The sequence below is a fragment of the Lytechinus pictus genome, chromosome 3 (genome assembly GCF_037042905.1).
Source record: "Lytechinus pictus isolate F3 Inbred chromosome 3, Lp3.0, whole genome shotgun sequence".
In the NCBI taxonomy this organism is placed as follows: domain Eukaryota; kingdom Metazoa; phylum Echinodermata; class Echinoidea; order Temnopleuroida; family Toxopneustidae; genus Lytechinus; species Lytechinus pictus.
In genome coordinates, this window is record NC_087247.1 from 73,273,400 (window position 1) to 73,345,488 (window position 72,089).

General features: G+C 36.1%; 1 protein-coding gene across 1 annotated transcript; it reads left to right on the plus strand.

The window, feature by feature from the left end:
* The first annotated feature begins 25,917 nt into the window (after window positions 1-25,917).
* Window positions 25,918-49,107, plus strand: LOC129255341 (MAP kinase-activated protein kinase 2-like). The gene is made up of 7 exons (XM_064096078.1): window positions 25,918-25,958; window positions 28,869-28,981; window positions 31,098-31,301; window positions 40,002-40,077; window positions 40,545-40,755; window positions 42,926-43,009; window positions 45,932-49,107. Exons 1-7 carry the CDS (start codon window positions 25,918-25,920, stop codon window positions 46,061-46,063), a joined length of 861 nt encoding a protein of 286 aa, XP_063952148.1. The 3' UTR covers window positions 46,064-49,107.
* Window positions 49,108-72,089: the final 22,982 nt, after the last annotated feature.

Here is a 72,089-nt window from a genome sequence, read left to right on the forward strand (position 1 = left end):
TTGACACCCTTATCACGTTACGTACGTAACGTGCCCTATCTTGAAAAAGACATCCTTTTTACGTGTTTTTTTGGTCGCGCATGGTATCCACTCGTCAATGTAAGTGGCCCCCCCGGGGATTCCACACATTTGACTTCCATGTGTTATCTCTATGGCAAATTAAGTGTAATGTCAGTTACCAGCATTGTTGTGGAAAAATTATCATAGCCCCCAAAAGACAAAAGCAAATTGTTTAATATTTTGACACATGTATCTTAACCTAGTAACGGAGGTATATTTACATATTCAAATTATTACTCTATCTACTCAGGGACATGAGATATTTCAATTTTAATGAACACCCTGAAATTGCATGTCCTTTTGCGTAATGTCAGTTACCGACACATTTTTGCTTGCTGATGCGTGAAAAAATGTGGTTACATAGGAAAACTTAGTATCAGAGTATACAGCAAGGTTCACTTTATTAACTCTATCAAAAGCAATCTCCCATCATTTGTTGTTTTAGAGATACACACAATGAAAGGTGTGAAAACATTGTGTTGTGTAATGTCAGTTACTGTGAAAATGCCGATATATATATTTTTTAATTTGTATTTCTTTGTTTATTTTAACCTTGGTTTTTTTATTGTTATTTTCCGATGAACTTTGTCGGGGACCCTTTTGCGATCATAAATAGCATAAAATTAATCCATTTGAACCAACAAAAGTAAGCTTACAGCAAAAGTAAAAGTAATCATACATTTATGATTTTGGGTTGAAAAACACAAGTTGCATTTACCTTGTACATGGAATCTTGTTTTTGAGCAATTTTGGGTCTGACATGCACGTCCAAAATGTTGCGTAATTTCGAACCCGTGCAACTGGGCATCGCAAATTAGGTCTCAAATGATGCGCAAGACTTGAGAGTAAAAAGTCAGTGAGCGGTGCGGTCAAAAATTAGTTGTGTGACGGCGTAGTGAAAAAATTTGTTGAGGTGGGGGGGGGGGGCTCAAATTGCCCCCTCCCCCAGTTATTGCATTAGGGGCTTACAATAGACATTAAATGCACACTCAGACCTAACTGAGAAACATAACAAGCATGGCTTACAAGACATGTTCAAAAGAGTGTGAAATACTGTATACATTTTTTTCTCATATCCAATGTTTTTCTTCATAATTATGTTTGGGGTCAGTTGGAACATATTCCAAATATCCCCTTCAATTTTGTTCCAACTAACCGCAGAGGCCCATGTGATATTTATAAGCTTACAGCAAAAAAAGGGACTTCACCACAGCATATTAATAACCTTATTTTGTAGCTTGGTACAAGTGTCTATTATACTCCCATACTGGCCAACTTGATCTATAAACTTCTCTGAGATAATAAAACATTTCTGAATGAAAGAAAAAAATTACTCAGAAGGTGAAAAAAAAAAAAAACCTTTCTAACTTTACCAGGCTTGTTGCGTATGTGTTGTCTATAATATGGCGGATTGCTGTTGCTAATGGCAATATATCGAGGGCAGTATTGCATAAATGTATTTATAGGTGTTAAAGAAAATAACAATGTCTCAACTTACCATGCGTTCCAACTACCTTTAACCCCAATCTCCCCTACACAATGTTTATCAGTTTAACAGTAGATGATATTGCAAATGATAGAGCTCTGTATAAATTGCGATTTAAAAATATGGTTATTTGTTATTTTATTTTTAACAACCAGCTGACCTAATTAGCCCATCCCTTTCTAATCTATCAGTACCACTACCACTACCTCTCTACAATTACTGCAAATCTTGAACTTTCCTTGATTTCGATTGGCTGAAAATCTCTGTAGAAACTGTTGGGGGAAAAAAGAAGACAAGTATAAAAGGTCCAACAAGTCCTCATATGCTCCCCTGTTTTCATCAAAGGCGATTGGAGGGGCGGGGGGAATGGATGGAAAGGTGAACCCACGTCTGTTTCTTTACTGAATTTTTCCTTCTTCTTTACCCTCTACATGTATTTTGGGGGATGACTTATAAAAAAATGGAAAGGGATAAGGGGGGTAATCTCCCTTTTGAGGCTGCCCCATGATGCTGCACTTCTATTGGTAGGACCTAGGAAGTACACATTCATGTACATGTACACAGTGTATTTATTCGTCTGAAACTCACCCAACTTTGCGGTTTTCCCCCTTTCCCTGCTCCTCCTACACAAACGATATGCCTCTAGCACACAGTGTAATGGGGATTATGTATTACTACCCCCCCGAAATGGGTGATTAGATTCAAATTTTCGGGGGGAACCACTTCCATTGACGAGTAGATACCAGGCGCGACCATGGGGATTTGAAAAGCACCCTAAACAAGGGAAGCAAGTCTTTTCCAGATTATGAAAATGCATCCCTTAACAAGAATTTGGCTTGTGAAACCCTACAAGACTTGTATTGGAAATGAATCCCCTTTTCAGTATTTTAAACATCGTTTTTGACACCCTAAACGTTACATATAGGCCTATACGTAATGTAGTTGCCCACCCTTTCCCTTTTTACGCGTGCTCGCGCCTGGTATCCACTCGTCAATGGATGTGGGCCCCCCGGGCGGCCTCTCAAGCTCTGGGAGGAACCAAATGTGGCTCTGGAAAGCCGTCCTAAATCGGATATGTCGCTGTTACCATAGTATTTTGCACACGAACCGCAGATTGATGTTTCCGTTGCAGATGCGAAAGCTAAACAAAATCCTCATGTCACATAATTTAAATTGCAGGACAGCCTATTACGACGGGCCCAAAAGTCTCTTTCAAAATCAACTACCGTGGTAAATAAGCGTTCGCGTTCTCTTACGAAAGGTCGGGAACATCATCAAATAAAGCACATCACATACATGTACAAATACATTTATTCACAATTAATAAGCATACAATGTACATTTTATTCAGAACACCTTGAAGTAATACCAGGTATTCTCTGATAGGAATTTTATCCTGATCTACCCGATCAGAAAATACGAGGTGTTTTTGGCAGTTAGAAAGCAAATTACTTGTGATATTCTCAAAAGAAAATACCCGCTATAATGAATATACTTGTCAAAATTTCAAGAACTTTCTCAACCCAGAGAACAGTTGTTCACGGGCGCTGTGGACTGCTAAGCTCACGATTTTTAATCACACGCCTCTCCTGCTAATGAGACTATACTGTGTGTGCAGTGCAGTTTCAGGCTGGTTTTAATTTGAAAAATAATTTATTTGGGTGTTAATTTAACCTGAATAAGTTCTTGTTACAGTGTAACAGGTATTGTGGTGAACGAGTCAGTCTGAATACACCTACACTGTAGTACATGTACATATATACTGTATACAGGATTTAAAGGTTATCTAACTCCTGCCAGGTTTCCTGGTAGGAGATAAATACTTATCACCATTTAAAAAAATCTCTTCACATACAATTAGTGTGTCCACAGAATAAAGTGTAGATATAGAAATAAAATAGATTGTCTGTTTGTAATTTTGATACATGCTGATTTTTGCCTTATCTTATGTTACTTTTGCACAAAGTTCATCAAAAGAAAGTCAAAATGTGATCATTTTGAAAGAGATACCGTAAGCAATCATACTAAAAAAGAATAGATGCACAGCCACTACATATTGTAGCTATAGACAAGGGATTTCCTCGAACTGAGATCTGATCACAAATGCAGTGTATTTCCCTAAACAATTTCAAAATGGGTAGGCCTATAACAATAACGATTACCACAACAACTAGGAAATGAACTAAAGAAATAAAGAAAACACAACAGAAACTACTAACTTTTAAAGTTTATCTTATCACATTGATACATGATGATATGTGTGTAAGATCAGATGTACATTTAATGACTAAAATGTTTGGAAGTATAATCATAAACAACTGAAAAACAAATGGGTCAGTATAGCAGTAACTATTCAGCATTCACTGAACTTCATTTTATACACTTTTATTGAGTGTTTGTTTCTATTTGAAAAATGGAATGAAATATTAAAGAAAATGATGAGTATGAAATTTATTTCCATATAGGTTCATTTACTACATTATATTTGTTTAATGAAAGAGTAAGGCATGAAATATGATTTTGTAGGGGCAAGGCCACTTTGGTGAGCGCTGTTTCAAGTAGGACAAGCACTCTGTCCAAATAAATAGGCTCCTCTACATCATACAATAGTACTGTATATTGTATATGGGCAGTAATTTTCTCTTTTCCATTTGAAAAATGGTCTTTTCTATTTCTGTAAATTTAATGAATTTTCACATGAAAAGTAAAGAATCAAAATGAATATTCCGTTTTGATTTTACCTTGAAACAGAAAATTTCTGTCCATTCATGTACTTCAATCAAAATGAAAAGGGTAATGTATCATCATCATGTTTAGTTATAGGGGTGTCATGGCCTTAGGACAGGTGGCCTCATGTTATTTAGGGTGTGTTTATGCTTCCATTGCGAGGACAGAATCAGCGTTTTCAAACGTCGATTCAAAACGGCGATCGTAAACGTGGTTCTGGGAGTGCTGTTTATGCTTAACTTTTCAGAGACGAAATCACGATCTCCAGCTGGCTTCGCATCGTAATTTCGTTGAGCAGGAAAGCGAGGTCAAATTAGGCGTGCCCTTTTTCGAAAGTTTTTTTTTTCCGAGTGTTGTTATGGGGAAGGTACATCGACTGTTATATAAACATCGAACAATTTCCAATATTTCAGTCATTGCATGGAGCTTCTTGATATAGCCATATGATTTCCACCATGGTGAGGATAATAGTAAGAAAAAATAAAGAATATTAAGTATACAAAATAATAAAATTTGTTTATGCTACTGGGGCATCTTGCGATGTCTACTCATTATAACTCATGTTCCAGGTTTTTTTTTTTTGTGTGTAAATCTCTCAATAATAGCAGGGCCCGCTGGGAGAACAGTTTTCGGAACTGAAGCGGCTTCCCTGGGTAAATATACCTGTATTATTATTATTATTATTATTAATGTTCATCGTGATGACAAACTTGGAAGAGTAATACTAGTAATAGTACTACACATGCAAAACAAGGGAGATAAGAGGTAATTCCATGGAGGTAACATGCGACCATGGAGCAATGCGACTGTATTTGCCTGCGGATTTTCATCTCACCGGAAGCATGTACCAAATGACGTCATTTAAACACGTTTATGATCGTGGTTCTGTTTATACTTCCCCAGAAAGCCTGATTCTGGTCAAATGACATTTACAAACGCACCTTTTTGTGAGTTTACGATCAGCGTTTTGAAACAGCGTTTAAATGTAAGTAAGCATGGACGCAACCGTGTTTTGGACTAATCACGTTTGGAAACGCTGATTCTGGCCTGAAAAGTGGAAGCATAAACACGGCCTATTAAAGAGGCCTGTAATACCCTTTCATACTGCGCTTTTCCCCCTGTGAAGTTCGCCAGCGAAGGGGAAAGTGTCCAGTATGAAAGGTACACAGAACTTCGCCAGCGAACTTCTCCACCTTGAGAGGTGGAGAACTTCCCCGGTAAAACTGCATTCATTCTTAATTTCTATCCTGTCATTCCATAATATCATCATACAATATGTGTTTTTTCTAGATTACAGAGATTTAAAGTGTCATTAATCATAACTTTCTATCATGTGTTAATTGATTATAAAGTAAACATAGACAATGAAAGTGAGAGTCTGCTCAAAGCTGATAGTTAAGTATGAATTAATTGCATCAATCAAAAGGAGAAAGTGTTTCTCTTTATACTTCAGGATTCCCAAGAATACTATGCTCTTTCAGAGATTAGAAATACAATTGACGTGCATGTAGTGGGTCCTACATAGTACATGATATAAAAAGTAAAACACATAATCTTGTTTAATAAACCTATTGGCAAACATAACATTGGACATCATGTACTGACATGTATCTACTCAAGGACATACATGTTGTAAATACCGCCATGCAATTTTGGCAAAAATAGTAAATACTGGGAAATACTTCAAAAAATTATTTCTTGAATGGATTGATTGTTGTGCATTAAGTGTGATTCAATATCAAACACACTTTTTTTATGGTAGTTAATCTTGGGATTGCTGGGACAAATCTTCCCACATATTTATTTTTATTCAGATGTTTACTTTATAAGAAATGGAAAAATCATAGCAGTCAGATATATGATTGCTATTGTTTTTTTGTGTGTCTCACCTGCGAAGCAGAGTGAGACTAATCACTATAGGCACCGCTTTTCCGACGGCGGCGGCGTCAACACAAAATCTTAATCGAATGTTAAGTTTTTTAAATGACTTATAAAGTATATGGACATAGTTCATATAACTTGGCCATAAGGTTAATCAAGTAATATTTATCTCACACGGTAAAAATACTGATTTTGGGGGATAAGAATACTGAAAATGCAAAATACAACTTGGCAGCTCTGAAGTATTACTGAACATCCTGCCTGAGTTTCAGGTCACATGACCGAGGTCAGAGGTCATTTAGGGTCAATGAACTTAGACCATGTTGGGGGAATCAACATCAAATCTTAACCTAAGGTTAAGTTTTTGAAATGTCATCATAACTTAAAAAATATATGGACCTAGTTCATGAAACTTGGACATAAGGTTATTCAAGTATTACTGAACATCCTGCCTGAGTTTCAAGTCACATGACTAAGGTCAAAGGTCATTTAGGGTCAATGAACTTTGGCCAAGTTGGGGGTATCTGTTGAATTACCATCATAACTTTGAAATTTTATTGGTCTAGTTCATAAAACTTAGATATAAGAGTAATCGAGTGTCACTGAACATCCTGTTGCAAATTTCAGGTCACATGAGCAAGATCAAAGGTCAGTGAACTGGCCATGTTGGGGGTATCTGTTGAATTACCATCATAACTTTGAAAGTTTATGGATCTGATTCATGAAACTTGGACATAAGAGTAATCTAGTATCACTTAACATCCTGTGCGAGTATCAGGTCACGTGACCAAGGTCAAAGGTCAATGAACTTTGGCCATGTTGGGGGTATTTGTTGAATTAATTATCATGTTATAACTTTGAAAGTTTATGGATCTGAATCATGAAACTTGAAGATAAGAGTGATCAAGTATCACTAAACATCCTGTGCGAGTTTCATGTCACATGACTAAGGTCAAAGGTCATTTAAGGTCAATAAACTATGGCCATGTTTGGCGTATTTGTTTAATAACCATCATAACTCTGAAAGTGTATGGATCTAGTTCATAAAACTTGGACATTTAAGTATCAATGAACATCGCATGCAAGTTTCAGGTCACATGACCAAAGTCAAAGGTTATTTTATAAGGTCATTGAACTTTGGCCATTTTGGAGTTAATTATTAGATTGCTGTCATAACTTTCAAAGTTTAAAGACATTGTTTATAAAATGTGGATATGGGTAATCAAGTATCACTGACAAGTCTGAGGTCGCATGATCAAGGTCAAATGTCATTTATTGTCAATGAATGTTGTATTGTATAATTATATGTCAGATAATGATTCACAAAAAACAGCATTCATATAATATATGAATGCTGTTTTTTGTGAATAATTATTTTATGGTAGTTTTCAAAGTCAGCACTGCTGAGCACTATATTGAATCGCGCGATGCAGGTGAGACTGCCAGAGGCGCTCCACTTGTTTTATAAAATTTCTCCAGTCATTTCAGTATTGCATTTCAGCTTTTCAGAATTTACACATCTTGTTAAACTTGGGCAGTATTAAAAGAATCACTATTTAGAATCCATTTTAAGTGATTCTTGTGAATCATGTATTTAAGTTTTATTTTGTGAAAAATGAATATCATGTTACCTGTAGAAACTCAGAACACATTTTGATCTAGATATATTCCTTTACATACATGTACTGTAATTGCTTTAAAATATACTATTGGGTGAAGATAAACTGTTTGCAACATACTTAAAGGGAAGTTCACCCTGAAGAAAAGTTTGTTGTAAAAATAGCAGAAAAAATAATAACAAATATTGGTGAAGAATTTAGGAAGTTACATGTATTAGAATTTTAAGTTTTGGATTTGTGACATCATAAACGAGCAGCTGCTCCATATGTTATGTACATGTAATATAAAATGCAAAAATTTCAATTTTTTAATGGTTCGTGATGATTATTTTTGTTTTCTTTTTAGTAGCGGGTGTAAAATGATTTGTATATTGATATACAGAATGTGCAGTAAAAATCATTTTCTATTTTCTGAGAAAATGACATCTCATTGATTTTTTTACCATTCGATATGTGCTGGCATATGATGTCACAAATCAAATAATTAAAATTCTAATACTAATAACTTTTTTATTCTTTGATGGATATTTTTCATACCTTCGGCAATATTTTTTAATTATTTTTTCTGCAATTTTTACTAATTTTTTTGGTGTCAGGGTGAACTTCCCCTTTAATTGTATGTTCATTAATATACGGCCTAGACTGGAGAAGGTTACCCCTTTTGTTGCACAGAATATTCAAATGTAGGTCTACATCTTGGCATTTAACATTTGTTTAGAAATATAGTCAACATCATCATTGTTACACTATCAATAAAAGCTTGCATGGTAAGGCAGAGATGTGAGTAGATCACTTCAGCAAATCTAGTAACCATGGAAACAATTTATTTTAAATCAAATAATATTGATGTGAGAGATGACATCATACATACTGTGTGTTATGGTCCCCTACCGAACAAAAGGATCTCAATCATTTTATTGAAATGCATACATGGCCCAATGCTCTTTATTGATATGCTATCACAATATTGAAACACTGGTTTTTGTTTCATTTTCATCATTATCATCCATCTGGTTCTTTTTTTCTTTTTTAAAAATCAAATCAACTTTATAGCCATGAGAAATTGGAACTAGTACATGTAGAATTTATTTGAATTTTGGTTCTGTTGCATATTTATACATGTAGGCCTGTGTTGCCTCACTAGCCTGAGGTCTAAAGTTTAGAATATCTGGTCCATACACTAGATTATTATATAGATTTTATATAACAATGACTCTGGTGCTAACACATGCATGTTTGCATGCACTGAAATACTAGGCTATGTGATGATGTCATCACATTGGAATTTCATTGAGTTCATAAACTGTACACAGGCAGGGATGTGTAATTGACACTTAAAGGTGGTGATGTCATTCAACCAGTAGGATACTACATGTAGATGTTGGCATGGTTTATCAAACTATCATTGCAAACCATCGGATGGAAATTCCCATTTCATTGAGCAAGAAAGTTTGTCATTACCTCCAAATGGGATCATGTCTGTTACATATGAGATTGTATCTCTCTTGCGAAATAGGTCTAATTGTTAATAATTCATATCTGGTATGCAAATAAATAAATGCTTACTGTTTTCAAGTGATTCCACAGTCCCCAATTTCTTATTGTACATGTACATATAGCTTAAAAATAGAGTGCAAAACCCTTCAAATAAATTTTTAGCCCTGCTACTACTGTGTCTTCTACACTGTAGACTGCCAACAGCTGTCATTGGTCACAGATTATTACAATTTTCTTAAAAACTGAAGAGTTTATCTCATATCATTTTGGCAATAAATTGAGCACATGGGACTTTAATATTGTCTAAACACTGGTGTTCCATTGAATGCTTTCACAATGTGGCAGTCTCATAAAACAACATGTGTCAGTTGAGGCAATCAGAAATGCTTCTCAGCTTTACCACTTAAGTACAAATTGTGAAATACAGTGTTTACTGTACAAATCTACATTTTATTTAAAGATGAAATCACAATGTTCAGAATCTTGTTCATTCTCAATTTATGTATTGATTGAAATTCTCAATATATTCAGATTACCATTTTCGCATATTTTGGTCCTATATATTGTGATGTACAGTTTGTATACATTAATTCCCTGTTTTTAGTACATGAATCAAAATTGGAATAGTTGTTTAACAATTACATGAACCTTGGGCAGAAAAGATATGAAATAAACATTTTATGAAGGATGTTGAATGGAAAGTTTCTGCAAATGTTACATTCATGAACACAGATTGCATAATGAGCAGGGTTTCACAATGCTTTGTTCAACCACTCAGTATATGATAAAAAGAGCGAGCAGGAGTTCACGTTTGACACAATTAAAAAAAAATGATTAAGGAAATACACTGCCAGAGAGAATTGTCCAAAGGTCATATATTGTATTGTATTACTCCCTATGAACAATCTCAAAATAGACTTATGGTATGAATAAGCATATATATCAAGTTCCATTCCTGTAGTACAATATTTGTGACAGCTCAAAACTGTAATAGTACATATGAAATAGTTATCATGCGTGATTTTATGTTGGGATTACATGTATGTGGTGAAATACAGTCCATAGTGTATTAGCCTACTGTAGGGCAACACATCCCTCAAACTGAGTTTATGAATTAAAATTATCAGAGGGGATTTCCAGCTTCCTAGGCATGTTTGCAGGAACTACGGATGTGTAAGTAGGCGGTGCTGCACCAGCCCGAGTTTGCTCAATGTGATGAAATGCAACATTTGAGCCATCTGTTAAAAGAATTCAAAGGTTATCTGTTAATTACTATCTATTAAATTCTTTGAGCATGTGAACTCTTAATTTGTTAACCCCCAATCTTAAAACCTTATATGAACATTGATGTGCAATGGATAGGTCAACATGATAGGAAACATAACATGTATACTGTTCATGAATGTAGGGACAGTGATTTTCCGTTTCAGAAAATCTTAAATTCCGTTTCAGCATGTCAAAAAATAGAAATTCTATTCCCCCCTTGACTTTGTGTACATGAAAAAGTGACAATTCAGTTTACACAGAAAATCAGTACGCATTGATTAGCGATGTCACAACACTCGCGCTGGTCAAAATTTGTATCTGCCACTGTACCAACAACGCAATAGAATCCGTTCTAATCGGATCTACATGGGTGCACAAAATATTGTGACACATTTAACATGAATACATCCTCAACTTCACATTATTAGCATTTTTTTTTCGGTTGAATGAAATTTTATCGATAATTTTGGGGTTTTTTGGACATCGTTTCAAGCAGTCAACGATTTTCGCCTATCCGACATTTTGGATTTCAAGAGTACCGCGATATGCTGTTACATCTTCAAACGTAGAGGGCAGTAACACACGGCCGTGTTGTTAAAATCAAACGATGTGCGCATGTGAATGTTTTTGATATATATGGCCGAGAGGTACGTTCGAGTGTGATGGAGTCGAGTGCAGTCACGATGTGTGGATTGTCTTGATTGTAGCGAAGTGAGATTGTGTTTTGTAGGGTTTTGTGGCCATTTAATATTCATATTTTGTTGAGATTTTGGTGTAATATCTGTTGCTGTTCTGTGTATTTAAGGAAAAATGTTTTCCGTGATTTTCCATTTGAAATGCCACTTTCCCTTTCAAAAGGCCGTTTCCGTGAATTCCGTCCATTTTCCGCAATCGCGAAAATCACTGTCCCTATGAATGTTGTAGAAATATGAATGATTGAATATTATCAGTGAAAAGTCAACAAATATGACAGCCAGAGGACATGGTTAGAACTATGAATCCCAAAGTGGTGAGAAATGTAACAGTTTTCCTCAGGGGTGCTGCCCTGAAAAAAAATAGTCATATTTTGGAACCATACATATATTCATCAAAATTCTGAAGGCCGTATTTGGTTTCATCAGTAATTCAGTCATTAATACAATAGATAGGAAAAGTGATTGAATCATTAGTATAAATTTATAAGGAACCCAAGTCTTTAGGTGAGATGAAAGGGTTAATTGCCAAGTTGTCTACTGCCAGCTCGTCCACTCACCATTTGGTCTACCTTCATTTAGTCTAATGCCATTCCGTCCATCACGACCATTTGGTCCAATCATCACTTTGTCTAATCTCCAGATCGTCTACATACATGTACTGTATAACCATTTCATCTCATAACCAGTTGGTCTAATATCCGATATATTTTCATTCATTTGCCCAATTAACCCTTAGTCTAAGTCTTAGTATATGGACTATTGGACCAACTTTTTGAATATTAGACGAAATGGTGAGTGGACGAAATGGAAATTATACCATGTGGATATTGGACGAACTGATGGTAGACCAAATGATAGTAGACGAGATGGCAATTCGACGAATTGATATAAGACCAAATGAAAATGAACCATGAAAGTATCACAAATTACATGTAGTTATAAAATCTGATAACACTGATTGATCACTGCCTGCAGCACGCACACCGTCATCAAAATCAAATTATCTTTGGTCACATGGAGGGTTTAAGACCAGTCAATCACTGGTTCATATTACTTTTATGAAATATATATGCATGTATGTAGGCCTACTGAAGGGTTCATTGTGAGTAAAACTGTGTTTCAAGACAAGGAAATCCTGTTATTCAATTCTTACTGTCTACTGGTAGCAGTACATACGTATGAGTAATTGTAGTCAGGTGGTTTCCCTTGTTCACAAATCTCATAATTTTGTTATACAGTGATTTTTCCCCTTGTTAACCATGCAAACAGGGGTTAATATCATGTTTTGTTTTTCATAGTTTATTATTTCCCTCTGATTACATAATATCTTTTTACTACTTTATCGTTATAAATTATGTATTCAAATTACAGGAATTGCAAAGGACAGTTATACACATGTAGGTGCCTCTTTAAAAGAATTGAAATTCATCAAGAGCACTTATATATTGGATGGATGTAATAAACTGGATCTGTAACCTATTCAAAGTATAATAAACCCAGTATAATTAATTAGTCATGCTGAAAATGTTTATATATTTTGTTTGTATGAAGCGATGATAAAAGGTAAATGACTAAAGCTTGTGTGGCTTAATGTCACTGATCATTGTACAGTCATTCCTTCCAATTGAGAAAGAAGATGCAAGTTACCGGTAGGCCTACTCTATTCTTGAAAATGCGCATATATTTGTAATGAATGTGTGTTTAGAGAGGTGCCCCATCTTTCATCCACTTTCTTCTCACCTTTTTTTTTCTCCATCTACAGTATGGAAGGAGGAGAGCTCTTCAGCAGAATACAAGAAAGATCATCCTTCACAGAAAGAGGTCAGTAGAGAGAGAAGATGCTTTCAGACATACTTTAAAAAAAAGAGATACCTGGTATTCTTTGATCAGGAAATCTACCCAGATCCGACCAGATCAGAAAATACCAGGTACTTTTGCCAGTGTTAAAGCAAATTATTTGTGATATCCCTGTAAGAAAATATTGAGTAATTACTTTTCAAAATTATTCATAATTACAAGAACTTCCACAGGAATTTTTTCCAAGGCAATGTGAAAGAAAATTACTAAAACTTTCCATTAGTGCCATGGCAAATTGCTTGCTGAGCCAATGATTTTGCATGCATTGTCTGCTTCTCATACTCTGCATGCTCATAACTATGACTGAGAATACCTCAAAATGATTCTGTTATTTTGAGGCTTGAACAAGTAGCTGTGAATTCATGGGTCTGAATGCACTGAAAGAGAGCTCCAGCTATCAAATTTTCTTATAATTTTAAATCCTGCGAACTATCCTGAATAAATAAAAAAAATTTGGAGTGAAGATGCAACTCCCAGGATATTTCATTGGTTTTGTCTCAGATTACAATTGGGATTTCTTTACTTTCTTGATTCAAGAGATTAAACTCAAAGAGTTCTGTCAGACGAGAGTCTTGAGATTGAGCAAACTTAGGACTAGCTGATGGAATAAACAACTCAAGTAGTTGATTTCACACCTACTGGATAAAAAAATACCTGTCACTTGTAAGGCCTAAAAATAAATTCATGCAGTCAAACCCGCCAAACAAGATAAAGTTCCTTTCTAGAGTTAAGAGCCAGCAGTAAGACTCACATTCCTTCTTTAGGGACAGTGATTTTCCGTTTCTAAAAATTGCCTTTTCCGTTTCAGAAAATCTCAAATTCCGTTTCAGCATGTCTGAAAACATAGTTTCCACATAGACTTTGTGTACATGAAAAAGCGACAATTCCGTTTACATAGAAAACCAATACGCAATGAGTAGCGTGATGTCAAAATGCTAGCGCTGGTCTAAATTTGCATCTACCAATGTACTAACATCGTTTTAAAATCCATTTTAATCGAAAAAAATTCGAGCTCAAAAACTATTTAGAGAAACATAATCAACATTAATACATCCTCACCTTTCATAATATTAGCATTATTTTATGGTTACATGGGATTTTATTGCTGATTTGGGGACTTTTCGGACATCGTTTTGAGCAGTTGACGACTTCCGCCTATCCGCCATTTTGGATTTGTTGAATCACCGTGATCATTGTATTATGACCGAACGCAGAGGGCAGCAACACACGGCCGTATTCTGCCTTATATGCGGACGTCAGTGTAAACTAATTTAGATACGATCGAGTGATGGAGGGGCTCAAGTGTAGTTACGATGTGTTGATTGTCATGATTGTTGTTGCAAAGTGAGATCGTGTTTTTTTCAGTTGATATTCGTATTTTGTTGATGATTTGAGATTAATTTCTGTTGATATTTTGTGCATTTTGAGAAAAAACAAGATTTTCCGTTTGAAAAGCCACTTTCCATTTCAAAAGGCCGATTCCGTGAATTCCGTCCGTTTTCCGCAATCGCGGAAAATCACTGTCCCTACTTCTTGCCTTTAATATGTCAATATTTCTGCTATCATGATCTCCTAACTTGCTGGAATTTTCTGGTAGGGATAAAGGATATTACTGCTGATTCTCATATGCCTTTCAGACTACAGTTTCTTAATCCCATGATTTTCTTAACCAGGGACTGTCCTTATTCCCATACTTTTTTTTTTGAGGGGGTTGGACTGTCTTTCTTAACCCCACACTATTTGCTTTGACAGGGTTTGTGCGTTAAACCCAGACTATCACACAGCTTATGAATATTGATAATTTTGCCAAATGGTGCATGATTAATTTCAAATTTTGACTCCTTTGTTTGGCTACTGCTTACCCCTGCTTTTCTTTAGCCCGCTTTGGTTTCAGATCTTAGCACAGCAATTGACTGGCTAGCAATTCAATAAGCCAGCTAATTATGCTTTTAGCAGTACCTGATAGTACCTTTCTATTTACCATGATAGCCCACTTTGGTAAATTGTATAATGCCTACTTTAGCTTGTTGTACGCAAGTAAATGGGAGACTGAATGTCAAACATTCGTACCATTTCACATACGACGTACCATCCACAATGTACCGTTGGGTGGCTTTAGGAGGTGACGTCACAATACGATTCAATTCATTGCGCTCAGTAAAAATGAAGGTGCAATACGCGTACAGCCTGCTGGCTAAATGCGCAATGCTGCCCGAGGTCATGTGTGGTTGTGGGATTTTGCTTTTCGCTTTCAGTATTTTTGCTCCCTTTTCATAGATTACTGCAGGGAAAAACTTTTTTTTCTTCATATTTTCACTAAACTCTGAGGCGTTGTACAACACAAATAGCGAATATTCTTATTCGTGCAATGGTACGACGTTTCGCATTTGGTGAAGGAAAGAGACACTCTTTCTCCTCATGTGAAATCTCGCACCATCGCACTCATGCCTATTTGCTATTTGTATAATGTAGCCCGAAACCAAAGTAGGCTAAGTTTTAATACAATAACATTTTTCATCTCATCATGTGTAGAAGATGTACATGTAGGCCTATATGGGAAGTTTCGACAAAATCGCCTAAAATGATACCATGATGTTTGGGTATAGCTACAAAGTGTGATGAACTACAAAGTGAGTTCATGTTTAGATGGATGCCTGCACTATAGGAGATCTACATGTATATAACCTTTTGATATGATCTAGTATTGAATCATGACATTTCAGTTGGAATGATAATACGAAGGCAAGTTCAAAGCATATCGCACAAAGCAATTTCAAAAGACCTATCCTGCAAAATAGTAGATTTATTTATGGAAGGGAAACTACAAGAGAAAAAGGATAAGATATACAAAATATTATCTTTTATGTATTGAATTTTGCTTTCATGTAGACATTGTAAATGTACATTATGATTTTCAGATAATATAATCTGTCCCTTTTCTCCATTTTCAGTGTTCTTTTCTCTGAGAACCATTCATAGAATTCCTTCTTTAGGATATTCTTCTATTCTGGCTTGTTTGTTCTCTCTTGTTTCTTGTTTAACCATTAGAGGTACACAGCCTTCATAAGTTCAAAATTAATCCTTGTTTTCTCATCAAATCTGCCGGCGGCAAAGCGATCTTCAAAACTACATCGCAAGGTGGTTTTCTGAACAGGTTTGGAAGATCTTTTCCAAGACCGCTTCGACCGTTGTCATTACATGTTAAACTAGTTTCCACTAAACTAGTTTTAGGACGGTAGTGAGAATGGTGTCTTAGAGTAATCAAGTATCACTGAACATCCCATGCGAGTTTTCAAGTCACATGACCAAGACCAAAGGTCATTTAAGGTCAATGAATTTTGGCCATGATGGAGGTAATTGTATCCCCCGAACAGAGTTCGGAGGATACTATGGATTTGGCCTCGTAGCGCCGCCGCCGCAGAGATTTCCTTGTGAGCAGCTGCATTTCTTTTCCGATCATCTGTAAATTTGGCATGAAGGTCAATTTTGGTATAGTGAAGCCGTCTATTGATTTTGGTGTGGGTGGATACATCGTTACCATGGTAACAAGTTTTTGTCTCACCTGCATAGCAGAGTGAGACTATAGGCGCCGCTTTTTCCGACGGCGACGGCGGCGTCAACACCAAATCTTAACCGAAGGTTAAGTTTTTGAAATGACAGCATAACTTAGAAAGTATATGGACCTAGTTCATGAAACTTGGCCATAAGGTTAATCAAGTATTACTGAACATCCTGCCTGAGTTTCATGTCACATGACCAAGGTCAAAGGTCATTTAGGGTCAATGAACTTAGACCATGTTGGGGGAATCAACATCAAAATCTTAACCTAAGGTTAAGTTTTTGAAATGTCATCATAACTTGGAAAATATATGGACCTAGTTCATGAAACTTGGACATAAGGTTAATCAAGTATCACTGAACATCCTGCATGAGTTTCACGTCACATGACCAAGGTCAAAGGTCATTTAGGGTCAATGAACTTTGGCCGAAGTGGGGGTATCTGTTGAATTACCATCATAACTTTGAAAGTTTATGGATCTGATTCATGAAACTTGGACATAATAGTAATCAAGTATTACTGAACATCCTGTGCAATTTTCATGTCACATGATCAAGGTCAAAGGTCATTTAGGGTCAATGAACTTGGCCAAATTGGGGGTATTTGTTGAATTACCATCATAACTTTGAAAGTATATTGGTCTAGTTCATAAAACTTGGACATAAGAGTAATCAACTATCACTGAACATCCTGTGCGCATTTTAGGTCTCATGACCAAGGTCAAAGGTCAATGAACTTTGGCCATAATGGGGGTATATGTTGAATTACCATCATTACTTTTAAAGTTTATGGATCAGACTCGTGAAACTTGGACATAATAGTAATCAAGTATTACTGAACATCCTGTGCGAGTTTCAGGTCACATGATCAAGGTCAAAGGTCATGTAAGGTCAATGAACTTTGGCCACGTTGGGGGTATTTGTTGAATTACCATCATATCTCTGTAAGTGTATTGGTCTAGTTCATAAAACGTGGACATAAGAGTAACCAAGTATCACTGAACATCTTGTGCGAGTTATAGTAGTTTTCAAAGTCAGCACTGCTGCTATATTGAATCGCGTGATGCAGGTGAGACCGCCAGAGGCATTCCACTTGTTGGGGAATAGCAGAGATGTCAAGTGATCGCTCTATACCAGCTACATTTCTTCTACGATTATCTTCAAATGTGGCATGAAGGTCCATTATGGTAAAGCAAAGCCGCCTATTGCTTTTGGGCGGAGACATCATTGCCATGGTAACAAGAGTTTTTGTGGAAATAGCTGAGATGTCCTTGTGAGCACTCTATAGCTGCATTTCTTTACAGATCATCTTCAAATGTGGCATGAAGGTCCATTATGGTAAAGCAAAGCCGCCTATTGATTTTGGTGTGAGTGGAGACATTGTTGCCATGGGAAAAAGAGTTTTGTGGAATAGCAGAGATGTCATTGTGAGCGCTGCTTTTCTTCTCCGATCATCATCGAATGTGGCATGAAGATCCATTATGGTAAAGCAAGGCTGCCTTATTTATTTTGGTGTGGGTGGAGACATCGTTACCATGGTAACGAGTTTTTGGGGAATAGCAGAGATGTCTAGTAAGCGCTCTACCAGCTACATTTCTTCTCCGATTATCTTTAAATGTGGCATGAAGGTCCATTATGGTAAAGCAAAGCCGTCTATTGATTTTGGTGTGGGCGGAGACATTGTTGCCATGGTAACAAGAGTTTGTGTGGAAATAGCCGAGATGTCCTTGTGAGCGCTCTATTAGCTGCATTTCTTCTTCGATCATCTTCAAATGTGGCATGAAGATCCATTATGGTAAAGCAAAGCTGCTTATTCATTTTGGTGTGGGTGGAGACATCATTGCCATGGTAACAAGAGTTTTTGTGGAACTAGCAGAGATGTCCTTGTGAGCGCTCTACAAGCTGCATTTCTTCTCCGATCATCTTCAAATGTGGTATGAAGATCCATTATGGTAAAGCAAAGCTGCTTATTTATTTTGGTAGGGGTGGAGACATCATTGCCATGGTAACAAGAGTTTTTGTGGAACTAGCAGAGATGTCCTTGTGAGCGCTCTACCAGCTGCATTTCTTCTCCTATCATCTTCAAATGTGGCATGAAGGTCCATTAAAAAGCAAAGCCGCCTATTGATTTTGGTGTGGGCGGAGACATCGCCGAGCATCTCTAGTTTTTGAATTGCCATCATAACTTTGAAAGTTAATGGATATGAAATGCAATCATAGGGGTAATCAAGTTTCACTGACAAGTCATCAATATCATAGTAGTAGTATTATTATACGTAATATTATATTTTTAGTATTATATCATTATATGAATGGTGTTTTTTGTGAGTAATTATTCTATACTAGTTTTCAATGTCAGCACTGCTGCTATATTGAATTGCGTAATGCAGGCGAGACTGCCAAAGGCCCTCCACTTGTTTGTGGTAGAGACTAAATGTATGATGCAGAACCTTTCATTCCACAGGTATATCTATCATATCAATTACCATAAAAAGATGCGAATCCATCATAATTTTCATTGAATATGTCCTTCTAGTGCTGCTTAATTACTAGCTTCACAAGCAGTGCAATTAACTCTTGACACACATAAATAGCAGGATTATATGAAAGTGCTGGGGATGCAATGGAACTATTTCGCTTTTGTCACATTAGGTGGAATACCATGTGAACAGTAGTTTCTGTGTAAGAGCTTGGAAATGGCATGGGCTGAGCAAGGATGAAATAAAAGTAGTAAAAAAAAAATCTTACTGTGAGAATTCTATAAAGTTTAGATATCATTTGCATGACAGGAACTGCAAACTGAGATGATCAAAGTTGAGTACATGTAGAACACAGTACTTTTACAAGGTTACTTTCTCCAGATGAGATAAATGTGTAATTGGCAACTTTTATCCATTGGCAATGGCTATAATACAGAACAAAATAAATCCTCATTTTGAAGGGGAAATCCTATGACATTAGTGAAACAGGAATTTATGAAGGGATTGTTTCATTAGCTCATATGTTGGTTGCTTGGCAGTATTTTATTTGGGTGATTGGAGACAAGTTGGTCCAGTTACTGATAGGATCTTTTGTAACAAACTAGGGTGACATGGACAATACATTATGATTTTTTCATAAAATTTTAATGTAGTGGCATGTGACAAAATCCCCCTTTTCCATGAATGAAAGATGTATGAATAAGTTTCTTAGCACTAGATAAGGTGACCCGACAATTGCTCCGCCGACATCTGCTCCGCCGACAATTGCTACGCAAAATAAGACAATTGCTCCGCCGACAATTGCTCCGGACAATTGCTCCGCCGACAGTTACTCCGTCGACACTTGCTCCGCCGATATGTGCTCCGTCGACACTTGCTCCGCCGATATTTGCTCCGCCGACATGTGCTCCGCCGACATCTGCTCCGCCGAAAATTGCTCCGCCGATAATTGCTCCGCCGACATCTGCTCCGATTATACGACAATTGCTCCGCGACAATTGCTCCGCCGATATTTGCTCCGCCGAAAATTGCTCCGATTATACGACAATTGCTCCGCGACAATTGCTCCGCCGATATTTGCTCCGCCGAAAATTGCTCCGATTATACGACAACTGCTCCGCGACAATTGTTCCGTCGATATTTGCTCCGCCGACATCTGCTTCGATTATACGACAATTGCATGAACATCTTATTTCTCCAAGTTGGTCTATGTTAAATGATAAGAAATTAATCCTGATACAAATTGTTTTGTCGTTGTTTTGTTCTTGTTATTCGTTAATGTTTTATTTATTTTATTCTCCCCCTATCACAGCTTTCTGCTTAAAAAAACAAAACAAATTGTTCTCCCTGCCGCTGCCACTTGACAAATTGTAACGGAGAAGGGGAATGACACACTCCCCATTGAAATTGTGAATCTGGATTTTTGTTCATGTATTATTATCATTGGTTTCACTCCGGTCTTGAGCGGGGGAGAGAATTTGGGGGGGGGGGTGCTGGACACAACATCTCTTCTGCTTTCCAGCAACTTATACACCATACATTCGCGCGGGCTCTCTCTCTCTTTCTCGTTTTGTTCTTTCACATTGTTTATTTTTATTGGTGACCGCTTGATTTATTGTATATTTATCAGTATTATAATTAATATTTTTATCAATAATTTTTATTTACGTCTTCGGCCTTATCTACCCTTGCACTTTTTTCCTTGAATTTGTTTCAAACGAAAGTATGATCATCACTGGCGTACAGATGGGGGAGGGGCGTGCTAGGGGTCACGGATCCCCCATTCTCCCTACCAATGAAAAAAAAAGAATAAAGGAAAGGAAAATAAATGTCATCCTTGTCTCGCCCCCTCCATTTTTTGTTGTTGGCTCATTACGCTACTGGTGAGTTACTATAAAACTAGACTTCGGTTGTATTTTTGTTCTATTCTGTGCAATAGCGACAATATAAATATATTATAATAAATGAATATATGTATGTATCTCTCTCATTACGTCTAAACAAATAATGTTATTTTTAAAAGACAATAATATATATACCAGCAATAATATAGTTACAAATTCATGAAACCCAATACGCATCTCACTGAATTTATAATGCGAGCACAAAGCACGAGCTGTTATTGACATGGAAAGGGGACATTTATACGCCTTTTTCAAATTGTAAACATGAAGCATATCTCGGGGGGGGGGGGAGATATCTCGTAAAAGAAATGAGAGCACGATGCGTTAATTGAATATTTTTGATATATTTACCAGAGTTACAATTCTATATATTTCTTTTTCTTTGTGTTATTTCTTTCAACAAACTGTAATTGAAGTATTGAAGAGTATATAGGCTGTTATGCCTGCTGATCATGATAGAATGTGGATTATTTTGCCGATTCATTAGATCTTAACATGTGTTCTTTAAATTTGGTAATTTGGGTACATGTTAGAAACACAGGCATTGTGCATTCAGATGCACATTGTGGAAATGAGATTCAGTATTCCTTGCAGCTAAGAAAGGTTTTGAAAATGACACTACTCTCAATTACATGTATACTGTGTCCATAGTTGCGAGTGTGTGAAAATGAAGGTGTTTGCAGTCATTAAAGTGTAGTTTTGGTTGGAAAATGTTAATAAAACTGTCGAGAACGTACAGTCTTCATGATTTCATTTATCTCATGTTCTGATCAGTAGATCAAATAAAAAAATGATAATGACAAGAACTTTTTAAGTTTATCCTTCTATTTCAATCCCATGAATAAACAGAAATCGCGATATTCAGAAATAATAAGTCATACACCTCCTTTTTTCCTCAAGCTCTCACTCACTCCCCCTCTTTCTCTCTCTCTCTTTCCCTCCATAACCCTTTTCACAATCATTTTTGTTTGATTTCCGCATAAGCAAAACGACGACGACAATGATAATGATGGTGATGATGAAGATGCTGATAATGATGCTGATGATGATAATGGCGGTACAATGATAATGATAATAAGTACATGAACACACGTTTTCTTCTCATATATAGTTCATTCTTGGAAAATACATAGGCGGCCATATACACATGGAGGTATATTATTTATAGAAGAAAATCTTGTTTGATTGATTATTTTTATTTTTTGAAACTACGTGTAAAATTATATCCCCCATCAACAACAAAATGTTACTTACATTATAACATCATAATGAATATAATTCGACTATTGGCGGACCATATTTAGATTTAGTTTAAGATTTATTTATTTTCCGTTCACATGACATGATGTGGATGTGGAGACCAGACTGAGAGCACTGTGTGTACGAGAGGATATGGAAACCAGAGTGGAGGGGTGTGCCAAGAAGGTGACACGACATGTAGCCTTTCACAAGTTGGTATTTTCTTGAATATTAATTTTTACTTACTGAATGTCTTGGTCACGTTTGTGTGGCACAAAATTTGCCGACAGTAAACATTTTGCGTGACTACAGTACAGGTTTTCGACAAAATAAGGTGGGGTATACCGTTGAATTTCACCTGGAGCAAATGTCTCCACTTCGGAGCATATTTCGCCAGTCTGAGCGATTTTGACGCTAAGAATGGGGTATGTCTAATTTGTTTCTACTGTTATAACATGGAGCTATATGGTTATAATAATTACATGAAAACGCGTTTTTATTTTCATTTTAATCTCCAGGCAGGTAATAAAACTTACACAAATGCTCCCCCCCACCATGAATAAGCATTAAGAATATCTATCCCTCCTTTGTGCTTACCCCTTTTTTTCTATTTCTTTCTATATGCATGTATCAGGGGCCGCGGAGCCGGGGGGGCTTTAGCCCCCCAATTTTCCAAAGCCGTGTACAAAAAACATAAGAATTACCATATGATTGTGATTTTTAGCATGGACAGCCCCCCACTTTTGACTCAGCCCTCACTTTGAAAACCGTTCCGCGGCCCCTGTGTATGACATGTAATATATCATGCAAGCATAGTTTAAGTTTACTTTGTAAATTCATGGAGCTATGCTCCATGGTAAATTGACGCCTTCAGCCTGTGCTACAATTGTTATGCGTATGAAAGTACGAATAAAAAAAATAAATAATTGTCGCATTATCGGAGCAATTTACGGCGGAGCAGATGTCAGCGGAGCAATTATCGGCGGAGAAATTGTCGTATAATCGGAGCAATTTTCGGCGGAGCAATTGTCGTATAATCGGAGCAGATGTCGGCGGAGCAATTATCGGCGGAGCAATTGTCGGCGGAGCAATTTTCGGCGGAGCAGATGTCGACGGAGCACATATCGGCGGAGCAAGTGTCGACGGAGCAACTGTCGGCGGAGCAACTGTCCGGAGCAATTGTCGGCGGAGCAGTTGTCGTATTTTGCGTAGCAATTGTCGGCGGAGCAAATGTCGGCGGAGCAATTGTCATGGAACCCTAGATAAAGGAGAGGGAAATTAGCTCTCATGTTCATATTAAGTTCAGATGTGGTATTGAAGCACTGAGCTAGGAGAAAGGTCTGTTTTAACAGAAAATCATTCTTCTGAAAGGGAAAATGCCAGCCATACCCTATCAAGTATGTACATGTAGAAATATGTACTATTCATGGTAACACTTATTCATATTACACAGGAAACAGGACATGTCAGTTCTTAGAGGTCATCTTCTTTCATGAGCAATGCCTCCATATTGCATAAAATACCAGCAACTTGACACTAACATTTCATATTTGTGAAGTATTAATGATTGGTAAATGGAGTGGATTATTAAGTTTACACTAAGTGGAAAATAATTAAAGATGGAGAAATAACACTTTCTGAATATATTCTATTGTTAATATTCAATATTATTAATGTGGTGAAGATATATCTTATTTGAGCTTTTATCAATAATGATATTTATTTGGAAGATGAGTGCATAGTATTTTTTTTTCATTTTATGTACTGAAAACAACTGGCTTACATGAAGTGAAAAAATAATGTTGATAATGATAAACAGTATTGCATTTACAAAATGACATACAGTACAAAAAGAAAGAAACAAGACAAGATAAAGAATTTAGTTTGAAAATTCGAATAATACACTTCTTGAGTAGAAGGAACAATCAGTTGTCCATCGTGAGACAACTGATGATTTCTTCTACTCAATCTATCACCACAATGAACCTCTTCCACATCAATACACTTCTTCTTCCAAGACAAATATTTTACAATTTGTAAAATACTATTATAAGCATTATAATGCTTTTGACAAATCTTTTCATATAATTCTGTGGATGCCTAGTTCTTTTATGAAGGGCAATTTACATCACATTTAAATTCGTATTAGTATGAGATGATGTATATGGCACGCCCATAGGGAAACAATTAAATATATATTTCACGTGAAAAAATATGTTTCTCTTCCACTAAACCATTGCACTCAAAGAAATTTATATTTCACTTTTGAAAATGTATTCCACTTTATGAAAAAAATATATTTCACTTTTCAAAAAAAAATGTATTTCACTTTTCAAAAAAACTTTCACTTTTCAAAAAATATATATTTCACTTTTCAAAAAAATATATTTCACTTTACAAAAAAATATATTTCACTTTTCAAAAAAATATATTTCACTTTTCAAAAAAATATATTTCACTTTTCAAAAAAATATATTTCAGTTTTCCAAAAAATATATTTCACCTTTCCAAAAAAATATGTTTCACTTTTGAAAAAAATATATTTCACTTTTCACTGTCTATCTATCTAATACCTACTATAGTATTTATCTGTTTATTATATCTATCTATCTTTTAATATATATCTTCTATTAATCTATCCACCTATCATTTATCTCTCCATCCATCTATCAATCTATTTATCTATCTTTCTTATATGTATCTGTTTAAATATGTATGTCTATCTGTCTGTCTATTTATCTTTCATACTTATATCCACTCATTTGTTTAAATAATTATGTCTGTTTATCTACGACAGACCACCTAATTCGTCCACACGACGAATTAAAATCTAGTTTCACTTGTTACATTTTAAATCTGAGAGAAAACAAATCCTTTCACTTTTGTTGGAAAACACATACGGCTGCCGTATTAGACCGTACGTAAATTTCATTCCTCACGTAAAAATCCATTCCTCTCGCTACGAAAAACATTTCACTCTTGTTGCAAATTTCATTTCACTCAATTACAAAAAAATACGTTCCTCTTTTTTCTCGGCCTGTAGGCGGCGCGCACCATTGTTGGCGGGACGAGGTAACAGAGACGGTTGCAAAATTTTCGCTGTGTTGAGGGGAGAAATCATGAATGCGGTTGCAACACACAAAATGACAAGGATATGGGGATACCAGCGAGCCCAATTACGTCACTTTCCCACGTGCACGGGAATGCACCACGAGGTGGGCCCATAAACACAAAACGTAAAGTTTGATTTTATCGCTGATTATGCACAATAGCCAGTACAATCAGCTGTTGCATTCGGCCCTACGATCAATCACTAACCTTAGCACGGTCTGGCTATACGTTTTGTAGGCATGAGGCATGAATACTTTATACATACACTATCTACGACATTGACATACGATGATCGTAATGATTGATGAAATGAAGCTTACAAAAAGCTACATTTCACTGGTCAACTCGCTTGTACCTGCACTGCAAAACCAAATTCTCTCCATTTTGTCCGAGACATGAATGGGGGGTTTTCCAATGCTACTCTCAGCACGGGAAGTGCTTCACCAACTTTAGAACAGACATGAAAAGTGAGTATACGGGACTGAAGTTGGGTGATGACGTCATCGCTCAACCCTAAAAATTTGGTGTTAGCCGAGAATGTCTACCGAAAGCGATGACGTCTACACCCATTCAGTCCTGTATGCTTTACCGCTTATGTCTGTTTTGAAAATGGTGAAGCACTGCCCTTGACAAAATGGTGAGAATTTGGTTTTACAAGCGAGTTGACCAGTGAAATGTAGCCTTTTGTAAGCTTCATTTCATCAATCATCACGATTATCGTATGTCAATGAAGTAAAAGACAGACGGACTGGAGAAAAGGGAAATATCAACACCTTCTCCATTCAGCTCCGTAGATAGTGTAGTGCCATGCGGGCTCCATGCGTGGAGCCATTCGTGCTTCATAATGCCTACAAAACGTTAGTGATTGATCGTAGGGCCGAATGCAACAGCTGATTGCACTGGCTATTGTGCACAATCAGCGATAAAATCAAACTTTACGTTTTGTGTTCATGGGCCCACCTCGTGGTGCATTCCTGTGCACGTGGGAAAGTGACGTAATTGGGTTCGCTGGTATCCCCATATCCTTGTTATTTTGTGAGTTGCAACCGCATTCATGATTTCTCCCCCCAGCACAGCAAAAATTTTGCAACCGTCTCTGTTACCTCGTCCCGCCAACAATGGTGCCCGCCGCCTACAGGCCGAGAAAAAAGAGGAACATATTTTTTGTAATTTGAGTGAAATGAATTTTGCAACTAGAGTGAAATGTTTTTCGTAGCGAGAGGAATGGATTTTTACGTGAGGAATGAATTTTATGTACGGTCTAATACGGCAGCCGTCGTATGTGTTATCCAACAAAAGTGAAAGGATTTGTTTTCTCTCAGATTTAAAATGTAACAAGTGAAACTAGATTTTAATTCGTCGTGCGGACAAATTAGGTGGTCTGTCATAGATAAATAGATAAACAGACATAATTATTCAAACAAATGAGTGGATATAAGTATGAAAGAGAAATAGACAGACAGATAGGCATACATATACAGATACATATAAGAAAAATAGATAGATAGATGGAGAGATAAATGATAGGTGGATAGATTAATAGAAGATAGATATATATTAAAAGATAGATATAAACAGATGAATATATAGGTATTAGATAGATAGACAGATAGACATTAGATAGATATTGATTGACGATAAAAAATACGATGAGGAGGATGATGCTGATAATGATTGATGGCAAATATGATGATGATGATAACGGTGATTATGATATTATATTTGATATACACATAGATTCAGAGACAGATAGATAGATAGGTACATATGCAGATAGATAAATAGATGGATAGATATATATAGATAGAGAGAACATAGATCGATATATTTATTGATAGATAGACAGATAGAATAACATATTAAACAGATTTAATAGATAGATATTAAATAGATAAACAGACAAATAAACAGACGTGATTATTTAAACAGATCAATAGATATTAGATTGAAAGATAAAAGGACATACAGATAGACATACATATTTTGAACAGATAGACATAAGATAGATAGATAGATAAAGATAAATAGGCAGATAGAAACAGATATACAGACATTTAAACAGCCGGATAAATCATTAGATAGATAGATAGATTGAATGATAAATAAACAGATATACAGACATATTAAAAGAAATAAATAGATATTAGATAGATAGATATATCATGTATAGGTAGATAAATAGAATACGGTCTAATACGCCAGCTGCATGTGTTATCCAACAAAAGTGAAAGGATTTGTTTTCTCTCAAAATTAAAATGTAACAAGTGAAATGATTCTTCGTCGAAAAAAAAAATTTTTTTTGAAAAGTGAAATATATTTTTTTCAAAAGTGAAACATATTTTTTTGGAAAAGTGAAATATATTTTTTTGAAAAGTGAAATATATTTTTTTTGAAAAGTGAAATATATTTTTTTGAAAAGTGAAATATTTTTTTTTGAAAAGTGAAATATTTTTTTGAAAAGTGAAATATATTTTTTTGAAAAGTGAAATATATTTTTTTGCAAAGTGAAATATACTTTTTTTGAAAAGTGAAATATATTTTTTTGAAAAGTGAAATATATATTTTTTGAAAAGTTCAACATATTTTTTTGAAAAGTGAAATATGGGCGTGCCATAGATGTATGTGCACTTCAGTACTGTATACAAAAAAATCTATTGAGTCTGCAAGACTCGGACAAAAAAGTGCAAGGTCTGTGTAGTGCAAGGCAGGTTCAACAAGCTAATACCCGATGCCATTCATCATAGAAACTTATCTATAGAAGCTTGCTATCCAATTTTCAAAGCAATTGTTCCAATTACCTTGGTATGATGTTATTGATTAATACTATATTGCCAAGATTAAAATTGATAATATTAATCTTTTTATCAGTAGGGGAAGGCGGGGTAAGTTGAGATAGGGGCAAGTTGAGCCACCACCCCTAGGCCAAAAATGAATGAGTCAGACATTGTGGTGGTGTCATGTATTGATGACCCATTATATAACCCTTAACCCCACCACATTGTTTTCAACTTTGAATCAAAAAGTACTTTTTTAGAGGGAAAAAATACAAATTTCAGCCAAAAAAGTAATAAAAGGTGTGAAATAGATAAGTGCTTTTTACCCACACACGTCTTTAGATATAATAAAGACATATGAACAACATTGTTAGTCCAAGTATGGATCTTCATTCTTGTCATAGTCTTTTACATGATGGATCCATAAGAAATGTGTGGATGCGAAATTATCGCATTAAGTTCGGACTGGGGTAAGTTGAGCCAGCCAGCATGGGGCAAGTTGAGCCATGGTAATTCTTATGATAATGTATATAAAAAACAAAAACAAAAAAACCTTAAAAAGCCATCGATATGCAAGCAGAAATGAGCAAATTTATATGACTGTTCTTTTCCTTTTAAAGGATGTTAGTATTATTTTGTAGAGAATTAGCAAGTGAAAAGACTTTAAATAAAGAAATGACATGCTGGTTCTTCCCCCATACATTTTGTACATAGGTTTTTATGGCTCAACTCACCCAAGAAGGTGGCTCAACTTACCCCACAGATGGGGCAAGTTGAGCCATTTGACATCTCTTTTTTCAAAGGTGACAATGACTTTCAGTGTGGGGGTAGGAAGTTTTACATAGGTGAAAAATATTTCAGAAGAATCAAATTTTAAGGCAAGGTACTTATTTCTACAAGATTATTAATCATATCAATTCTAACATGCAAAAAGCAAAAAGTGTCACAACTTACCCCGCCTTCCCCTACTCTATTCTTGAAAATGCGCATATATTTTGTATGGATAAAGCAGGTTGACTGTTTGGATAGATTCCAGTCAATGTTATACATTTCAAAGAGAGCGTAATCCATTGTTTTAGTATCTCAGTTTGTTTGTCCAAAGATTATTAAAGTATTCATTACGAACACTGGAACTACATCTTAAACCATCTTTTACACAGTATTAACACTAAAATGTACATTAAAATACTTTCTTCTTCTCAGTCTATAACACACATTTTATTGTGCATGTATAGCATTTGTACTGCTTGTACAGTACACTTGGACAGTTTCCAAAACTTGTTAGGAGAAATTGGCAGTCACTCATGAACTAATAGATAAGGATTGAATCTGTACATTAAGTGCAAAGCGTTCTAGTTTCAGTTATCACTTTCTTCTTGCATTATTTTGCCTCCATCTTAGATATTGATGAAGTTTTGTGCACTTTAAATATTACCTATTAATATATATATATATATATAAAACGATATTACATTCCGCGTGTTGGACATAGAAGATATTAATGAGGCAAAGTGGTAATGCATTGTACTTAGTTCCAACAGTTTATTTTGAATTCCAAATTTTCGACGTTAAACATATGTCTTCTTCAGGGATACAATAAAGCTCACAGAGACAAAAATGTAATTCTAATTTTAAGAAACTACAGGGGGACAATAGGAAGTTAATCATTTTACACAAGCAAATGTAAAGGGGATCACAAAACAGAGTTTGAAGATTGTATGGTCTGTCCGTATGTTGTGAGTCATTTAGATTTGGCATACATATTGGTCTTGGAGTGAAGATGCACAAAACATTTGGTCACACATGTTGTAAATACTAGTACTGCACCGATATGGTAACATAACTATAATTACCCTCAGTGATATGTCAAAAACCATCAGAGAAAGTAGAAAAATAATATTGAATACTCTAACGCACACCAGAATATATATTGTTTACAATAATAGTTCAATTCAATTCAATTCAATTTGCATTTATTTCATCCTTGATTAAAAAACAAATATAAAGCAAGATATGAGGAACTATTTACAAGAAAGAGTAAAAATAAAAATGAAATTGGGAACTGCTTAAAATAAAGCCAAGAGGCATTGTATAAGCGCAGTTCCTAGAACATTTATAACATGGCATGGTAAAGAAACAATATGATAAACAATTAAATGTAATATATAAAAAAAAACACAAACAGAAGAAAACATAAAAAGGTGTAAATTTACATGAGAAAAATATCTTAACATATTTGAGATATAGAATCTGCTTCAATTTTATTTTGAATGACCTAAACAGACTTGCTCTCAGACATCTCTAGGGATGGAATTCCAAATCACAGGGAAATTATGTCATGTACATTTCACACATTATCAGTTTAAATCGGCCATAAAGTGAAACGAATCTTTAAAATGGGTATTGTGATTATGTATTTTGTGATTGAGGGTTAACATTTTATGGACATTAAGAGGTAGTTTATTCTGAAAAATAAATAAACCAATTAGTGCAATACAAAAATAATACAAATCATATCTATTTAGAGACTTTTTTTCCCCTAAACAATGGGGCAGAATGGGCTTGATAGTGACATCTCATACATATGCGAAGGGCTTTTTTCTACAATTTAAATAATTTGTCTAATTTCGTTCGAATACAATTGCCCCAAACAGCAAACAATATTTAAGATATGACAGTATGAAAGAATTGTATAATAGTACATGTATTAATACAGAAATTGAAAGGGAGTCTTGATAATGACATCCCATACATATGCAAAGGATGCCAATACATTTAGATACTTATGGGTGACTTTTTTAACATGAGTGTCCCATTGCATATTATAGTCTATATAAACACCAAGAAAATTAATACTATTTACCTTATTAATTGGAACTTTGTCTATTTCAAGCAATAAATCATTGTTTAAATATCAATTGCATTTCTTTCTTTGCTTTACAGAAGCAGCAGAGATAGTGCGTAGCATAGGTCAAGCCGTCCTTCATCTTCACTTAATGAATATCGCTCATCGTGATCTTAAGCCTGAAAACTTGTTGTATCGTGACAAGACACCACACTCACTTCTCAAGCTCACAGATTTTGGTTTTGCCAAAGAAACAACAACAACAAATCTTCAGACACCCTGCTATACACCTTACTATGTTGGTAAGTTTATCTACCAGTGGATTCATTTAAATCTCTCTGTACCGTAATAGGCCATAGTATCAATTTTCTCTAGAAATTTATATTTACTACACTGCGCTATTCTTACCTATACCATCTCATCAAATTGCTATTCGTTACCCTGACTCGAATAGCCACCGGTAAAAAACTCTTCGAAAGAGGCTAAGTGCAATCAGGTAGCCCGGGAAACCCGTCACGGAACGAGACCCATAAAACCCGCTCGCCGCATATAAGCCTCCTCTTTCGTTACCGCGACGTCGCTGAGTACACTCGAAACGTTTAGCCACCGCGCTTCAGTGCCTTTCTTTATGAATCACGATGTCTGTAGAAATAACTGACATAAACATTGATAATTCCCAAGCCTCCCCCAACCCAAGAGATCTCAATAAAGGGGAGAAAAACTCGGTCAAGACAAAGCCGAGGGCCAATACCTCGGCCAAGACAAAGCCGAGAAATAATAACAAAGATGATAAGGCGGCCAAGACAAAGCCGAAGAACAAGAACCCTAACAGTAATAACCCGGCCAAGACAACGCCAGCTGATGACTCTACACAATCAGACACCCAGTCCCATAGGCGGGAGGTAGACAAGGGTACGGATATATCGGAAGAGACTGTTTACACTCCTTCCGATCGGGTTAGCTCCTCATAAAAAAATAATTAAATTTAAAAAAAAAAAAAAAATCAAAGAGTAGGGCAGGCAAGAAGAGGCCTTGTGATGACCACTCGTGTTCTAATGTCAATCAGGCTCGAATTAACGACCCACTACAACCCCCTGTAATTCAAAAGAAGAGCCTACTGGCCCGGGATTGTGACCGGTCAGTCCATTCATTGCCAGACCCCGCCGAGGCGGGTAGTTGGATCTTGGAAGCCTTGCAGGCGATCCTCCCCCAGCGGGCGCTGCCATCGACCTATCCCGACCCACTGGACTTGCTTACCACCAGCCCGGCAAGTAGTAGACAAAGCCGCCCAAGACAACGGGCTAATGAAAACTCGACTCATTCTAGACGTAGAGAGAGGTCTAGATCACCTTGTACCGGTCGCGGAGTGGGGGCTAATGATAACTCGCCTCGTACTAGCCGTTGAGAAAAAGCTAGCGAATACTTGCCTCGCAGAGAAAGGAAGGGACGGAAAGAAACGAGGAGTTTTCCATTGTGGGAGAATCTGATTCGGAATTTGATTACCACCAACCCGTTACATCTCGCAGAAGAGAGTGGGGCGATATCTCCCCTTCAAATTCTAATAGCAGCCCCGTGCATTCCCTGCAAGCTGCCCAGCAAGTGGGATTCGAACGAGGAGAATCACCATTAGGGGTACGAGAGAGTTCTGGCATACAGGAACGCGATACTCCGGCTAGTGGGAACAGGCATCAGTCAGCCCTGATCTGACTAAATACTGCCCTCAACTTCGGGCCGAAGACAGTACCAGTAGCTAAACTGAGTCTGAGCGAGAGAAGTCAATCTTCCGCCTGAACTCGTCCCTTAGTTGTTCGGACGAAGTCAGTCCTGCGATCAAGATGGACGCTCCGTATAAATCCCATTTTCGGGGCCTAGATAAGCAACACTCTCGGCTTAAACCGATCAGTAAAGAAGTCTCGAAGGATTATTGGTTTGCCGCTCAAGACTTTGAGAATTTTTTTGTGCACACCTTCGGTCCCGGACGTTGCTTTCCGTGTCGGGGATGCGGGAGCGAGGAAGTCTAGATCGGGCCGTAACCCTCTCCGCGGCACTGGTTACCGCTCAGCCAACTATCAGCTAGCAGCGCTGGACGCGGCCGCCCGGAGCGGTATGAGACTCGCGATGTACCAGGGGTGCCTGTTAACCGCTCTTAGTGAGGCTCAGCAGCTTGGAGTCTCTACCATGACAAGAACTTATTGTTAGAGCCACTCACAAAAATCGCTGATCTCCAGTATGAGCAAGCAGCAAGACCAACACTGCTATGCACGAGGGCTAAAGTTCTAGATGCTCTCAAGATCGAGAAAGGGGCAGCCAGACTTCTCAATAAGCTTCCTTTCGAAGGTAAGGACTTGTTTCATGGACACTTTCAAGAAGAATTGGACGAGTCTATTTCAGCCAGCACCACAACTGACAAGACATTTTATAAGCTCTCCTCGAGTAGACCTAGTCCGCCGGGCCCTAGACCGGCCCAGGGCCAGGCCCGAGACTCCCTTATGCTAGCTCTAGCTCCAGACCCCAGCCCAGACCTACAATGAACATAAGGGGTCATCCCTCTCCTTCCCTCGCTCTGGTGGCGACGCCAGGAATGAAAGGGGCCGCGGGAAAAGTCATACGAAACCTCGGGGTGGGGGACGGGGCCGCCAGGCCCACTGTCAGCGCACCGAATTCAGGGCCCCCTCTCATAACCGGGACAATCAAACACTAGTCCTTCCCAACCTTCAGCAAGTCCCAGTAGGGGGAAGACTATTTCTTTTATTTTTTGAAATCTGTTCCAAGTCCACAGCAATATGTGATATTGTTGTTTTTGTGTGTGTGGTGTTCCTGAAAGTCTGTCATAATAAGAGGTGTTCAAGTTGATTTGCAGTAAAAATCTTTTTCATATCAGAAGAACATGAAAAGGAGGGAATAGTGGTGATGGATGAGGTTGTCAAAATCATACCAGGCAAATTCTACAGGCTTAATGGTAAAACTTGCCAAACATGGGTTACATACAAAGTTGAGGTCACTCGTGTTGAATGTAGACCTAGTAGTTCTATTCATGATGTTTATGTGGCATCTGAGGTATATTTCTATTCTGACTAATATTGGCTTATAAAGGAATGACAGAAGGAACAATTAGGTGTGGTTTATGGAGTGGTCTGTGGATGCCCAGACAGTCTTGAGATCTCAAACCAAAGCCTGAGACCTGAGGGTGGTGAACCCTGCAGTACGAATTGCTGATATTGTCCATCAGATTCTACCACACTTGCCACAATGAAATTCAGATTCATTTATTGTTGATCCATGATAAAATACATAGAAATTCGGCCTCCACTGGCTGTACATGTACATACAAATGATATAAAGTATACAAACACAAAGGACATATTCATTGGGCGAATATATTGAAAGAAAATATACATAAACAATAATTTCCTTGGAAATAATTATGACAGTTAACAATCTACTGTGTGTTCCAATGATAAAGTTTCCCATACAATCCCAGAGTTCTCAATCAGGGATTGTGATTAAGAAAATATTTTATTGTTCGTAATAGAAATCTGAGAATAGAAATATTCAGAAAATTTATTTTACCCAATTGATGTGAGCCCGGCAGCCACTGTGCAGCTCCAGATCGATGAGGCTCTATCCTCTAAATGTTGAACGCCAAACAGGGTAGCAGCAAATCCCCCCACCTCCCGGTTGTGAGACGTACATTCTACCAACTGATCCAACACACTGGTTCTGAAAGTGTACAAGGGGTGGTCAATTCTTTCCTGCATCAAAATTGACCTGAGATTTTTTTTCGAAAGAATCAAATATTGATAGGCCAATATGGTATCTCGTAAATCTTGGCTGCAACTTTCATTATGAATTGGTTAATAATAATAATGCAGTTCTTGTATAGCACATATCACATTATGTCCAAAGTCTTGGATATTATTACCCTGGCTTTTCGAGGAATGAAGTCATGCCAGGTACCCATTCATCTCACTTGGGTTGAGTGCTGCGCAATGTGGATGAATTTTTTTTGCTGAAGGAAATTAAGCCATGGCTGGGATTCGAACCCACAACCCTCTGTTTCAAAGTTGGAAGACTAGTTCACTGGGCCACAACGCTCCACAACATCAACATCTGTATGATATTCATTACTCTGCAAATGTCATTGGTTTAATCATGGAGTCCTCAATGTTTGGATCTAAGAAGTCCTTTGTATGATGTTATCAATTAAGTCACTATGGACCTTGCAGCAATCCAACAACTATCAAAAGGGTTGAGCAAATGCTGTGTAAAGAGGTTTCCATCCATAATTACTATTTGAAAAGGATAGAAAAGACAATTCTAGATTTGTTGGGGATTCCTCCAGAAAGGTTACATCCTGTGATGCTATGACAGGTCTGTTCACAAACCAGGGCCCCGTCTTACAAAGAGTTACAATTGATCCAATCAATCGTAACTATATGGAAATCCATCAGATTGATCCAACCTCTGCCTCTTTAGGTAAGATAGCAGATTTCTTACTTCTATTATTTGATGAAGGTTTATCAGTCTCCTCCATATGGGGTTACAGATCAGCCATAGCAGCCATTCATTCAGACTTCTCTAATGGGGAGACTATCTCATTTTCAGTTGTCCTTGCCAGACTAACAAGATCCTTTTTCTTACAAAATCCTCCTAGCCGAAGACTCTTCCCCAAATGGGACCTTCCACGGGTCCTTCGGGCCCTAGCCAAATCCCCCTTTGAACCCATGCATAAATGCTCCCTCTTTGATCTGTCCATTAAGAAAGCCTTCTCGTTGGCTATAGCTTCAGGTCAAAGACGTAGTTTGCTTCATGCACTCACAGTAAGGCCGGGTCATATCCGTTGGGAGAAGGACAGAGTCCGCTTGATCCCTAGACCAGGTTTCCTAACTAAGAATAAAAAAGAAACCTCTAAACCCTGTGAAATTTGTTCTTCCAGCCATTAGCAATCTCTCGTCAGTTTCCGAAGATAGGTTATGGTGTCCCGTACGTGCCTTTAAGTGGTACATTGATAGGACTAAGTGTATTCGCACTTCCCACCAACTGTTCATTAGTTCAATAGAACCTCACGGCCCTGTTAGTCCAATTACAATTTCTCGATGGTTAGTTCAGGGGATCAGGTCGGGTGGAGAGGACGCCATATTATCAGGGTCCATTAGAGCCCACGTTACACGGGCATAGCAGCATCTTGGACGCTCTTTCAGGGTACTTCTATGGAGGATATCCTCCAGGCAGCCTATTGGACCAATTCCAATACATTTGTATCTTATTACTTATCCGATGTAATTAGCCGAGACACAGGTTTTGCCTCGGCGGTTCTGTCTTGTCCTAATTGTTCCTAGACTATTTCCAGTTGATATATTTCATTAACGAGGTTGATGATATTAATATCCCTTTATTCCTAGAGTAGCTTCTCCAGTTGGGAGACTACTCCATTTTATAGTCAATCGGTTTCTTTATCGTTGTTATGCTAACATGTCTGGTAAGGGTCTCATTTCTGCTCCTCCTCCAGTTTTTCTGTGCTATTCTAGCAATTTGATGAGATGGTATAGGTAAGTATAGCGCAGTGTAGTAAATCAGAATGCTCAGTAGTGAGCATATTATTTACTAACAAGCTATACTCAGGGGCCGCGGAACGGTTTTCAAAGTGGGGGGGCTGAGCCAAAAGTGGGGGGGCTGACCATGCTAAAAATCACAATCATATGGTCATTTTTTACATTTTTGTACACGGTTTTGGAAAAAAGTGGGGGGGGGCTGAAGCCCCCCCAGCCCCCCTGGTTCCGCGGCCCCTGATACTTACCTATAACTCCCCACCCGTCCTCCCCAGCAGACTTCGCCCCTCCTTGGCAACGAAAGAGGAGGCTTATATGCGGCGAGCGGGTTTTATGGGTCTCGTTCCGTGACGGGTTTCCCGGGCTACCTGATTGCAGTTAGCCTCTTTCGGGGAGTTTTTTACCGGTGGCTATTCGAGTCAGGGTAACTAATAGCAATTTGATGAGATGGTATAGGTAAGTATAGCTTGTTAGTAAATAATATGCTCACTACTGAGCATTCTGTTCTCTTTGATGTAGTGCTTTTGATTCAAGTACCAAATCTGAAAGTTGAGAATTATACATGTTATCTCCATGAAGAGAAGGTAGTTTATTAATGTTAATTATAAAACCTTGGGAACTTTTAGACTTCAGAGGTTATAGCCATCTGTGATGGATGGTGCTGTCAGTAACCTGTGATGATCAGTATTAACATTGATCCACATTCTGATACACTGGAGAAGGTCATTGGTTACTTACATTTCATTCTGATTTTACCTACCAATACTTGTGATATATAGCATGTTTTACACTCTATTGTGACATACATCTAACACTGCAAATCTAAGCTTCACCCTGTTATAACAGGTGATTGATTGCATGTCCATCCAGTCAGGCGCGTAGCCAGGGGGGCGGTGGGGGCAGTCGCCCCCCAAAAAAACGTCCCCAAAAAGAAAAAAAAGAAGGGAAAAAAGAAAGGAGAAAAGGAAAAGGGGAGGGAAGAAAGGTAGCTTTGTGGGGTTTTTTTTCTTTTGATTCTTTTTTTTTTTTTCTCAAAAGAGAAACACCTTCACTCTTGCTCTAAATTTATATATGAATTTTGCTTCCGCGCTGCGCGCGGTTAAATGACAATATTGAAGTTCTCCATTGTTTCCCCCACCCTTTCTCTTACCCTGTTTTTCCACCTCAGCTATATATGTGTTTCTTGCCAGTTAAAGTTCAAATGTATACATTAGGGCATGGAATTAGAGTAAGGTTAGGCCGAAGTATATGAATTTTTTTTTTTTTATTGATCGCGCAACTTCTGGTCGGGTTGGCTCTGGGCAGGTAAAATCTTTATATCAATTTCTGCCGTCACCTCCATAAAGTCAACTTCTCCCGCTTTTCAGCTCATTACTAAACAACCATAATTTTGGGGCAAACATGTTCCTAATTTAAAAAGAGGAAGGTATAAAATTTGTGTCGTATTAAATAAAAAAGTACAATATTTTTCATCAAATTCTATTAAACTTCATGTCATTTCCCTGCACATTCATTGCCTGTCATGTTTTCCGCCCTCAGTTTGAAATTTTGAATGACACTTAAGTTTCTTTATAATTCAAAATGAAGCGCTTCAGGATAAGTCAAAGAAATTAGGCATCCTTTTTTTATATAAGTTCAATAAATCACAGAAGTTTCAACTTTTTGCGCACTATTTTCCTTGTAGTGAAGTTCAATAATCTTAGAAAATCAATTGAATTAGAGCCAATGGGGTATAAGAGATATCTGCATTTGATGAAACGTCCGCCCTTTGAAATTTCAGAGTTTCATTGTTCTGCGCGGGGAGGAGTATCTTCCTCCCGGCATATACACTTCTTCTCCTCTGTTTTGCGAGTTAAAGATATGCACTGTCGCTAAATTGTTTGTAATCAAATCTGATCTTTCCAAGGAAAGTATTCAATATATCTTTGAGAATACCCTTTTCATGGCAAAAAAATTGATAAAACACTTTAGATTCCGCGCTTCGCGTGGGGTTATTATTTTAATTTCCTCCATTGTATTCCTTTTTTGTGCGTTCACAATCACTTTTGAAGACAAGGTTCAAAATCACAATATAGTCAACTGAATTGGAGCTGATATAGGTACTAGAAACAAGAGAGACAGCTCCTTTTCATTTTAATTTATGAAACACCAAAAGCTTCGCGCAGGAGGGAGAAACTCCCCCTCCCTGCACCCACCCCCTAGGGAGCGCGCCTCGCTTCGTGCTCTGTAATTGCATTTACCGCCCCCTCCAAAATGAAATCCTGGCTACGCGGTTGCATCCAGTTATTATGACCTCTTCTAATACCCCTTTCATACTGCCCTCTTCATTTTTCACCGGCGAATTTCTCTGCCTCGCATTCCTCACTTCCCCGGCGAAGAAAAAAATGTACCCTTTCGCACTGACATTTCTTCCCCGGCGAAAGTTAACGGGCGATTGCAGAACAAATGAAAGAAAATTGTAAACATTACTTCTTACCTATTGCAAAAGGTATAAAAAAATTAATTACAACATATTTTGGAAGTATTACGAGAAAAACGAACAATATCACCTTGTTTTTATATTTTAGCGCATTTTATACATGTAAAAATTGCTTTTTAATAAATATTGTTAGTAAAAAAAAAATTATGTTCGAGGGTATCTCCTTGGCCATAGCATTCAGCTGAGCTTGCAACTATCGCGCGCGGAATCTCGGTACAGGGGACTTCGGGAGAGAAAAAAATTGACCTCTGACGTCATTAAAGAAGAGAAGTTCTCAGGTTTGCTTTCATACTGGCCTTTTCGAAAAACCGGCGAACTTCATCGGTGAAGTTCTCCTGTGTACCTTTCATACTGGACACTTTCCCCTTCGCTGGCGAACTTCGCCGGTGAAAAGCGCAATATGAAAGGGGTATTATTCAACATGGTTGCAAGTGGCAATAAATCTCTATTGGTGATGAAGGAACAATGTCAGGCCTGTCACTACTAGAAGATAATAGCAATTATCAGTCATCTTAAAGGGGGATGAAAAGTATAGCAATATATTTCTAGCATTGTGGAGGTGAAATGTACAATTAAAGTAAATTTCATGAAAGCTATGTCAGAGTTCAAATACAGCTGGAAAATGCAGGTTTATATACATAGATATCCAGATCATCAAAGAGACCACATTTTGATACTGTTTCCCGTGTGACTTCGATGGTGATATGAGAAGATTCCAGTCAATTTCAAGTAAATTTTAGATCCAAAAATCATTGCAAGTATCAATAATATATTTTTTTAATTAAACATCAAAATTGGTTTGTAGTCAACTTACTGCAGCAATTTGGCAGAAATAAATCTATTTATTAATATTCTGTTGTTGTTATTGGCTATTGATTTATTTGAGTTTCTTACACTGTGAGAAAAAAAACAGGAATGTTACAAATCTAACAAGATTGTCAAAAATGTATTTTCTATCTTGTTCCCATATACAGCTCCAGAAGTTCTTGGACCAGAGAAGTATGACAAGTCATGTGACATGTGGTCATTAGGGGTCATCATGTACATCCTGTAAGTAGGAAATAATAAACAATTCAATCAATTTATTCAACTAAATTTTCCAGAGAGTCTTTCAACTTAGAATTAGAATGTTTATTATACATGTATTTAGTCATTTACTGAATAATATGTTTTATAATTTGTACTTGATATTTAAAATGAAGTTTGAGCTTTACTCGCAGAACAATTAATCTTAATATAATTGTTACTATTGTCGTTGTTGTTGGAGTTAATAGTATTATTACTGTTATTATTATGTAGTTGTTATTTTGGGGGGTAAGGTTAATGTTTTAAATATGCATGGAAGGTGTAAAAAAAAAGAAAAACAGTAAATAATGAACATTTATTTTTGTATTGGTTCACTACATTGAATTTTGATTTAGCTGAGAGCTGTAAATAAAAAGTTTTCTAATGACTTTTTCACTATGATAAACATCATGTTTTTCCTTATATATTTTAATTGTAATTTGGTTTTGCAGGTTATGTGGGTTTCCACCATTCTACAGCAACCATGGCATGGCTATATCACCTGGTATGAAACGTAGAATCCGTAATGGTCAGTATGAGTTCCCTGATCCTGAATGGAGTAATGTTTCTGAAGATGCTAAGAATCTAATCAAGAAACTCCTACGTACAGATCCAGCTGAGAGACTTACCATACAGGAGTTCATGAACCATACATGGGTTAGGGTAAGTCTGTTCACATTGGCTCAACTCAATCAACTATGTGTATTCACACCAATCCAATATGTATTGAGATTTTCGACTGAAGTAACCTTAGTATTGAATTATTTGGGAGAATCGGTGAATCTTCCATTTTTGTCTCGCCTGCATAGCAGAGCGATACTATAGGCGCCGCTTTTACGACGGCAGTGGCGACGGCGGCGTCATCAACATTGAAATCTTAACCAAGGTTAAGTTTTTGAAATGTCATCATAACGTAAAAAGTATATGGACCTATTTCATGAAACTTGGTCATAAGGGTAATCAAGTATTACTGAGTGACCCGAGTTTCAGGTCACATGACCAAGGTCAAAGGTCATTTAGGGTCAATGAACTTAGACCATGTTGAGGGAATCAAAATCTTAACCAAGGTCAAGTTTTTGAAATGTCGTCATAACTTCAAAAGTATATTGACCTAGTTCATGAAACTTGGACATAAGGGTGATAGTGTATCATTGAAGATCCTGCCTAAGTTTCAGGTCACATGACAAAGGTCAAAGGTCACTTAGGGTCAACAAACTTTGACCATGTTGGGGGTATTTGTGGAATCGTCATCATAACTTTGAAATTTTATGGATCTAGTTGATAAAACTTGGACATAAGAGCAATTATGTATCCCTGAACATCCTGTGTGATTTACAGGTCACATGACCAAGGTCAAAGGTCATTTAGGGTCAACGAACTTTGATAATGTTGGGGGTATTTGTGGAATTGTCATCATAACTTTAAAAATGAATAGATCTAGTTCATAGAAACTTGGGACATAAGAGTAACCATGTATCCCTGAATATTTTGTGTGTTTCAGGTCACATGACCAAACTCAAATGTCATTTAGGGTCAACGAACTTTGATAATGTTGGGGGTATTTGTGGAATTGTCATCATAACTTTAAAAGTTTATAAATCTAGTTTATGGAAACTTGGGACATAAGAGTAACCACAGACCTGCCAACCAGTACGTTTTTTCTTTGAAAAATATGTTGTTTTTTTTGTTTTTTACTAAATCGTAATTTATTGAGAAAAATAATCTCTATATGTCTCTATTTCATAAAACGTACACAAATATGGTTATTAGATCAATGTATTTTCAGGTAACTTGTTTTTTTTTTTCAATCATTTTGTTAAAACCAGGGTGAAGATATACACATGTTTTAATGTTTTTTTTTTCATCTGCAAGAGCAGTGCGCATTTTAGCTTGCATGCAGCTTGAGCGCCGCGATGAGCGAGTGCGCCAAGCATTTTATTATGAAATACACTTTTTTGGGGGAAAATACATTTTTTTAAATCACAGAATACAGTTTTTCATTCCCAGAGGTTGGCAGGTCTGCATATTTATCTCACACGGTAAAAATACTGATTTTTTTGTCAAAATACTGATTTTGGGGGATAAGAATACTGAAAATGCAAAATACAACTTGGCAGCTCTGTAACCATGTATCCCTGAATATCTTGTGCTTGTTTCAGGTCACATGACCAAAATCAAAGGTCATTTGGGTCAATGAACTTTGGCCGTGTTGGGGGCCTGTATTTGTTGAATTGGCATCATAACTTAGAAAGTTTATGGATCTACACATGCAGTTCATGAAACATAGACATAAGGGTAATCAAGTTGTTTTGCACATGTCTGAGGTCACATGATCATGTTCAAAGGTCATGTTGGGTAAATGGACATGGTATTTTATTATCATGAGTGTTTTCTTTTATGAGTACCGGTAATTATTTAATTGCTGTTTTCAAAGTCAGCACTGCTGGTATATCAAATCGCGTAATGCAGGCGAGACTGCCAGAGGCGTTCCACTTGTTATAAATTTAAAAGTTTTGCACATGATACATTCACCAGTTTGTCAACAGTAATGAATAGATTAGATATAAAGTGGTACATGCTGTCGTGATTTTTAAAAAAATCTATTTTCCTTCAATATCAGAGGTGGGTCTATGTATTTATGATTTTCAGTATTTTACAATCTTTTGTCTTTCAGGCAATAATAGTTACAGTTTAATCAAATATGTACAAGATACATGTGTTTAGCTTTGAATCAAGTTGACAGTATGATGATTTATATAGCTTTCAATGCAGTCACTTGTAACACTGTTAATGTTTCATTCATATTTTCCTTAATCTTGTTTATATTATTCAGCAATGTAGTGCTGTTCCTGCTACTCCACTCCATACCAGTAGTGTTATGAAGGAAGAAGGTGTAGAGCAATGGGCAGACATCCAGGTAGGTCTTTTATAAGCTGGTTTATTTATTCTACTAGTTACTTTAAGTTTGTATTTATGTAGCCTTTTACTGTGGAAGGAAAGCCAAGAAAAATAATACTTTGGGGCTGGTCATTAAAGAATGAAGAACAAATTCACATGGTAATTACAAGACTGGAAAATTGACCAGTTGTTAGCTGTTTGTGGTTTTAATTTAACAATGGAAATTAATGTGGTAATAGTGATTGATAAAGTGTCAAATGGGTCATTGACTGCAACTCCTAGATTTCTATGGGAATCCTGTAATGGAAACAATATCCTGTCCTGGTAGGTGTTTCATAAAGCTGTTCGTAAGTTAAGAGTGACTTTAAGAACGACTGGTGAACCTTTCTTAGTCGCTAAATAATCACCAATGAACATTTAATGGTTAATATCATTTACCAAAAGAAAGGATCACCAGTTCTTAAAGTCGCTCTTAAATTACGAACAGCTTTATGAAACAGCCTCCAGGCTTAGTAAATAAGAATAATAGATTTTATTTTCTTGTCTAGGGCTCAAAATTTACTTTTTCAGGATTCCCTTTTGAGCACTCTTGAATAATTCAGCACAAATACTTTGGCCTTAGCCGATCAGCTGTTATGCACATCCCACTAATTCCTACCAGGGGTGGTATTCTGAGATCCATTTTATCTCAGTTAAAATAAAATATTTTATCTCCGTTAAAATCAGTAAAATAAAATACCCTTAACCCTAACTAGGCCGGGCTTTTTTGGCTGTTCTGTGGCCGGGGGGGGGGGTTGATTCAACCCCCCCCCCTGAGATCTCGGCCGCCAATCGCGCGAGCGCCGCAAAAATTTGCACGGTGGTAGTGTGCGATGTAATCTACAAGGCTGTATGGTAAAATTTTCCAAAATAATGAGATTTTATTTTATATCAATTAATTATGCTAATTTATGCATAAATCATACTTTTTGCTCTAATTCACTAAATAAAGCTCCTAGAATGTTAATTTTTGGTAAAAACATTCTTTGTAGCATTCTTAACAAGGGCAATTGAAAAAAACTTCGGTTTGGAAATCAATTTCTTATGTATTTTATTGTTTTATGAATTTCTTATGTATTTCTTTGTTTTTCAACCTTTTGTTTTTCTTTGTTTTTTTCACCAGATTTATTGCACAACCTTTTTGAAGCATAATTATGCTAAAATCAATTGCTTTCAGCTCTTTAAAGTAAAAATAATCATATCTTTATGAATAAGATGAGAAAACTCAATTTGCATTGACTTTGTACACAAAATCACGTTTTGGAACAATTTTTGGTCTGACATGCACTTACAAAATGTTGCGTAATTTCGGAACCGTGTACCCGGGCGTCGTAAATTTTGTCTCAAAAGATGCGCGAGACTTAAAAGTATAAACTCTGCGAGTGGCGCGGTCAAAAAATTTCGCACGGAGGAATGATCGCAGAAAATGTTGAGGGGGGGGGTTGATTCAACCCCCCCCCCCGGCCATTTTAGGGTTAAAATCTCTCCGAATTGGTATTCTGAGAACAATTTTATCTTCATTTTATCTCTGTAAGACACACCTATTTTTTAATCAATATCCAATTAGAAACGCGCTTTTATAGCTCTCTCATATCACTCAACCAATGGTAATCCATTCCGCTAGGAGGTGTGGCAAAGGAGTGAGATTGCGTCAATTTATTGACTTCAATACGCTTGCACTATACGCTTGCGCGTCTTTACAGAGATTTCTTTTTAACTAAAATGGCATTACTCTCATCTCTTTTTTCGAAGTCTACCGGTATATCGCGTCTTTTCAAGCATCATTTCAAAGACAATATTAGTCAAGAAAAGTCTTATGAAATGCTTCCTGATTGTACAGGAATAACTTTAAGGTGTTGTTCTCAATGAATCTATCATTTCTCTTAAATTTCATGCCAACAGTTGGAATTAATTCACCTAGAAATATTGACGAAATCAACGTCGCGGAGATGAAATAGCCCCTACCCTCTTTTAAGTTTATTGTATTTTTTCTTCAAAGTAACTTGGGCGCAAGCACATTACCCGCGTTGCAATGGCCAGATACGCGATGGGTATGTCTACGCAGCCACTGCTCTGTTGCGTCGTATCATATATACGCAAGATGAAATTTATAAACAAGATTAAATTTTAAATTTTATCTGAGAGATAAAATGTCATCTCAGAATACCAATTTCATTTTAAGAGATAAAATAAAATATTTTAAAGATAAAATGACCTCAGAATACCGCCCCAGGTCTCTATGTACCTATCCTGGGTTAAGTACAGCAAGATATATTTATTGCTCAAGGAAAATAATGCTTAGCATAGGATTCTAATCCACAACCCTTGGAGAGGGGAGTTAGAATTACTGAATGACTACTCATGTTGTGAAACCAACCACCTTTCTTTATATGAACATTTTATTCCATTCTTTGCCTCTGAGACAGAAGTACCTCTTGACATGACTTTGTGCAAGTGTATAAATGTGTACACACTGTGTCTTGTGACCATTAACTTTATTTCATCTTTCCTTATCTGCTTCCAGATAGCTTTTAACAATAGTTTTATGAAAATTAATTTCACTCTTAACATGCATTATTTATGAATACCAGAAGGCAATAACTCTCTTACAATGGACAAGTAGATGTATATAAAAAGATTTGTTTTCTATTAATAAAAATCTTCCTAGATAATGAACAATGTTTGTTTAATATCCATTGCTTATAAATATGGATGGTTGCTTATGTATGTGATTAAAGAATCGCACCTCAGAATACACAGAGAAAGGAGTTAATTTTCATAACATGCTTCTTTTTTGAATTTTTGTGTCTATTTTCTTTTCTTTCCCTTTTTTTTTAGATCATTTTAAATAAAGTTTTGAATGTAAGTTATAAAAAGTAATTTTGTTTCATTTTATTAACAGGATGAGATGACTAATGCCCTAGCAACAATGAGAGTTGACTATGATCAGGTCCGTATTAAAGATGTCAACATGTCATCCAACCCACTGCTAGCAAAGAGACGTAAGAAAGAACTAGAAATGCAGGCTGAATAGATTCTACTGCAAGAAGGGGTTTTATGGACAATAAACAAGATGAGCATGGGAAAAGGCCGGTCTTAATATCAGCAGATTTGCTCAACATAACAGATATTTTCACACTTTTACCCAAATAAACTGTCCAAGAGAGACAACAGTATTGATAGTAGTCTTTCTGTACAAATAGTCAGTGTACCTCTTTCATGCATTATAGTCAAGAATGTATGGAGGTATTTTTCAATATATCATTTGTTTTAAATATCAACTGAATCATTCATACCCATACCTGCTGATTAATCATTTAAAAAAAGAGTGTCTTTTATTTTTCAGTAGATGTTTCTTGAAAATATTACTTATTGAATAAAGATTTTCAATGATCAATTCACTGTTTTAATATTGATTTTTTATCAGTAATTTGATTTGATAAATGTATTTAACACACCTAGTTCAAGAAGTTTTTCAATTGTTAATGATATATGAGAATTGGATTTGAATAATTCAGTTGAGAATTGCACACATAATACCCATAATAATGCTAGTCATAATTACTTGAATCAATCATGCTATTGTGAAGTAGGAAACTTCTTTTGAAAATTGTTGATTTGGACATCAAATACATTAATTCCATTTGTAAAATTTATATATATATCATCTGTTATGAAAGTGTGCCGTGATATTTGATGTCCAGTTACAGTGCATTGCCAAATACCAACAAATAATGAATGTAACCAGTGATAGGAAAATGAGACTTGTATATTCCAGAGAAAAAATTGAACCTATTTTGGTTGTAATTCAGAGTCTTAGGATGGTTGTCCATATATTTGTCATCTCTTTTATTATAGTATTACAGTTACTGGTGGTCTATCTGAGATTGGTTTTTAAAAGCAAATTAAGTGATATTATTGCTGTATAAATCCCTTATTTCATATCTCTTACTCAAGTATGGTCCCTTTTAATTATTTACTAAAGACATCTGGTCTATTTTAGTTTTATTACAAAAATTTTAAGGGTAATTTTTTTAATCAGGGATATATACATCCATCCTTATTTTAAATATTTTTTTTATTTAGATCTGCTTCATTATAATACAATAATGAGCAGCTGTATATTTTTCTAAATGCTCAAATAATGTGCTAGGCAAATTCAAATAAGTTTATCTCAGTATTCTTTTTAAAAGACATGCTGAAATGGATCAAGTTAGCTTTGAAATCATGGAGTATAAATTCAATTGTATGTAAAGGATCCAAGAGAAATTTATTGAAAAGGGTAGAAATACTCCTATATTTAATGATTTATAAATATCTTCCCATTTCAGACACAATTATGAATTGGTTTCATCTTACCTGTACATGGTAATATCACAAAATTCAAGAAGAAAAAAGTATACATCTTTTCCAAGTAGACTGATCACGTACTGATTTTCAGGTGAAAGAGTGAAACCTGTCAATTTTCTTTTTGGGGGGTTAAAGTGGCCAAAATAACAGAAGTCATGGGTGACATGCATTGCTCTGATTAGATTTGGTACACAAGAATAATCTGTGCCAAATGACATGATTTATTGCTCTAGGTTTCAAATTTTGCATCGTGATAAGTCCAACTTATTGAAAAGTAATAACTAGTATACTCCCAGACGAAGCCTAAAGCAATGTTAGAGAAAACTTTACAATAAAGCTAAAAAACATTAAAGAGGCCATTTTATTAAGCATTAATCATCTGTTTACTATTGAAAAGTTAAAATTCAAATTGTTTCAGAAATGTGTGAAATTGTTTTAACTTAAGTTTTATGTTTTGTAAGGATGATGTTGAATGTTAAGGGTCAAAGACAAAAGTTTGTATATTTTAGATACTTCCTTAATTGTGATGCTGCTACTTCATGTTTGGTAAGGAAAAAATACAAACATTTTGTTGTAACCTCATTTTATATGTTTATGCTCTACTAGTAGAATGTTTTTATGCAGAATTCGATAAAGACTTTATAAATCTGAAGACAATTGTAACCCAGTATATTTGTTTCTTGATAATTAGCTGTATACTAAATCTATTTCTTTTATATTAAATTATAATTAGAATTTCTTAATGTAATATATTTAAGGAATATAATTTTGAAGAAACAAAAAATGCTTTATTTACTTACTAGTTGATTTAAAATCACACTCAATTACTTGTAGCCTTTTTTATATTCTTGTTCACTTAATTTCTGATTAGCGTGTCATTTGTGCCTTCAAGTTCAGTATCAGAATAATTCTTATGATGACAGTAAAATGGCTCTCGTCATCATTCACAAAATTCCCCTTTTCCTGTGTTCTTTCCAATCTCTGCCATCGTAATATTAATACAATTGTCTTCTTTGTTACATTAGATATTTCTGGGTTACTCATAAAACCCTTAAATCTCCCAACATTGATTTTAGAATATTTGCCATCTCAGGTGCTGCTAGTTAATTGTAATATTTGATCATAGCAATAGGTTCTGTTATGTGAGTTTTTGTACATAGAACTTGTCTCATTTTTGAAAGTTTTTACATGTATCTTCATTTTGGAGAAATTACAAGCTTTGTGTGAAATACATATGGGGTTGATTCCATTCAGCCTTTTATGTTCATTTTGATGAGAGGCTTGTTCAAAAGTTTTATGCCATAACCTTATCAATGGGATTCCATCTTCAAATATATCCTTGTATTTCTTGAATTATTGAAATTGTGATAACTTAATACAGGTACTATCTATTTTCACATCCATGTACAAGCTGATGATTTTTTTTTAAACTTCCTCAAAATGTGTTAAAGGATGTAATTTTATTGTGAAAACTTAAATTGTGACCTTAATCACAAGTCTACAATACTGAAATGGTTTGAACCTCTTGATGAGAGTGATCATAAAAGGGATCTTATTTCCTAAAAATGTATTTGAAATGAGCAAGATATGATAATCATGAAAGATGAAAAGCCATTTTTAAGATCACTATTTCATATGCTAAAGATTGTCACAAAATGCAGACCATATTGGTTTGATGTCAAATATTATACATGTACATTAGGTAATTAAAAAAAAGTATAAAAACTACCTGCCTTGTATACTTATCTTTCTATTACCATACATATATGTGTATTGAGTATGACTTAGGAGTCGCACTTAAATTCCGAGTTGCGTACGGTATGAAAGGCTTTACTGCATATCTATCAATAAGATCGCGAGTTGCATATCATGACACGCGTCGGCATTTTAGTACGACTTAAGTCATACTTAAATCTTTGTGAAACACCCCCCATGTCTGTTAAAAATAAAAAGAAATTACTCCTGGAGTGGTATTCTGAAAACGTTCATATCTTTGTTCTTATCTTATCTCATTGAGATAAGACGCTAAATCAATTCAAATCGGTATTCTGAAAATCTTCTTAACGCGTTCTTATCTCTGTAAGGACTGCCCTCTTCTTCAAAATGCACTTTATTTTGGCAGTTTAACCTATAGAAGCATTCCTTATGTCAAGAGAATATCATGGGCGCTGCGCGTACACTGTTTCTGCCGCATTGCGCGAAATAGGCATTTTATACACAATGACTGATTATCATTTCGAGACACGTGCACAAAATAAAGAAAGAAATTAAAGAAAAAAATGTAAAGCAGGTACGAAAAACCGGAAGAAAGAAAGTAAGTAGGTGGGTAAGAAGACAAAAAAGGGTCAGAATGAAGCAGAAATAAATAAAAATGAAAGAAACAAAGCAGAAGATTTTTGCCATGTTTCGTTTTTTAATTTTAAATCCCAAGTACAACCTGTAACAGAAAACAGCGCGCTTAGAAACACCAGTAGTAAGCGCCTTATAAATGTTATGTATTATTATTAGAAGAAGATAATGAAAAAAGAAAGAGTAAACAAAAGAATGAAAGCAAAAAGAAAATTTAAAGAAAGAAAAAAAAAGAATGAAAAAGGAGGAAGAAATAGAATGATTATCAATCATAAAGTGAGGAAGAAAAAAATGAAGGGAAAAAATAAAGAAAGACAAGGAAAGAAACTTAAAGGAAAACAAAAACCAAAAAGGACAAAATAAAAAGATTAAAAAGGATATAATGAAGGAATAAAGAACCGAAAAAAGAAAAGAATAGAAAAACGAATGAAAGAAAAAGAAAAGGAAGGAATAAAAAGAAATTAAAAGTGAAGGAAGAGAAAAAAAAGGAAAATGAAACAAATAAAGAGAGAGAAAGAAAGAAAAGATGAAAGGAAAGTTAAGGCAAAAATAAAGACTAAAGAAAGGTAAATTTAAAGAAAGAAAAAAAGAACAAAAAGTGAAAATAAAAATGCAGGAAAAATGAAGATTGAATGAAAAAAAGAAAAAAATTAGTGGAAAGAATAAAGAAAAAGATTTTTAAAAAATAATAGAAGAAAGACAGAGAGTTGAAAGAAAGTAAAGAGAGTAAATAAAGAACGAATGAAAAAATAATGAGCAAAAGAAGAATGAAAGTAAATAAGACACAAAAATGACAGAAAGCAGAAATAGAAAAAAAATGAAAAAGAACAAACGAACGAACGAAAAAAAAAAGAACCAATAATAAAAGAACGAAAAATAAGGGGGAAAAAAAAAAAAAATAAGAAAAGGATTAAAGAAAGAAAAAAAAATAAAATGAATCAATAACAAGTGGAATGCCTCTGGCCGTCTCACCTGCATCACGCGATTCAATATAGCAGCAGTGCTGATTTTGAAAACTACTATAACTCGCACAAGATGTTCAGTGATACTTGGTTACTCTTATTTCCACGTTTTATGAACTAGACCAATACACTTATAGAGATATGATGGCAATTCAAAAAATACCCCCAACGTGGCCAAAGTTCTTTGACCTTACATGACCTTTGACCTTGATCATGTGACCTGAAACTCGCACAGGATGTTCAGTGATACTTGATTACTATTACATGTATGTCCAAGTTTTATGAACTAGACCAACACACTTTCAAATTTATGGCTGTAATTCAACAAATACCCCAATTTGGCCAAAGTTCATTGACCCTAAATGACCTTTGACCTTGATCATGTGACCTGAAACTTGCACAGGATGTTCAGTAATACTTGATTACTATTATGTCCAAGTTTCATGAATCAGATCCATAAACTTTCAAAGTTATGATGGTAATTCAACAGATACCCCCAATTCGGCCAAAGTTCATTGACCCTAAATGACCTTTGACCTTGGTCATGTGACGTGAAACTCATGCAGGATGTTCAGTGATACTTGATTAACCTTATGTATAAGTTTCATGAACTAGGTCCATATATTTTCTAAGTTATGATGACATTTCAAAAACTTAACCTTAGGTTAAGATTTTGATGTTGATTCCCCCAACATGGTCTAAGTTCATTGACCCTAAATGACCTTTGACCTTAGTCATGTGACATGAAACTCAGGCAGGATGTTCAGTAATACTTGATTAACCTTATGGCCAAGTTTCATGAACTAGGTCCATATACTATCTAAGTTATGCTGTCATTTCAAAAACTTAACCTCAGGTTAAGATTTGGTGTTGACGCCGCCGCCGTCGGAAAAGCGGCGCCTATAGTCTCACTCTGCTATGCAGGTGAGACAAAAAAGGGAAAAACAAATATAAAGACGAAAGAATGAATGAAAGAAAACGAAGAAAGAAATAAAAAGATTACAAAAAATAAAGTGAAGGAAGAAAGAAAGAAAAAGGAAAAAAAAAAGAAAAGGGAAGAGAAGAGAAAAAAAGGAAAAAACAAAAAGGGAAAATAAAAAAGAAAGATGAAGAATATATGAAACAAAGCAAAAGAAAAATAAGGAAGAAATTAAAAGATTCAAAAGAATAAAACAAAAGATATAAATGAAGAAAGAAATTAGGAAGACAGACAGATAGAAAGGAAGAAAATGAAAAAAGAAAGAAAGGATAGAAAAAAGAAACGGGCAAAATAAAGGGTGAATGAAAGAAAGGGAGGAAAGAATACTTGTTACTCCCATTGGCCATTGATTTTGAGCAAGAAAGAACAAGAACATTGTGAGATGTGATAACCCTCTAGCTATCTCAAATATCATAAATGTCGTGAAAGATAAAAGATAAGAATGTTTTCAGAATACCACTTATCTTCATTTTGTTCTTATCCTTTTAAGCGCGCTTTTGTATTATATACGAGAGTAATAAATTTACGCACTTGGCATAGGATGGAAAGCTAGATAAGAACGTTTTCAGAATACCAATTTGAGATAGTGACGTAGATAAGAAAATATTTGAGATAAGAACGTTTTCAGAATACCGCCCTTGAAAGGACAAGTTCACCCCCAAAAAAAGTTTAATTGAATAAAAAGAGAGAAATCCCACAAGCATATTAAACACATAGAATAAGTTAAGACAATTTCAAGATTCACATAATTTCACAAAACAGTTCTACGTACATCCTGGTCGGTATGCAAATGAGGGAACTAATATCACCCACTCACTATTGCTTATGTATTTTATTCATGAAATATTCTCACTTAGTCCTCAATGTCATGTGAAACAAAGTTTTATTCCTCCCTGAACATTTTCTGGTTCAAGTTGGTCATTATTGTCAAATCTGTAAAAATTATAAAAAAAAAAAAAAAACAAGTGGAATGCCTCTGGCCGTCTCACCTGCATCACGCGATTCAATATAGCAGCAGTGCTGATTTTGAAAACTACTATAACTCGCACAAGATGTTCAGTGATACTTGATTACTCTTATGTCCAAGTTTCAAGAGAAAGATCCATCAACTTTCCAAGTTATGATGGTAATTCTACAGATACCCCCATTATGGCCAAAGTTCATTGACCTTTGACCTTGGTCATGTGACCTAAAATGCGCAAAGGATGTTCAGTGATACTTCATTACTCTTATGTCCAAGTTTTATGAGCTAGACCAACACACTTTCAAAGTTATGGCGGTAATTCAACAAATACCCCAATTTGACCAAAGTTCATTGACCCTAAATGACCTTTGACCTTGATCATGTGACCTGAAACTTGCACAGGATGTTCAGTAATACTTGATTACTATTATGTCCAAGTTTCATGAATCAGATCCATAAACTTTTTAAAGTTATGATGGTAAATCTACAGATACCCCCAATTCGGCCAAAGTTCATTGACCCTAAATGACCATTGACCTTGGTCATGTGACGTGAAACTCATGCAGGATGTTCAGTGATACTTGATTAACCTTATGTATAAGTTTCATGAACTAGGTCCATATATTTTCTAAGTTATGATGACATTTCAAAAACTTAACCTTAGGTTAAGATTTTGATGTTGATTCCCCCAACATGGTCTAAGTTCATTGACCCTAAATGACCATTGACCATGGTCATGTGACATGAAACTCAGGCAGGATGTTCAGTAATACTTGATTAACCTTATGGCCAAGTTTCATGAACTAGGTCCATATACTTTCTAAGTTATGCTGTCATTTCAAAAACTTAACCTCAGGTTAAGATTTGGTGTTGACGCCGCCGCCGCCGTCGGAAAAGCGGCGCCTATAGTCTCACTCTGCTATGCAGGTGAGACAAAAAGGAAATCATGAGTGGCAGCATCGACTTTCCATTTGCACGACACTGAATGGTGAATTATAAGAAGGCCTAACTATTTTGTGAAAAATAAGAGAAACTTTAAAATGTCATAACTTATTTTACATTAAATTTAGATGAAATTGCCAGCATTATTCTTGTTTTATTTTTCTCTATTGATTCAAATCAACATTTTCCTGGACCGGCTTAACCTTTTATATTATTTTCAACACAACTAGAATTGAAATTTAAGTCCTTCCACATTTTGAAGTGTTAAATGAATTGGGTAACTCTGCAAAGAATGTTGTCATAAAATAGCCTTTAAAACGGACATACTGAAGCTTTTCGACATGCACTCATCAGAGTAAAATCGCATGAATGACCAAAACGCTAGAGCAAAAGAACCAAAACTAGACAATTGACGCTAAATGGCGAGCCATGATTGGCTGTCAAGGTAAACAAGATAGGCTTAGTACCAGCCGTAAATTGAAGCAAAGAAACTAAAAATAACGCAAGGGTTGTTACGAACTTCTTCTGGCAGCACAGAATCGGGTCTGTTAGTTGGATATATGCTGCCTCGAGCTTGCGCAAATGAGTGAAACTCCTTGCTTGGCTGAGCACCTTAAACCAAGATGAACATTATTGTTCAGCACATGCTTGGTTGCTCAGCAAGTGGTTAGCAATAGCCGAGCTCAGTACATAGGGCGTACAACCCAACGTTTAGCAGATCGCATTAGCCAACATGTGCCCCACCTTTATCCGAAATTGTCGAATTAGCGCGCATTCACAACCCCCGTGGCGCATGCAGAAAACGTACTGCTAGTACTGCGACGGATGGTGGAAGTAGTTTGGCTATTTCTAACCACTTGCTGAGCAACCAAGCATGCGCTTAATAATACTGTTCATCTTTGTTTAAGGTGCTCAGCCAAGCAAGGAGTTTCACTCATTTGCGCAAGCTTGAGGCAGCGTATATCCAACTTACAGACCCGATTCTGTGCCGCCTGAAGGATTTCATAAGAACCCTTGCGTTATTTTTAGTTTCTTTGCTTCAATTTACGGCTGGTACTAAGCCTAACTTGTCTAGTTTCGGTTCTTTTGGTCTAGCGTTTTGGTCATTCATGCGATTTTACTCCGATGAGTGCACGTCGAAAGCTTCAGTAGGTCCGTTTTTAAGGCTATTATACGATTTTGCGGTACCAAACACCTATTTATTTACTTGAAAGGAATGTTATATGATGTGAAGATAAAGGAGAAGGAAAGTGTACTTCAAGAGCAACATCATCTGCTTAAATAATTCTTGCGATATGAATATTGATGATAAATTAATCATTCTTTAAAATTAATATATAACACCAGCTATAATGGAAACAAATATATACATGAATTATAATTGTCATTGTTTTAATATAATACAACAATTTAGACATGCAACATTTATTACAAATCAATATATTAAAACGAACCAGCCTTCTACACAAGTATCCATTCCAACCCTTTCTTCCTTTAAAAAAAAATAGATAATAATAAACAATCCTGGTATATATTGCCAAAGTTTTATCAATTGAATCAATTATAGTTTTAACCACTTTCATCCCAGCTAGGATTTATTACATCGTTCAAAGCAAGTTCACTTTGTATATAGAGTTCATAGACCTGGAAAATCACATAAATCAATTAAAGTAGATTTTTTTATGTGTTGGTATACAATCAATAAAACATTGATTTCCCTATTTTATATATATTACTCATGAACTGTTCAATCAATGTGTCCATTAAAAAAAGAGAATTATACAGTGGAATAAGACAGGGGAGAAAAAAGGAGAGTAGGTGAAAAGATTGACAGGGGAAGGGGTGAAAGGAGGGAAGGGAAAAAGTGAGAAATTACAGAATAAGAAAGAACAAGTATTCTTTCTCCTATTACCTAATATGAGGTTAATAAAAGGGAGCCATCAAAGCACAGAGAGCTGCTGCAATCAAAACACAAAGAAAAACAAACAGTGGATAGATCCAAGATTGTAGCAAGTCATTGGCAATCTGATCCTTGAATAAACATTATTTCCTCAATCATTTACATGTAGGAGCTCATCTGTCAAGTGAGCATTAAATTACCAGGAACTGGAAATGTAATAAAATTAACTATATCTCAGACTATAGGCCTATACCAAAACCTTTGTTTTCAACTAAATTTGGTTGCATATTAGATCACGGTAATTTAATTAGAATTATATTAATATATAATTTGAATATTGCATTACATGTGTATTTTTGGACCTATTTACATGTAAGGGACCAAACTTTATATACAGCTGAACTAAAGATGATTTATGGAGTGAATGAATACACCACTCATATCAATTATCTGTATCCAAAATCAACCCTATTATCAGTAACAGAAATAAAATTGTCACATGCTCCTATGTTGACATTTTATTGATTTTCTAAATGTATATCCATTAAAAAATAGAACTGTTGTAAAAGTTACCATAAGAGAAATCCAACCTGAAATGAAGACAATCTGAAAAAAAAGAGTAATATTAACTATATCCCTATTACCGTTTTGCTTTATTTGGTGAAAAAGTTGTATGCATACCATCATGAATAAACACAGTACACAATAATAGACCCCACTTTTCCTTTCAAATTTCATCATACCCTTAATGCAGAATATTGGAATAAAAATGGAAAAGAAAATAGTGGAATACGATGTCATCAGCTCACTTGTCACATATTCATAATAAGTATGAAAGTGTTTATAGGTAATGCATAGGTAATGAGCCTCGGAATAATTTACTAGATAGATGGCGCATAATAAATGCTGTGTTTATTATTAAAATGTGTTTTAATAAAAATTGTTATTTTTCATCCACTTTGATAATTTTGCCACCGTTCTTGTTTCATTTCATTCTATCCCCCCCCCCATATTGATTTCAGCCCAAGCATTGACTCCTCACATAATACATATTTTGTAACTAAAATACAGTATTTTATTCACAATTTAAATTCTATTCTGCAAGAAAACCTGTACAAAGAATAAATATATATTTTGCATCTACAACATAAGTACAAATGATATAAATGAATACTTATTCAAACTATGGGAGCATTTTACAAGACTGAACAACTTTTGAAGATAAACATAACTGACATGTTTGATAGGTTTTGAAGAAAAATCAACTAAATCAAACAAATTTATAATAATGTCTGGAATTCTGTCACCATAGTTGGGTATACTACCAATCTTATTTGATAGTCTTTGAGTAATTTGAAATGACTAATTTGAATAACATATATTTCAACATTGTTCAATATGCATTAGCAGAGAGCCTAAAACTTTAGAAAGAGAAACCATTTTCATTGATTTATTTAAACAAAATATGGTATAAAAAGGGATTAATCATGGTAATTTTCATTAACATTTCCCCCTTTACTACTTATATATTCTATCATGTATAATATCTGAGCTTAAAATTTATTCAGTTTTGATGGTTTAGTTCATTGATTTTTCCTTAGCCCGAATTCACAAAGGTGGATTTTAAAACCATCGGTTCAACCCATGATTTATGCAGATTTCCTGTATAAATTACGCTTATTCACCACATACATTAAAGAATGTCCAATGCTGTTACACGCTTTTGTCACAGTGCGCCAAATTGAAGCCTGTTGCCATGGTTAAGTATGCTATTTTATACATGAGTCCACTGTTTGAAGAGTGCGGACTGTTTGATGAGTCCACTGTTTGAAGAGTGGACTCATTAATTAAAAACAGTGGACTCCTGAATAAAATAGCGTGGATAACCAAGCAACAGGCGTCAATTTGGCACACTGTGACAAAAGCGAGCATCAGCATTGGAATTTTTTAATATACGCAGTAAATAAGCGTAATTTATACAGGAAATCTGCATACCATGGGTTCAACAGATGGTTTTAAAAACCACCTTATTGAATTCGGGCCATATTGTTTCAGACATATATCAGAAGATCATCTCCAATAGTGCATCACTAAACCTGGAATGGTCTTATAACTCATAACTTATAAAAATCATGTTGAAAAATGTTTAATTTCTTCTGTCCAGCACAATGTTCTCTCCACACTCATCCAGAAGAGATCTATTAAAGCCACACACAGTACAAATGCTGTCCTATCCATCACACTGATTTCATGGTACCCTCCATGTAAATTTGGTGATGAACAATTCTCCTGGGAGAGTTTCATTTTGGAAGAGTCATTGGTGTAAGGTCATTTCAGGAACATGATGTACACAGCCATGAACACACATGATAATGCAGTGAACAGATGGAGACGAGTTCCAATAATAGAAGCTGTAATTGTGAAAATACAATGAAGAAAGAGGGTCAAAGTCATTATCTACAGATTGTGTTGTACAAATGAAAAAAACACCAACATATACATCCAGACAGAAAAAAAATCAAACAGCAACTAAAACAAAATACATACATAATCTGATAGGGCAAAACATTTATGAAGACCAGTAAATCTAATTATTAAGGTTTGCGGATGGGTGGGGGGCTATATCATCATCATTTTATTATTCTATTTCATGGGTGTATTATGTAAGGCTGAATGATATGAAGATAATTAAACTAAAGTAAAATTCAATAAACAGATGATATTGAGAAGACAAAATATTATATTGCAAATATTATATTATTGCAATATCATTAACAAAAGAGGATTTTAAAATGTTTCAGACAACAAAACTACCTTGAATTGTAATAAATTCACTTCAATACAACAGGCTTATCACCACACTCAACACCCCCCCCCCCCCCCTCCTCTCAAAGTGAGTATTCTTTGTTTGCTAACAAATTGGCAGAAAACATGAACAAGTGGAATACCTCTGGCAGTTTCGCCTGCATTACACGTTTCAATTAACGAGCAGCAGGGCTGACTTTAAAAACAACTAAGATGAATAATTATTCACAAAAACATCATTCATACAATAACAAAATACTAAGTTCATTGACCTTTGACCTTAATCATGTGACCTGAAATGTAAACTGATCAGCGATACTTGATTACCCCTATGTCAACGTTCATGCAAAAGATCCATTTACCTTCAAAGTTATGACATTTAAAAAAATACCCAACTTATTCAAAGTTCATTGACCCTAAATGACCTTTAACCTTAACCATGTGTCCAGAAACTCGTGCAAGACGATCACTGATCACTTATGTCTAAGCTTCATTAACCAGATCAATAAACTTTCAAAGTTATGATGACAGCTCAAATACAGATGTTCCGGGCTGAAAATATTCATATCTAAATAAATATAATTCACAGAGCAAATTGCTGAAAACTTCATTGAAATCGGATAACAATTAATTAAGTTATTGAATTTTGAAGTTTATCAATATTTTGTGAAAAGTTATATGCACATCGTCATGAAAATTCATTAGGTGGGCTGATGATGTCACATCCCCACTTTCCTTTTTCTTATGTTATTACATGGAATCATAAATGTTTCATACATGTGTAAATGATTTGTCTCCCATGATGAAATATTAGATGCAGCAATAAATAACTAATGCACTTAATCAGTTGTCAATACAATTGTTTTAGTTCTTTGTATAAAATTTTTGAATAAACCTAATTTCATATAATAAAATAAAATCAAGTGGGGATATGACATCATCAGCTCACCTAAGGAACATTCATAAAGATATGCCTAGAACTGTTTCACGGGAATAATGCAAATCTTTAAAAATTCAATAACTTTTTATTTGTTATCTGATTTTATCAAATTTTCAGCATTTCGCTCTGTGAATTTATTGAGATATGAATATTTCCAGCCTGGACCATCCCTTTAACCTTGGTCAAGATTTCAATGTTGATAAGTGATAACCATACTAGTACTTGGTCAAAGTTCATTGACCCATCGCCACCACCTTTGAAAAAGCGGCACGTATAGTCTTGCTCTGCTATGCAGGCGAGACAATGTTTGACTTAGATTGATCAGGAATGATTAACTCAAATTTCCCAAATACCCAAATACAAAACAAAGCAATATAAAAGCTTTAATAATAAAGTGAAAAATACATTTTGTATACATGCATATATTTCGATTTCTTATTGTCATACCTTTGTAGAAGACTCCAAAGAAACCTTTCTTTTCTGATAGGAACCACTGTTTAAGACGAGGAACTCTCCTCATGTAGGCACATGTACAAATAACCAGAAGTCCAAACACAATTAGACCATCAAATGAGTATGCTGGAGCAGGACAGACACAAAGAGAAAAGAAAAGATATCTATGGTTATATAGAACATACTATTGGACCATATATCACTCTCCTATTGAGTTTGGCATCTAAAATTATCTATAACATAAATCCGTTTTATTATAATGAGGCCTCTGATAAAGGCTTACTGCATGATTAGTAAATGGTTTTTCACTAAAACCCTTCTCCAGTCTGCTGTTTGATGACATAATTTGAATTCATACATGTATAATAGGTACGAATATCATTGAAATGAAAAATAAAATGATTTCATAGGCCCATATTCTGAAGTCAGGTTTGATTTTAATAGACCATGTTCTATCTCTGTGCTAAAATTATGGGGAGCCAACATTTCAAAAATTTCTGTTTGTATTGTATATTTCTTATGTTTACTATTTTGTTTCCTTTTGCTTCCATAATGAAGAAAAATACTTGTTATCATCCCCAGACAATTATGAACAATCTGGGCATCATATGAGTTGAATGTGTACTGTTAAGGATTTGTGCCCCAATTGGCTATCCATAGTTAATTTAAACCCGAGTTCAGAATACAGGCCAATCTGTCTTAATTCATGAAACTTAGTGCTGGATCATCCAGTCTGCCTCTAACGTTAATGTAATGATATTGTTCCTTTCGGTCTAGGCTGCTATATTTAACGAAAATCATTCGCCCCAACGTGATGCCATTGCTCTAGCATCAGCAATTGGAGAAGGCAAAGTTGTATTGTTATCATCCATATTATGAAAACAAAAATAGGTCTTTATGTAGATGGTGAAGGGGGTGGTTTTTCAGCCATATTACCAAAATACCCTTGAGAAAATTGGCAGGAATGGTACCCATGATATAACAAAAATATAGCGAAGAGGTATACAATTTCTCTAGGACAGTTGTGATTTATTTTTCATTAGGAACTTGGGGATCATTTTTTTTTCCACCAGAACGCTCAAAAACTTTAATTTTGATCATTGGTGGAAAGCAAAATTGCAAGAAAATTGTCATTCAACAATCTCTATTTCTAATCTAGAAAAAAATACTTTAAAGAATTTAATTTACGTAAGAGCCAAATTATATGATAAATGGAAACTGACAGTGTAAAAAAACCAAGCATTTGTCCCAAAGAACAATAAAAACAAGCCAAACATTGCCAACCTTATTTTAAAACACAGAACAGAGAACAAGGTTATATGATAAACTTATTCAATGAATGATTGGGCAGTCCCTGATATTTCTCTGCAGGAAGCTACTGAGTTGCAGACTTAATTTTGACGTCTACATGGTGATTCCACTTCATGTTTTCATGAATGTTTACACCAAGATATTTTGCCTTATCAGTCTACACCATGCAGGGGTATTCCATGAATGCAATAGGGCGTTGAACTCTTGATGACTATCCTCTTATTGGTAACAAGCATAACTCCCGCAGTCAGATCTTTTGGATGATAACTTAAGTCCATATAAAATCTACGGCAAAGCCAAGCAGGACAATCGTAGCGATGTTTCAATGAGAATTCGACAATGAACTTGAGTTTGAGCCGAAATACAGCCATTTCCGATTTCGAAATTTGGAAAAGCAGTGGGCAAATTGACCTTGTAGTAAAAATGTGATCGAGAGACTTGCTATGACATTTGCAAACAAGAGCGTCGCTAAAGCGAGCACATAATACGCCCGCCTGTAATGCGGAAAATGGAGTTATTGGTCAAGCAAGAAAAGTGAAAGGTGGTGACTTCATCTTTGACCTTCTGACCTCAAAATGAATAGAATTGCTGGGATCTATGCCAGTATCATACACACCAAATTATATGAGCCTGGGTTAAGTTCAACTAATGTTATCGCATTAACAAGGGCTGCAGAATGGTAAGATGAAAACATGTCACTGTGACCATGACCTTTGACCTCAAAATCAATAGGCTTCCTGGGATCCAGAAGGGTAAGATGAAAACATTTCAACGTGATCTTGACCTTTTGACCTCAAAATAAATAGGCTTCCTGGGATCCATGCTAGTATCATACACACCAAATCATATGAGCCTAGGTTAAGTTAAACTAAAGTTATCAAGTTTACAAGGACTTCAGGAGGGTAAGATTAAAACATGTCACTGTGACCTTGACCTTTGACCTCAAAATCAATAGGCTTCCTAAGATCTATGCTAGTATCATACAAAGTTATCATGTTTACAAGGAAAAGTTAAAGGTAAATTGTGTCATTGGTTGATTTCAAAACTTTCTTTTAAATTGCTTTCCACAATATTCATAAACAAGTTCTAAGTCCATACAATGTATTGCATTGGCCAGAAAGAACTGTTTTTATTCTCAAAAAAATATATAAAGATGAGAAGATTTGCCGAGTGAGCGTTTTTTGATTTATTTTTAGAACTAACATAAAAAATGAAGAGCGCCACCTTGAGACCAAATGACATCAATACCTGCTCATGAATATTCATATCTCTAGCTCTAGCTCTCGTCTCAAGTGCCGATGCACGGTACGGATGCATGGGCGGGTACAGAGTCTGTACAGTGAATGCACGGGTTTCTTTCCGGGTTTCTATTGCGTTTCGTAGAAAGCATGTCCATTGAAAACAAAGTCTGACGGCTTTTTCCTTGCTTTCATCTTTGCTTTGTTGATCTGTATTATTTCTCTATTTCTCCAGGGTATGGAGGGAGGTAGGGAGAAGGGTGCTTGTGAAAGGGAGAGAAAGGGCTATATTCTTATTTATTATATTTTTTCTAGTTTTTTATTTCTATTTTTTATTATATATACATGTGTATTTTTGTTTTGTTTCCGATTCACTGAATTGTTATCATTTTCTTCAGGTTCTGTATTTTGATTTGTTCATTATTATCACGTGTAGTAATATACGTTGTAATTTCTTAATTTTTTAAATAATAGGCCTATGCTACATTTTTTTTACAGGAAAAATTAGAAATCATTTTGTATTGAACTAGCTTGGCCGCCAATTTCGTTATTTGCTTTGTGTGTCCTATAGGCCTATAAGATGTTCTCTCTCCACCACTGAATTCGTCAATATACTGTCTCAACGTATTTATCAATTAAATTGGACAAATACCGCGTGGCCTAGTGTTTTTTTACAATATCCAGGGGCGGATCCAGCTTTCACTAATAAAGAGGGAGGGGGGTTGAAAAATATTTTCCCCGATCGATCGGCAGCTCAAAGCTAATTTTTTTGTATCTATATAGTCGTAACAGTTAATCATAAGCCCTATAAAAAATGCGAGCGCGAGGTAAAATTTTCGGAAATCGTGTATTGTGTCCTAAAAATTGACGGATCCATGCAGCACGGGCTGGCTGTGCCCCCCCCCCCCCCTTCAGAGGCACAATCAATATTTCTTATGTAAAATTCTATCGTTATAACCATTTTTTTTTTGCTTGTCAAATTTTCCTCGGAAAAATGTGCCCCCCCCCCCCCCTTGGACAATCCTAGATCTGCCTCTGAAGATCAATCATATAATAAAACAAAATAATCATAACGGTACGTAGGGCCTATGGTGCACCGGGTAGCCACTTCAGTTCCGTAAACTGTTCTCCCAGCGGGCCATGCTAATACCCCGGCTTTAGCTTGGCTACCTAGGCGCTCAAGCATTTGAATTAGTAAATGGTAGTTCCCTTGTTTGTTTTACTAAGGCCTGTTTTTGTTTACATTGATCAGCTGATATTTCTTTAATTTGATATAAATAATACCTCGTTATTGTAATTGCTATTTTACTATGTTTTATTTTACATGGACCAAGATGAAAAAACAGTAATTACAACTCTGATCTTGTGAACCTGTTTAAATATGACTGAATGAATAAATAAATGAATAGGTATTGATAAATAGATATTCCATCGAACAGGCAATGCGAACACGAAGCGCGGGCTAAATTGTTTTATATAGTGACATGGTTCCCCCCCCCCCAAGTCTGAATTACCCTCACCTTATTTTATTCATTCTTCCTCCTTATATTTTTTCTTCTCCCCCACCCTCTGCTTTCCATTCTATTACTTGTTTCCCTTTCTTTCCCCTATTATGCGCCGCCAATAGGGTGGGGGCGCCCCGTTGGCCTCCTGGATCCGCCTATGATACCGGTACGTCAGGCCTGTATATTATAAGCAATTGATGTTTATGTAACATCAATTACCCCCCCCCCCCCCCGAAAATAGGAAAAAAAATCCTTTTTTTTCAAAATGGAAAGTGCCCTTCTTTCAAAATGATGTGTGCCCCTTTTCAAAATAAAATACCTTTTTTGAAGTCAAACAATACATTTTAGGTTAGAAAATCACAACATTTTTGGCTCGCACTTCGCACTCACATCATTTTGAAAGAAGGGCACTTTCCATTTTTTCCCTGCTGGGATTTTTTTGGGGGGAGGGGTGCAAGTGTTTTGGTTACAACTTTTGCTTACAATGTTCAATTTTCAAGTTTGAATATCACAAATTTTCAGCTCGCGCTTTCCGCTTGCATCATTTATTATTTATTCTTGGTTTCAAAACTTAGGATGTCCAGTTCTCAGGTTGAAATATCACAAATTTTCGGCTCGCGCTATGCGCTCACATCAATTATTATTTATTTGTTTCAAAAAGTGCTTAGATTGTCCAGTTTTCAGGTTGGAATATCGCACTCACGTCCATTATTCAGTTAGATACACATCTTTTTCATGATAACAAAAACAATTGCTCGGAATGCTTGATTTTCAGGTCTTATTAGTACATGCAATGTCCAAAATTTTGAGCCCGCGATTCGTGCTTACAACATCTCGCAAGGATGCTCTTTTAACAATAATTTGCGCGGTAATAATTGACCAAAAAGCGAGTTTCACAACTTCAGATTTGAAAATGTTTCCAAACCGCTTGCTTGCTACGCTCGCTCCCGGGAAAATAAAGCCTGATTACATATTTAATCAATCAGAAAAGACTTCAAAAAGGCTTTGGTCAACTTAATTACTATAAAACGCACAACTACTTAACGCAGATGATAATCTCATGGTGAAAATTTCAATTGCATAAAAAAATACATATAAGTGCCCTCTTTTGCCCCCAAATGAAAATACGTTCCGCCGCCCCTGATTAGCACCCATCGCACTTGCTGGTATTTTATTTATCGTCATTCCCCCCTCTCAAAGAAAAAACTTAAATACTTTTGCCCTTTATTTAGCCTGCAATGGAACTTGCAGGAAATTTTATTTAAACGCGAGCATATCAAACAGGATGCAAATGGAGGTCTATTCAGCTGGGCATTATTTATACGCTTTGGATTCTTGTTTGACTAGAAATGTAAAATATTTCAAGAGTTCTTATATTTTCATTACATCTTTGTCCTTATTTCGTTATATCCGTAGCTCCACCATGCGCGTATTTGAGGGCCCTCGGGGCACGCCCCCCCCCCCCCGGGTAGGCGAAAAAGGGGTGCCAAAAATAGGGAGAAAAGGGAGGGAAAGAAAAGGGGATAAAAAATGAGGGAAAAAAGAAGAGAAAGAGAAGAGGAAAACAAAAGAGGGAAAGGGGAGCGCCGAATTGATGTTCGCCCTAGGGAGGGGGGCGCCCAATTGATAATCGACCTATAGGGGCGCCGAATTTAAGTCCAACATAGATAGGGGAGCCGAATTGATGTTCGACATAGGGGGCATCGACTTGATGTCCGAATTAGGGAGGCGCCGAATTGATGTTCGACCTATAGGGGGTGCCAATTGATGTTCAGCCTAGGTGGGGGGGGGGGCGAATTAATGTTTTACCTCGGGGCACCGTATAGATGTTCCACATAGGAGGGGCTGCATTGAAGTTCGACATAGGTGCACCGAGGGGGCGCCAAATTGATGTTCAAACTAGGGGCTGGGGTGCTGAATCAATATTTTCCAGTGTTGCCATTGATGTTTGACATAGGGGGCGCCGAATTGATGTTCAACCTAAGGGGTGCCAAATTAATGTTCAACCTAGGTGGGGGGGGGGGTGAATTAATGTTTTACCTCAGGGCGCCGTATAGATGTTCGACATAAGAGGGGGCCGCATTGAAGTTCGACATAGGGGCACCGAGGGGGCGCAGAATTGATGTTCAACCTAGGGGCTGGGGCGCCGAATCAATATTTTTCATAGGGTTGCCGAATCGATGTTTGGCATAGGGGGGGGGGGGCGCCGAATTGATGTTCAACCTAGGGGGTGCCTAATGCATGTTCACCACACGCGGGCGCCTATTTTATGTTTGTCCCGGTGCGCCAAATTCACAAATTCAGGTTCAATTAACCAAGGAAGGGGGGTGGGCGCCAAATTCATGTTTGCTCGCATCAAATACTCATCCTGTTCATGATTACCAAAAGTGCCTATAATTTTAGATCAGAATACAAAAAAAAATCATCCTACTCTACGCGCTCGCATTAATTGTTTTGTAAGGTGACGATCCTGTTCATGGTTAGATAAGTGCTTAGAATGTCCGACTTTGGATCGAAATATAAAAAAAAATCAGCTCGCGCTTCACGCTCGCATAAACTGTTTTGTTAGTGCTCATCTTGTTCATGATAATCGAAAATGCTTACTCGAATGTACAAATATTAGGTAAGAATATGAAAAATTTTCATCTCGCTCTTTGCGCTCGCATCAATATTGTTTAGTTAGATGACAATCCTGTTCATGATTACCAAAAGTGCTTAGTCAATGTCAAAATTTTAGGTCAGAATATCAATCACTTTTTAAGCTCGCGCTCCGCGCTCGCACAATTGTTTAAATAGATACCCATCCTTTCCATGGCTACACAATATGCTTAGAATTTCCAGTTTTGGGTCGGAATACCAAAAATTTTACGCTCGTGCCTCTCGCTCGCATTAAATGATTTGTTAGATACCCATCCTGTTCATGATTACCCAATAGTGCTTAGAATGTCCAAATTTTATGTCAGAAAATCAAAAATTTTCAACTCGCGCTTCGCGCTCGCATTAATTATTTAGTTAGATACCCATCCTGTTCATGATTATAAAACACATATGAAAAGTGCTTATAATGTCCAGTGTTGGGTTGAAAATTCAAAAATTGTCAGCCTCCACTTCGCGATCGCATAAAATGTTGATAGATACCCATGTGGAGCCGTGTTATGTGCAAACGCCGGGATATGTGCAAACAACGGTATATGTGCAAAATTTCGCCGGGATTTGTGCAAACAACAGTATTTGTGCAAACGCCACGCCGGGAGATGTGCAAATCTGGCAAAATTTATTAACGGCATCTGTGCAAACGTGACGACGGGATATGTGCAAATGAACAATTTTCACGGGAAATGTGCAAACTTCCGGGATATGTGCAAATCACTGTTTTTATCAATAGGCCTATCAAGGCTATTTCTCATAAAATGTTTCATAACATTACTGTTAAAATGATAATGTTGGTAATGTTGAATAACATGAAAATATAGCAGCCTTTCCTCCAGACCCAGTTATTTCAAAATGATAAATAACAATACCAAAAACCAATATAAAGACCACAGAATCTTATCAATGCTGAATAACATGGAAATATAGCCTAGTCTTTCCGCAAGACCCAGTTTTTTTTCAAAATAACGCTAATAGTAATAATAAAAAACTCAAAATCTAAGACCAAACAATCCTTCAAACTAAGAACCTTTAATAAAACAGAGGTTTAGAGCGTTGTCTTTATTCCAGACCTAGTCATTAAAAAATTACGAGAAAAAAATATTTTAAAGTAAGACCCTATCATATTCTTATTCTTCTGGAATAACACGAGTTTTAAAAAGTATTCTTTCCTCCAGACCCGGTTATTTATAAAAATGAATAAAAAAAAACAACTTCAAATCTAAGATCAATCTTCAAAATTTACACCCAGTAAAAAAATACGGGTATCAAGCATTGTCTTTACCCCACACCCAGTTTTTTTAATACAAACCAAGACCCCTACAAAACATTGTAATAATGCATGGGTAAAGCAAATATTCCTCCTCCAGAATTGGTTATTATTTAAAAAAAATAGTTTTTGAAAATATTTTAAAACGAATACCCGATAATCTAATCCCTGTGGAATAACGTTGTTGTTGTTGTTATCGTGGGTTTTAAGGCGTTTACCATTCAGATATGAATATTTACGCCTATGATTAATTTGTCTTATTTTTGTGGTTATAAAATTTTATACATTATGGATAACATGAAGAACGATTGTAGACTTTCTTCCAAAGGACACAGATGCCCCCGCTTAATGCAATCAGAAATCCATTCAATATATTTGAACTTATTATCATGCAGAAACCAATATGCATATATAATGAACAAATTTAGACCTTTGAACCAACTCGCATATATAGTGAGCTGTGACCTTTGACCTTCGGACTCCGAATTCGAACTTAGCCTGTATTTTGGTGTCATTTACCTACACACCCAATTTTTTTGTTCAATCTGTTAAATATTTCATAAGTTATCATTTTTTTTATCCATTAAATATTTTTCGATTTATTGCGCGGACACCAAGTGGGGGACGGACGGAAGGCCAGACGGACATGAGCAACACGAGTTTTAAGCTTAGTCTTTCGTCTAGACCTGGTTGTTTAAAAAATAAATTAAAAAAAAGATTCAAAGCTAAGACCAATCTTCCAAATTAAACCCAGTTAAAATGCTTGGGTTTAGAGCGTTTTTGTCTTTACCCCACACCCGGCCAATTCTTTTAAGAATACAAATTAAGTGAAACATAATCATAAAACTTAGACCCCAGCATCTTCCAAACTATAAAACCTTGTGATAACACATACTTAGTTTTAACAGACAAAAGAAACAGAACAACAAAACCAACATTTGAAATTAAAACCCTCTTCCAGCCTAAGATCCTGTAATAAAGATAAAAAAATAAAACATACCTTTTCTTCCAGGCAAAGAAATTTTTAATTAGAAATAAAATCTTCAAAACTAAGAGCCCGGGGAGCATTTCATGAAAGGAGTTGTCAGACGTTTTATCCGACACTTACCATGGTACCACTGCTTCTTAGCCAATCAACATCAAGGAAGGTTGTCAGATCTGACAACTTGTCGGACATAACTAATGTTGATGAAATGCTTCCCCGATCATCTCATTCATGTTAAACAGGCACAAGAACATGATTGAGTCTTAGTTAAATGAAGATTTCATTTATCTTAATTTTGAAAATGACAAGGTCTGGAATAAAGAAAACTCTCTAAACCTTTATTATTTTATTACAGGTTCTTAGTTTTAAAGATTGTTGGGTTTTATTGTATTGTTTTTTTTTTAATTGGGTCTGGAAGAAAGACTACGCCATGTCTCCATGTTATTCAGCATTAAAAAGATAGTGGGGTCTTTGTTACCTTTTTTCACTTTTTTAAAAATGGTTTGTAATTTTGAAATAAGTGGGTGTGGAGGGGAGACTACACTTTATTTCCATGTTTTTCAACATCAATAGGATTTCGGGGTCTTTGTTTTTTATATTTGGTTTTGTATTTATTTATTTGTTGTTTGAAATATCTGGGTCTGGAGGAAAGACTACGCTTTATTTTCAAGTTATTCGACATCATTGAGATTGTGGGGTCTTTGTTAATATCGTTTGTTTGTTTTTATTGCTTTTTATCATTTGCAATTTTTTGAAATAACTGGGTCTGGAGCAAAGACTATACCATATTTCCATGCTATTCAATGTTGATAAGATTGCAGGGTCTTTTTTGTTGTTGTTTTGTTTTTAATGATTTTTTTATAACTGGGTCTGGAGGAAAGACTACGCTATACTTCTATACAACTGGGCGTTGTGGCGTGCGCCTGTAATCCAAGCTGTGGGGAAGTTACAAATTGATGCAGAGGTTCGAGGTTCGAGCCCTGGTCACGTCTTTCGGACGGTGACGTTAAAGGTCGGTCCCAGACGTAAATAATCATATCTGATTGATACACGTCTGACAAAACTCAAATACACACACACACACACACGTTAGAATGATACACGTCGTATAAGCTAAAACAACAACAACAACAGTTATTTAACATTAAGAAGAATTAATTTTTGAACTTTGTTTGGAAGATTGTTTAAATGTTTTATATAACTGTGTCTGGAGAAAAAAGACTGTGACTTTGCGCTATATGAACGCATTACTATAGGGTTTTAGTTCAGAACAGATTCGCGAAAAATCCCTTCAAATTTATTACATTTGTGGGTAAAGTCATTATTACATTTGTGGGCGATGAAAAAATGATTAGATTTGTGGGTAAAGTGCATTTTTACATTTGTGGGTGAAATTATTACATTTGTGGGTAAAGTGTTATTACATTTGTGGGCGTTATTACATTTGTGGGCGTTTATTACATTTGTGGGTGTAACATCCCCCCCCCCCCCGCCGCCTCTTTGAAAGCGTTTCATTGCCGATGGCACTGAAGCTTCCTTATGCAGGCATGCATGTTTCTCATTTTAACAGTAATGTTATGACACATTTCATGAGAAATAGACTTAATATTGATAAAAACAGTGATTTGCACATATCCCGGAGGTTTGCACATTTCCCGTGAAATTTGTTCATTTGTACATATCCCGTCGTCACGTTTGCACAGATGCCGTTGATAAATTTTGACAGATTTGCACATTTCCCGGCGTGGCGTTTGCACAAATACCGTTGTTTGCACAAATCCCGGCGAAATTTTGCATATATACCGTTGTTTGCACATACCCCAGCGTTTGCACATAACACGGCTCCACAACCCACCCTGTTCTTGATTACCAAAAGTGCTCACAGATTTTTCCAAATTCTAGGTAAGAATATGAAAAATTTTCATATCGTTCTTTGCGCTCGCATCAATATTGTTTAGATAATTATACCCATCATGTTCACGGTTGCAATAAAACTCAGAGTGCTCGATCGGAAAAGAGATGAAAATATCCCCTCCCCTATTGGCGAAAGCTGGATCCGCCCCCGGTTAAGAAATTACAGCTCCCGCACATAATTTTAGTATGGTCTACCACTCTGATGAGAAGTTGAACTAAATTGAAACCCCAAAATGCTTAAAATTCTGTGCTTTCTGGTCGCATTTATTTTTTTCAAAAGGTGGTTAAAACATATTCATGGATGTTTTTTTTCATGAACACATTAAAAAGTGGTCTTCGATGCCTTTTTCACGTGATTATGAAATACGATAATTCAAACTGCATTTAAGGCACCTATGATTGCCGTGCTGGGCGGGTCGGGGTGCCATTTTCCGAAAAGTTCACAGGGGCGCCAAAGTAGTCGGGCTCAATCATGGATCCTGGATACGCGCATGTCCGTTGGGCATCGTTTCCAACATTGTACCTCCTTATCTATACCGGAGTGATACTAGGCGCTAGTCCATGGATCGGATCGGTTTACTTCCATTTCGTCTGATGCCAACTCATCCAAATGCCAACTCGTCTACTATCATTATTTGGTCTACCATCAGTTCTTTCACTATCCCAATGCATGCATTCCGTCTAATAACCAGTTGATCCAATAGTCATTCAGTCCATATACAATTTGGTTATTGGAAGTGTTATTGTGCAAAATGAATGAAAATGAATTGGATACTGGACTAACTGGACCAAATGGTTGTTCGATGAAATGTTGATGGACGGATTGGCATTGCATGGACTAAATGAAAGTAGACCATGTGGTGAATGGACGAGTTGGCAGTTGACGAATTGGCAATTTACCAATGGACCTACTAGTACTAGGCCACTGAATTGAACTTGTCATGTGCCATAACACCTAAACTGCTTCCTTATATCCGATACCCCCCTCCATCCTAGGCAATAAAGGGAAGGAGGAGGAGAGAGAAGAAAGGAAGAAAGAAATAGATTGTTGAAAGGGAATCAAAAGAACGATCAAAAGGGAATTTGAACGCAACATTATATAATACTCTGTTATTGTTTGAATCGTTTCTCTCTCATTAGGTGGTCTGTCATGAAAATGACAGATCACCTTTTATATTCGTCAGAATTTTCTTTATTTTTATTGCCAAATCTTTGTCCCACTTTATCTCAAAATCGGGCATGTCAATTTCCTTGATTTTCATGTCATGTATGGACATCATTATGGACATGGGAAACGAAACTTTTCAAGGTTATCAAATCATGACGTCATCTAGGCGCCATTTTGTAAAATTAAATGATTGATCATATCAACGCAACTAATCATAAAAAATCATCCATATTTGCATCATATCAAGTTCAGGTGACAGGTCATCAGGACATATCAGCAGAGGTCATGCAAAGGTCACGACGCGCACGTCAAAATTTTAAATTTCCCCAAATCGACCGTGGTCAAGTTTGGGTACGTTTCTGGTCATTTTGAGCAT

Excerpts from the sequence above, each read along its gene's own strand:
- LOC129255341 (XM_064096078.1), top strand. The coding sequence starts at position 25,918 with ATGTCTACCGAAAGCGATGACGTCTACACCCATTCAGTCCT. Across the intron at positions 25,959-28,868 it reads GTCTACACCCATTCAGTCCT|GTTTTTATGGCTCAACTCAC; the intron begins GTATGCTTTACC and ends TTTTGTACATAG. Across the intron at positions 40,756-42,925 it reads TGAACCATACATGGGTTAGG|CAATGTAGTGCTGTTCCTGC; the intron begins GTAAGTCTGTTC and ends TATATTATTCAG.